Genomic DNA, 72,089 nt, shown 5'->3' with positions numbered 1-72,089 from the left:
GGTGTTGGCCGTCGAATGGCGCTAGCTGCGTAGCATTTGTGCACCGCCGCCGTCAGTGTCAGCCAGTTTGCCGTGGCATACGGAGCTCCATCGCAGTCTTTAACACTGGTAGCATGCCGCGACAGCGTGGACGTGAACCGTATGTGCAGTTGACGGACTTTGAGCGAGGGCGTTTAGTGGGCATGCGGGAGGCCGGGTAGACGTACCACCGAATTGCTCAACACGTGGGGCGTGACGTCTCCACAGTACGTCGATGTTGTCGCCAGTGGTCGGCGGAAGGTGCACGTGCCCGTCGACCTGGGACCGGACCGCAGCGACGCACGGATGCACGCCAAGACCGTAGGATCTTACGCAGTGCCGTAGGGGACCGCACCGCCACTTCCCAGCAAATTAGGGACACTGTTGCTCCTGGGGTATCGGCGAGGACCATTCGCAACCGTCTCCATGAAGCTGGGCTACGGTCCCGCACACCGTTAGGCCGTCTTCCGCTCACGCCCCAACATCGTGCAGCCCGCCTCCAGTGGCGTCGCGACAGGCGTGAATGGAGGGACGAATGGAGACGTGTCGTCTTCAGCGATGAGAGTCGCTTCTGCCTTGGTGCCAATGATGGTCGTATGCGTGTTTAGCGCCGTGCAGGTGAGCGCCACAATCAGGACTGCATACGACCGAGGCACACAGGGCCAACACGCGGCATCATGGTGTGGGAAGCGATCTCCTACACTGGCCGTACACCTCTGGTGATCGTCGAGGGGACACTAAATAGTGCACGGTACATCCAAACCGTCATCGAACCCATCGTTCTACCATTCCTAGACCGGCAAGGGAACTTGCTGTTCCAACAGGACAATGCACGTCCGCATGTATCCCGTTCCACCCAACGTGCTCTAGAAGGTGTAAGTCAAATACCCTGGCCAGCAAGATCTCCGGATCTGTCCCCCATTGAGCATGTTTGGGACTGGATGAAGCGTCGTCTCACGCGGTCTGCACGTCCAGCACGAACGCTGGTCCAACTGAGGCGCCAGGTGGAAATGGCATGGCAAGCCGTTCCACAGGACTACATCCAGCATCTCTGCGATCGTCTCCATGGGAGAATAGCAGCCTGCATTGCTGCGAAAGGTGGATATACACTGTACTAGTGCCGACATTGTGCATGCTGTGTTGCCTGTGTCTATGTGCCTGTGGTTCTGTTAGTGTGATCATGTGATGTATCTGACCCCAGGAATGTGTCAATAAAGTTTCCCCTTCCTGGGACAATGAATTCACGGTGTTCTTATTTCAATTTCCAGGAGTGTATTCTTCTTGAAGTCTGAGGGTATTTCGCCTGTCTCATACATCTTGCTCACCAGATGGTAGAGTTTTGTCAGGACTGGCTCTCCCAAGGCTGCCAGTAGTTCTAATGGAATGTTGTCTACTCCGGGGGCATTGTTTCGACTCAGGTCTTTCAATGCTCTGTCAAACTCTTCACGCAGTATCATATCTCCCATTTCATCTTCATCTACATCCTCTTCCATTTCCATAATATTGTCCTCAAGTACATCGCCCTTGTATAGACCCTCTATTTAGTCCTTCCACCTTTCTCCTTTCCCTTCTTTGCTTAGAACTGGGTTTCCATCTGAGCTCTTGATATTCATACAAGTGGTTCTCTTTTCTCCAAAGGTCTCTTTAATTTTCCTGTAGGTAGTATCTATCTTATCCCTAGTGAGATAAGCCTCTACATCCTTACATTTGTCCTCTAGCCATCCCTGTTTAGCCATTTTACACTTCCTGTCGATCTCATTTTTGAGACGTTTGTATTTCTTTTTGCCTGCTTCATTTACTGCATTTTTATATTTTCTCCTTTTAACAATTAAATTCAATATTCCTTCTGTTACCCAAGGATTTCTACTAGCCCTCGTCTTTTTACCTTCTTGATCCTCTGCTGCCTTCACCACTTCATCCCTCAAAGCTACCCTTTCTTCTTCTACCGTATTTCTTTCCTCCATTCCTGCCAATTGTTCCCTTATTCTCTCCCCGAAACTCTGTACAACCTCTGGTTTAGTCTGTTTATCCAGGTCCCATCTCCTTAAATTACCACCTTTTTGCAGTTTCTTCAGTTTTAATGTACAGTTCATAACCAATAGATTGTGGTCAGAGTCCACATCTGCCCCTGGAAATGTCTTACAATTTAAAACCTGGTTCCTAAATCTCTGTCTTACCATTATATAATCTATCCGAAACCTATCAGTATCTCCAGGCTTCTTCCATGCATGCAATCTTCTTTTATGATTCTTGAACCAAGTGTTAGCTATGATTAGGTTGTGTTGTGTGCAAAATTCCACCAGGCGGCTTCCTCTTTCGTTTCTTACTCCCAATCCATATTCACCTACTATTTTTCCTTCTCTCCCTTTTCCTACTGACGAATTCCAGTCACCCATGACTATTAAATGTTCGTCTCCCTTCACTATCTGAATAATTTCTTTTATTTCATCACACATTTCTTTAATTTCTTCGTCATCTGCAGAGCTAGTAGGCACATAAACTTGTACTACTGCAGTAGGCGTGGGCTTCGTATCTATCTTGGACACAATAATGCGTTCACTATGCTGTTTGTAGTAGCTTACCCGCATTCCTATTTTCCTATTCATTATTAAACCTACTCCTGCATTACCCCTATTTGATTTTTTGTTTATAACCCTGTCATCACCTTCTTCGTCCTGCCACCGAACTTCAATAATTCCCACTATATCTAACTTTAACCTATCCATTTCCCTTTTTAATTTTTCTAACCTACCTGCCCGATTAAGGGATCTGACATTCCACGCTCCGATCCGTAGAACGCCAGTTTTCTTTCTCCTTATAACGACATCCTCTTGAGTAGTCCCCGCTCGGAGATCCGAATGGGGGACTATTTTACCTCCGGAATGTTTTACCCAAGAGGACGCCATCATCATTTGACCAGACAGTAAAGCTGCATGCCCTCTGTAAAAATTACGGCCGTAGTTTCCCCTTGCTTTCAGCCGTACTTGTCTCTAATCGAGCCTGTGCGGGATGTGATGGGAAAAGAGGTGACTCGTACGACTCGTAACCAACAACTCATACAGAACTGCATGAACAGGTAAAACAGTCATAACATAAAGTATCCCAGGACAGTGTTCGCCATCTGTACGACCGACTGAAAATCAGAGTCAGGTCCTCTATCGCCGCCTGTGGAGGCTACACCACAGACTAATATGGCTGTTCCGGCATACCTGGTGCCTCAGAACCGCTTGTGCTATTGATCTGTAAATGTAACTATTTAATGCACTCAAAATGGACTGTTTAAGCAATAAATCTTGAGTGCACTGAAACCTCTAAAAGGGTATACTATTATTTCCGGCAGTGTATGTAAGACGTCGATTAAAGACTCACATCTCGTCTGATCCGTTCTTGAGCACTACATCTGCTTTCTTATTGAACCATTGTCTTCATTAGCTACGATTCAAATGCATACAGTAATATTGTGATCGGATTAAAGAACAATGGAAGCTAGTTACGTCATAAGATAAATCTTCCTTCTCGTTCCATCAAATCGCTAATTCTGCTGCTCAACCAGCGCACCTATGCCATACACATGCCATGAGAATCTATAGATCCGTATCTGTAAGCCGCCATATGACTTTCGGTAGAGGAGATCGTCCTTCATGGTCACACTGTTCAGTACCATTCTGTATTAGCACGAATGTTTCTGATTTCTGAAGAAACAATATCCTTTGTACAAAATTACGACCAGCAGATTCCCATGAGCAATACATGAGGTATTGTTTTGTAAAAATCTAAAACTTTGCAGGAAACTTCATATGTAAACACATTGTGCTGCATTTCTGCAGAATTATTCCCTTTTTGTTTACCTAAGATTGACTGCAAGCTCTCGATCTACACCAAACCGATTGTTCCAAACGGAAAGCTCTTTATAATAACCTAAAATTCCACGTTATAAAAAGTGATCCTTAAATAATATAATCGACGCTTTCGCCTACAACATAAAATTACTAGCAATATCAGCCTTTTTCATGTCAGTCTTTTTACTGACAATTACGTAGCCAACTCTAATAATGCTGTTCAAATTTTCGCATCGGTTTTCTTTTTGTTGAAAATCAGAACCACCTCTTATTCGCAGTTTTTGTGTGTCATATGTTCCAAGAATGAATCCCACGAAGCCTGTCACAAGACCACTGGCCAGCTTATTTTTTGAGACTTTTTTTTTTAAAGAAAATTTTAAAGCAATTGTGGTATCTCAGTCGAAGTACGATGTAAAACTACCTCTTTACAAGAAAATTATTTCATCGCAAAGACGATGTTTCAATTACTGTTGATTAATTAAAATATCGATAAAGTCCAAGATAATTTTCCGTGACAAAATCTACTAGTGAAATGCAATTTTTTTATATATATATATGAGAGCGTGCTGCAAAATTATTCCTCTCAAATTTTTTTTATAGAATACTCATAAACCTTTTTAAAGAAAACAAAACTCATTAACATTCTGCGTCTTCATTCTTCATGTCTAGTATTTGCAGCCCTCTGTCGCTATGGGGTTCCGAATTGTAGCGTGTAACATGGAGGTGTGTAACGTAACTATGTCGATGCATGACAAACAGCGAGTTTCGAATTCGAAGAGTTTGTCCATACGTGGAGCACCCTCTCCTTCAGTGCCACACCACACACTAGCGCTGCGATTTCTGCAAGTATCCGACGCCTTGGGTTCTGTCATCGATCATCCTCCATATAGTCTGGACTTGAGCCCGTCTGATCATCTGTTTCCAAGACTTAAACAACACCTTCGAGGACTACACTTTGATAGTGACGAAACGAAACAAGTTAGGTGAGGCTGAGGCTCCGTCAACAAAACGCAAACATTCTTCAATGGCGGTATTAACAAACTGATCTCCCGTTGGAAGAAATATGTTCGTCATCATGGTCACTATGGTGAGAAACAAATATGTAAACATTAAAAATGAAGATGCAGAATGTTAATAAAGTTTGTTTTATTTAAAAGGCTTCAAAAGGTTTCGCATAAAAAATTCGGAGGCAATATTTTTCTTGCACCACCGTACATATCATTCGCATGCTGTTTAGTTTTTATTTCGGTATTTCTTCAATGATTTGCGTATTCTTATGTTTCTCACCGTTCTTTCCACACGACAGCCTGATTCAGTCAATGTATTATAAACGGGATTTTAATGTGAACAGCACTGGCAGTCTGCGACAGGTCCCCAAATTATATTTTGATGCAATGAATCTTAAAATGGGCTTTAAGCGCCATTTGAAATTGTATAGCCGCGCGTTATTAGCCGAGCGGTTTCAGGCGCTGCAGTCATGGACTGTGCGGCTGGTCCCGGCGGAGGTTCGAGTCCTCCCTAGGGCATGGTTGGTTGGTTGGTTGGTTTGGGGAAGGAGACCAGACAGCGAGGTCATCGGTCTCATCGGATTAGGGAAGGACGGGGAAGGAAGTCGGCCAAGCCCTTTGAAAGGAACGATCCCGGCATTTGCCTGGAGCGATTTAGGGAAATCACGGAAAACCTAAATCAGGATGGCCGGACGCGGGATTGAACCGTCGTCCTCCCGAATGCGAGTCCAGTGTTTAACCACTGCGCCTAGGGCATGGGTGTGTGTGTTTGTGCTTAGGATAATTTAGGTTAAGCAGTGTCGAGGGACATGAAAGGAAAGCAGGGATTGGGAAGGGAGTGAGACAGGGTTGTAGCCTCTCCCCGATGCTATTCAATCTGTATATTGAGCAAGCAGTAAAGGAAACAAAAGAAAAGTTCGGAGTAGGTATTAAAATTCATAGAGAAGAAATAAAATCTTTGAGGTTTTCCGATGACATTGTAATTCTGTCAGACACAGCAAAGGACTTGGAAGAGCAGTTGAACGGAATGGATAGTGGCTAAAAGGAGGATATAAGATGAACATCAACAAAAGCGAAACGAGGATAATGGAATGTAGTCGAATTAAATCGGGTGATGCTGAGGGAATTAGATTAGGAAATGAGACACTTAAAGTAGTAAAGGAGTTTTGCTATTTGGGGAGCAAAATAACTAATGATGGTCGAAGTAGAGAGTATATAAAACGTAGACTGGCAATGGCAAGGAAAGCGTTTCTGAAGAAGAGAAATTTATTAACATCGAGTATAGATTTAAGTGTCAGGAAGTCGTTTCTGAAAGTATTTGTATGGAGTGTAGCCATGTATGGTAGTGAAACGTGGATGATAAATAGTTTAGACAAGAAAAGAATAGAAGCTTTCGAAATGTGGTGCTACAGAAGAATGCTGAAGATTAGATGGGTAGATCGCACAACTAATGAGGAAGTATTGAATAGAATTGGGGTGAAGAAAAAATGGCTCTGAGCACTATCTATGGTCATCAGTCCCTAGAACTTAGAACTACATAAACCTAGCTAACCTAAGGACAACACACAACACCCAGCCATCACGAGGCAGAGAAAATCCCTGACCCCGCCGGGCATCGAACCCGTGAACCCGGGCGCAGGAAGCGAGAACGCTACCGCACGACCACGAGATGCGGGCTTGGGGAGAAGAGAAATTTGTGGCACGACTTGACTATTAGAAGGGATCGGTTGGTAGGACATATTCTGAGACATCAAGGGACTACCAATTTAGTACTGGAGGGCAGCGTGGAGGGTAAAAATCGTAGAGGGAGACCAAGAGATGAATACAATATGCAGATTCAGAAGGATGTAGGCTGCAGTAGGTACTGGGAGATGAAGAACATTGCGCAGGATAGAGTAGCATGGAGAGCTGCATCAAATCAGTCTCAGGACTGAAGACCAAAACAACAACTAGTGTGTAACCTTAGGGACTGATGACCTTAGCAGTTTGAACATTTTTATGAAATTGTATTAGTAATAATTTGATTAAAAAGCGACAATCGTAAAATCAGCTGTCTCGCCACGTTCAGCAACTATGGAACTCACTAGCAGGGATGGAACTGCATTTTCATCTTCGAGTGAAAGTATGGTGGGGGCACCGCTGGTTGTTATTCGAACATTTACGAACACCTCATACACGATATCAAGCCGTGGACCAGCAACCATGGACCAGAGATCATGGATAAAACAATAACAATAAGATAAGCATGTCCATGGAAGTTGGGCATTTAAGAAACTAATGATGGTGGGTCGGGCAGGGTGGTAGGCTTGTCGGTTATACGTCAAATCCGAACATGCAGTTCTTGCAAAATTCTATAATGGCTCTGAACACTATGGGACTTAACATCTATGGTCATCAGTCCCCTAGAACTTAGAACTACTTAAACCTAACTAACCTAAGGACAGCACACGACACCCAGTCATCACGAGGCAGAGAAAATCCCTGACCCCGCCGGGAATCGAACCCGGGAACAAAATCATACATATCATAGCAAAAAATTACTATGTTGCCATGTTGTGTTAAGTTCTTCCCTTAATCGCAAAAAAGTGATGCGGATGTCGAGTTCCAAGGAGGATGAAAACACAGTATGCACATTTCACACGAGCAATATATGATCGTGCTAAATCATTTGTGATATATCTGGATTGTAGTAGTCTAAGATCAAACGTCACTGTGATTACAGTACCAACATTTTTGCCACAAGAGGTCCCATTCTGCTCTTTTTTAATCACTTTATTGAAATTCCACACTGATAGTTCTATGATGAAAAAGGGGCAAGATGCGACGACAAGGCAGTTTCTGTTTTGGGAAATATGACTCCGTAAATATTGCTTGTGTTAAGATATATTAGATGTCATTTGTGACTTTCGTGAATTTGCTGGTCATTATTGTCCTCTACAGATTAATGTTTCTTCGGTACTTGGTACTCAGTACTCTTTATTTCAGTACTTATTACTTGAGTTACAATTTAATTAATTTGCGGAAAGCTTCTCTGGGACCAAACTGCTGAGGTCATCGGTCCCTAGACTTACACACTACTTAATCTAACTCAAACTAATGGTAAGGACAACACACACACCCATGCCCGAGGGAGGACTCGAACCTCCGATGGGGGGAGCCGCGCGAACCGTGGCAAGTCCCACTTAAGTTCACAGGAGCTCAGTCCGTCAGTTCACCTGATGATGGCGACATGTTTGATCGCCGAAATATTGTGCCCGTTGGACACTACAGACCGGCAGTACACCCGTGGATATTTTGATTATCAAATACGCCGGGAGAAACTCAAGAATCAAAACTACAAGTTGGTTCACAAAGTTATACAGACCCTTGTGAGTAGGGTCTTATTAGTCACTGGCGACAGAGTGCACATATATGTCCGGGTGGAAAAAAATTGGAAATTTTTGATAAGTTCCTATGGGACCAAACTGCTGAGGTCATCGGTCCCTCAACTTACACACTACTTAATGTAACTTAAGCTAATCTAACTTAAGCTAACTTACGCTAAGGACAACATACACACACCCATGGCCGAGGGATGACTCGAACCACCGATGGGGCGGGGGAGGCCGCTCGAACCGTGACAAGGCGCTCTTAGACCGCGTGGCTACCACACCTGTCCGGGTGAAGGTGGAGCTTATTTTCCACAAATTGCGTTAACACAAAGTGGAATACAGATACCAGTTACTGATAATACTAACGTAAGAAAGACATATGGACATAACCTATATACATATCCGCACACTGTTCTACACCACTAGAAGGGAAACTGGTTCTTAGTCGTCCTGTACAGCACCCGTAGTGTTCTTCCCGGAAACGCAACTTTCTCCACAACGAGCGCTGCTCTTTTTTCAGTTTACAGACAGACAGTGCCTCTACAGTACTTCCTCTCCGGTACTATTACTTGAATAGAGAAAATAATTTCACTGAACCTGTGTTTACTTTGTGAAGTTATTTTTAGTTTATTAAGTGGGTACTTATAGGTAGTTGTTCAGTGATCTGTTATGTAAATAAAGCTCAGTGCTAGAATTGTCAACTGCCAGTCGCACTGAAGAGTGTAACTTGCTGTCAATGTGTATTCAACGAAGTCTATTTCATTGTCTTTTCTATCAATGGCTGAAATACTTTTCGCAGTATGAGGATTAACAAATGAATCGCCCCAACCTCAGATCTTACAACACATGTAGAGGACCAGAGGGTTAAATTGGCTCCCTCTGAAACTGAAGTTGGTCGCTAATGTGTTTTGGAACTTCAGATATTTCAACGTAAGTCAAGCAGTGTATTTCAGCAGATTACTGTTCTAAACCTGAACATGCTCAGCCTCATTATATCGGGACACATCCATACTCACCTTGCAAGATATGCTGTGGATGTGTGATAACTGCCTCTACTCAATGCAGCCCACGCTACAAGTGCCAGAAACCTCTGAATGGAAGGGATTATGCATTTTATCGGTAACACAATTAATGGTTAGAAAAATGTAGTAACTTTCTGGTGATTCATTAATTTAGCACCAAGTGACTGCAATATGGTTATATGGCTTTGTAATATGTTGACAACGGTAGAGAGTAGCATTGTGCCATATTTGCCAAGCCAATCCTTTCCTCATTAGCAACACATAGGTCAGACATCGTTGACAGGAATATATTTCACATAACAGCTCACTTAACAAATGCAAATAGGTACTCAATGAAGTGGAAATAACTTCATTGTGTAAACAGAAAAGATCGTATAAGAGAATAGGAGAATTATAGCCAGTGAACTGAAAAGAGAGCAGACTGCATATTGCCCCCGCTGTCCTGCTCTACTCGGTGCAGAGGGTGTTGGATTGTTGCCCCGTTAGCAAGTTGCACTAACGTATTTTAATGTGTTATACATGCTGACACGGTGACAAAGCTCGCATAACAGTTGCGCCTTTTCCATTTTACACATGGAATTCACATCTAGGAATGTTGTGCCTCTACCTACTACGATTGGCATGCCATCAATTATTGCTTCCTCGACACAGATATGTGTGGAATATATCATGGTATGCAAGCCTACATAACAATTTTTATTGCAATGTAGCTAGATAGAGCCGAAAATAGCTGATTGATAAGTAATGAAATAAAGTGTTTGTTTCAAAACAAAGTAATGGCGAAGACAGGAAATAACTTCCTTCAGGAAAAAATATTAAGAACCATGTCCCGCCATTTGTAATATCCAGGGAACCATCATGAATGGCAGTGACTTCAATCTAATTATTGTCTTTGAATAAAAGTGTCATTTCTGTTCGTTTCATTACGTGTTTCTTTTTTTTACCTTCTGTACTATACTGCAGCTGTTATTTCTATGTATGGTCCACCTTTCATCGAGCTATGTTACTTGGCAGGGAGTAACAGATCATGCGAAAGTTACTTTCGTCCTTACGTTTTGCACACCAGTCTAATTAACCGTAAGTTTAAATTATCTGAGACGATTAGGTGCAGAAATAAGTGATTCATACTGCCTTCATACTACGTGTAGCTGTTAGGGATTTATGACTGTGGCACATTTACATTGCTTCTTTTATAAATCGTCTTTAACTTTTGATATATATGCAGGATTTGAATTGTAGCCTATTGTGATATTTGCAGATGTCGACGGCTTTCATTTGACACTTCGTGCGATGTCACCGTTCGCACGGTTTAATTATTATTAACTTCCTTTGTCTAGCACAATACTTACGATTAAAAATAGTTGTAACTTTCTTAATATTTATCGTAGCATAATACTTGAAGTTGCAATGAGATCGTCTCGTCGTCGCGATTTTATGATACATTTTGTTCTGTCCTGCCATGTTTGTAGGGTCTGTAACGCAGTTTCCCTAAACAAACAATATCCATCTTATATTTCTTTCACTGAACTCGCTGTTTTGTCTTCCGCAACCTCCTCAGTCTTGTCTGCTTGGGCCTTCCGGGCAAAATCCCATGTCCACTGGTCATTCTGATTATCTGGGCCAGCCTTCCCGTCCGCTCCACATTCAGTTAATGTCCTCTCCGCCAGCGCTCATTCCGTGAGCCGACTGCTCGTTATGTCACAATGGGGTTATTTCACTTTACGTCGCTCCAGACGGTCAGTCGTAGGTAATTTACAGGTAGTTGTTTCCACTGATCTTTCGCCAACTGCGTAATCGAACGGTAGTGAATTTCTTCGTGTGTTTGCGTAAAACGTGCTACAGTTACTTAATTTCTTCGTGTGTTTGCGTAAAACGTGCTACAGTTACTTAATTTCTTCGTGTGTTTGCGTAAAACGTGCTACAGTTACTTAATTTCTTCGTGTGTTTGCGTAAAACGTGCTACAGTTACTTAATTTCTTCGTGTGTTTGCGTAAAACGTGCTACAGTTACTTAATTTCTTCGTGTGTTTGCGTCAAACGTGCTACAGTTACTCAGTTTCAAGGTAAACTGCCAGTCCTTGCAGCAGTCGTCGATCTTCTGCAATTTGAAACAGTCATCTGGCTATGCAGCCTTCTTACAAGACAACCGTATCATACGCCAACACATGGAGTTTCCGGAGTCATCCACTAGATCACTTGCATAGACTGAGGTGACAAAAGTCACGGGATAGAGAGGTAAACATGCACAGATGGCGGTAGTATCACGTACACAAGGCCAGTGTATCGGCGGTGGAGTCGTTTTTACCTAGGAGACCCACATGAAAAGATTACCGACGTGACTGTGACTGCACTACAGGAATTTACAGACGTTGAACGCGGAATGGTAGTTGGACCTAGACGCATAGGACATTCCATTTTGGAAATCGTTGGGAAGTCAATATTCCGAGATCCACAGTGTCAAGAGTGTGCCAGGGATACCAAATTTCAGGCCGGCCGCTGTGGTTCGAATCCTGCTTCGGACATGGATGTGTGTGATGTCCTTAGGTTAGTTAGGTTGAAGTAGTTGTAAGTCTAGGGGACTGATGAATGACCTCAGATGTTAAGTCCCATAGTGCTTAGAGCCATTTGAACCATTTTTGAACTAAATTTCAGGCATTACCTCTCACCACAGACAACGCACAGGCCGACGGCCTTCATTTAACGACTGAGAGCAGCGGCGGTAGCGTAGAGTTGTCAGTGCTAACAGACAAGGACCACTGCGTGAAATAGAAGCAGAAATTAATGTGGGACGTACGACGAACGTGTCCATTAGGACAGTGCGGCGATGTTCAGTGTTAATGGCTTATGGCAGACGACTGCAAAATCGTGGCCTGGTCAAATGAGTCCCGCTATCAGTTGCTAAGAGCTTCTGGTAGAGTTAGAGTGTGCTGCAAACCCCACGAAGCTATGGACCCAAGTTGTCAACAAGGTTCAAATGGTTCAAATGGCTCTGAGCACTGTGGGACTCAACTGCTGTGGTCATCAGTCCCCTAGAACTTAGAACTACTTAAACCTAACTAACCTAAGGACATCACACACATCCACGCCCGAGGCAGGATTCGAACCTGCGACCGTAGCAGTCGCACTGTCAACAAGGCACTGCGCAAACTGGTGGTTGCTCCACAATGGTATGGGCTGTGTTTACATGGATCGACTCGGCCCTCTGGCTAACGCAGCCGATCACTGACTGGAGATAATTATGTTCGGCTATTTGGGGACCATTTACAGGCTTTCATGGGCTTCATGTTCCCAAACAACGATGGAATTTGTATAGATGACAATACACCATGTCATAGGGCAGGACAAATCGATGCGAGTGATTGGGCCACTCAGAGTGACATACATGAATCCCATCTAACATTTATGGGACTCAATCGAAAGGTCAACTCGTGCACAAACTCCTCCACCGACAACACTTTTGCAATCCTGGGGGTCTGTACAGAGTGTTTCCGTAAGAGCGTGAAAATATTTTAGAGGTCGTAGAGAATGTTCCACTGAACAATTTGAGGGAGGGAACCTGGGGTCGGAGAAGGTAGTTTAAGGAGTATGGAAGTAAACTTGTCTACCACTTTGTCGAGTATTACTGTTTCCCAGCTTATTTACAACTAATATGCATACAAATTTTCATACTGTGTTGTTTATTTACATGTATATTGTTTACTTCCTGCAAGACAAGAAGGAGGACGAGCCTGATTGCTAGGAAGTCATGATGCAGGTGTTGTTCACTTTACTTGTCCATAGGGTGACCGTGTTATATCGTATTTACATTATCTCATGACAGAACGTGCTATGAATCACAGAAAGACCCACTCATTACTCAGTGCTATTCAGAGACGTACAGTGCAATACGATGGAGTATAATTTCCCAGAACTCCCTGACACGCATCTTGTCTATGGGGAAGTACGCTGCAATGCTCTCGCTGCTGAAAGGCTGTACAGGGAACGATTTCGTAACAGGCACCATCCGTCACGACGAGTTTTTATTTCTCTCAATCAAACGGTTCAAATGGCTCTGAGCACTATGGGACTTAACATCTGTGGTCATCAGTCCCCTAGAACTTAGAGCTACTTAAACCTATCTAACCTAAGGACATCACACACATCCATGCCCGAGGCAGGATTCGAACCTGCGACCGTAGCAGGTTCTAGAACCGCTAGACCGCAGCGGCCGCCGGCCGCGGTGGTCTCGCGGTTCTAGGCTCGCAGTCCGGAACCGTGCGACTGCTACGGTCGCAGGTTCGAATCCTGCCTCGGGCATGGATGTGTGTGATGTCCTTAGGTTAGTTAGGTTTAAGTAGTTCTAAGTTCTAGGGGACTAATGACCACAGCAGTTGAGTCCCATAGTGCTCAGAGCCATTTTTTTGAACCGCCGCGGCCGGCATTTCTCTCAACAGATGCGGGAGACTGGTTCATTGGAAAGAAGAAACGAGGGCTCTGACAATATGAGGCCCACTCGCACACCCGATTTTAAAGAGGAGGTGCTAGAACGTGTTGCAGCGGATCCCACTACAAGTACTCGTGGTACTGCACACACTAGTGTGTGGCGAGTACTCTACGAATCCCATATCACCCACAACGAGTCCATGCAATGCTTGTGACTGACTTTGCACCAAGGATCGCACTGTGTCAGTGGTTGCTCCAACAATGGACTGATCGACCAGATTTCCTCCAAATCGTACTATTTATTGACGAGGCCATTTCATCATGATGGTGTTTCGAATAGCAGGAACAGTCATCTCAGTGTATATTGTAAACAGTGACGATCCTCCTTTAATGGTACTCCTGAAATTGGCTTTACATTTAACGATTTTGTGCCTTTAAGAGCGACGGGTTGACTTCTATCAGCAAGAAGTCCTGAATCCATGCATAAATCTAGTCCGAAACAAGCTCGGTATCTGTAGTTAACACTCCAGCTGAAACACTGTGTCTGTACCACACAGGCATGTGATGGAAAGCGTGGTGATAAGACGTATAACATGTACATATGTGTTTTGTAAATAACTTTTAAAAGTTACTGTGGCAAATAATTGTTTTTGAAATGTATAATGTCAGTTTCAATTGGTTATCCGTACATAATGAATAGCGGCAGTTTGTATCGAGATACTGCTTGAAACTAGCTTATAGCGTATACGACTAGAAAAGTAAATACAATAAAAAATCCTATTGCAACACTGTTGGAGCAATGATATTGCCATTCTCATCTCATGTGGTGCCAGCAGAATCCAGAATCAACAAGATACATAAACCAGTCACCTGTTCAGATAAATTGTATTTTTGATAGAATATAAACGAACTTATCGAACGCCCCCCCCCCCCCCCCCCCCCCAATTACGACTGTGAGCAATGGCTAACACACGACAGAGGCGTGTAGGTGATGTTCTAGGAATGTTTGTGTTTACTGGAAGCTGAAGGGACAGCCCTTGAGTGGTCAAGTTCAGTTCGCAGATATTCAGCACTTTGGACTGATGGGATAAAAAAAAATCGGTGGGATAAGGACCCAAAGGTTGGAGCATAAAAACTTTTCAATCATTTGGTAAGTATCTCCTTATAATATATTATGGACAAATTTTACGGTACAGTGGTTGAAATTCGCTTTAATTTTTGTTAGAGTAACGGAAGACATTGTTATCTCCATCTTTGCACATGTTCAGCATAAAAAGAGATTACAATATTTTGCAAAACATAAAATTGGATTTTTCGTTACTCTGCTTGACATCTGTGATTCATAATCTTGTCTACAGAAAATCGTCAATGCAAGAGAAGTATGCGTGAATTAGTTAAATAGGAGGAAGTACATGAACAATAAAGAACGGTATGCTTTGCATTTCTTATGAAAAATAATGACAAAAGAGGATTGTTAGTATAGAATTTTAATGCACTTAAATATCATGCAATTTCATTGACATTGTTTATATGAATTAGTTTCGAAATAGATGCATCTATGCGTATTACTAAATTAAAATCCACTGCTGTCGCTTTGTGAATGGTAATCTCACGAACTACTGTACGGGTTTGGATAGGGTCTTCACTACTGGACAGACCGAATCACGAGGAAGTTTTGTGTGTATAACTCATAGCCCGCCTGGTTAGCCGTGCCTTCTAACGCACTGCTTTCCGGGCGGGAAGGCGTACCGGTCCCCGGCACGAATCCGCCGGCGTCGAGGTCCGGTGTGCCGGCCAGTCTGTTGATGGTTTTTAAGACGGTTTTCCATCTGCCTCTGCGAATGCGAGCTGGTTCCCCTTATTCCGCCGCAGTTACACTATGTCAGCGATCTCCACTTACGTGTACATCATAATTACTCTACCATGCAAATTGGGGTTCCACTCGTCTGGTGTGAGACGATCCCGGGGGGGGGGGGGGGGGGGGGGGAGGGGGGTCCCAGTGGGGGCCGAATCGCACAATAACTCTTCAGTTCGGTTTGGGATGGCGGTGGGATGAGTAGACTGCTGTAGCCTGTTGTGGGGTTGTGAGGCACTGAGGGCTACAGCGGGGACGAAGCCTCTCCGTCTTTTCTAGGTCCCCAGTTCCATACAATACGATATGATTTATAAATATTTCGTACAAATTGGATTCAATATGATGAATTTCAGTCCACCAATCCGTTTTCCTGTCGTTATGTGAAGGCTAAAGCCATGAATTACTGGAGGGGTTTTGATATGGCTTTCTCCAACCACCATGCGTGGGTAGACTAGAGGCCTACCAACATTAATCCAAACAGGGGTATATGCTGCTCTAAACTCCATTGTTGCTTGGGGCAGACGACCTCACGGCATCCGACGTCGCGATCCATCTGATGGGACAACACAGGCAGTGACCTGGAAGGGACAGAGTACTCCCAGAACGGCGTGTGAGCCACAATGTACACGCGCGTGGATACTGCCATATCCACACAGAGCTTCCGACAGGGCGTGCCTTCCACAGCACCAGCGGCAACCCGCGTACTAGAAATCACCGGTCTGGGTGTCTATTCTGTATCTTGCCGCCATTCTGCCTATCGTTTCGGTACTAGAATTAGAGTCCCTGCATTATTCAATATGCGTTTCGGTAGCGATACCGTTCGGGCCTAGAGAACCGAAGCGCTGCTGTCGGGTCGTGTCACACAAGCCAGTCAAAATCAAGCAGCCACAGATCGACGCATGCGCACTGCAGCGCGCACAGCGCCACGAACACAAAGCGGCTAGCAGACGACACAGGCGCGCTATTCTTCCAAGCACCGAAAATTGGTTTACGTTGCCACAACGCATGACGCGGCATTCCATCGAGCTGACATGCTCGCCTTCATCGCCCTTGCCTCCTCCTTAACAGTATCAGGCGCAGTATATCAATTTCCATGATTCTCAGCTGAAATGCATAAAATGTTTACAGTTTCTCTGACCGCATGCTTCAATGCTTGCATGATAACGATAGCGTATTTGACTGTATTCTGCAGATTGTCGTAAATACCGCATTACGTCATCTTATTCTCATTCACACTGACATAGTGTTTTGGATTTTACATTTCGGAAAATGAGTTAGGAATAGTGCGTAGTACAACATTGTACAAATACAACTATAAAAACACCCGAAAAATTGTTTATGAGAGTGTCAAAGAATAAGAAGATAAACAGAACGTGGTTATAGCACGCGCCTAGAGATCCAAATGATTAAGTAGCCCACTTCCCTATAGGACACGTCAACGATTTGGGTCTTAAAAACAAAATTGAAAATATACGCATTTTCGAGAGCTCCTGCAGTTCGTCGAAGCTTATAACATGCATCTCATGCATGAAAATGTTTCGTATATGGTGCTACAGTCTAAAAATATTACTACAGAGATCTTTCATCTATGTCTACTGTGGTTGAGGATTCAATCGCAGATAAATACTTGTGACAAGCAAGATTATGGAGATGACTGCTGCTACTTACATTCCCAGTAATTTAAGGTGTGCTCTTAGATTCCTGTCTAACCGTATACTCGGAAATTTCTACATATTCGGAGAAAATGGTGAATTATTTCTGACAAGAAAAAATATAAAGGTTACTGTCAGCTGTTTCACTCACAGCAATTTCATCTCCAACAATTTCATATTTCGTATTTTAAACACACAGAAACCACGAAATCATTACTGAGCAAATGCGCTCTTATATATAAGTAATAACGAATATTGCAGAAAAATCTTAACTTACACGAGTAACAATGTCTCAGAATGTGTTTCATATATGAAGAGGAAAAAAAAAAAATTGCATCCACCCATGCGCGAATCCGTGTCCTTCCGTATCGCATTATCGCGCGCTAACCACTTGGCCTCGCCAAACAACAGAGATGCAGCGTTCAATTTTTCACTATTGTATAGAGGAACGTAGGCTGACTTCGTTGCGAAACGGTGCTGTGTAGGCAATAAATGCGTGATAGTTTGGAAGGTTTCCAATATCAGACTTCACATAATTGCTTTCCATTGTTACTTGAAAGTTGTAAACACGTTTCGATAATTACTAACTAACCCATTTGTGGGAAAAAGTACACAAAGGCACTAGAAACGTCAGTTCGCACTCACGTAATATACGTAAGCAGAGCCGATATTTAATGAGCCTTAAACTCTTATTTGCATAAAAATAACACGTATTTGGAGAGAATATTGACCGAAAACTTTTTTTATGTAATCATTCACAGTAACAACCCAACCTAACCATATTACTCACAAAGGAAAATAGTCTATTATGAACTCACTTTCCAAATGGTTCAAAGCACTATGGGACTTAATTCCTGAGGTCATCAGTCCCCTAGAACTTAGAACTACTTAAACCTAACTAACCTAAGGACATCACATACATCCATGTCCGAGGCAGGATTCGAACCTGCGACCGTAGCGGTCACCCGGTTCCAGACTGTAGCGCCTAGAACCACTCGGTCACTCCAGCCGGCCGCACTTTCCAACCGGATGTGTCATCTGGTGATTCTTTAGTAACACAATCACTAAATCCAAAGTTAAAAACACTAAATATGTTTAAAATAACAAATTATAGGTGTACATAAACCACAGCTCACCGATCGACAGCGGGCCGCGGTGGTCTCGCGGTTCTAGGCGCGCAGTCCGGAGCCGTGCGACTGCTACGGTCGCAGGTTCGAATCCTGCCTCGGGCATGGATGTGTGTGATGTCCTTAGGTTAGTTAGGTTTAAGTAGTTCTAAGTTCTAGGGGACTAATGACCACAGCAGTTGAGTCCCATAGTGCTCAGAGCCATTTGAACCATTTTTTTCACCGATCGGCAGAGCTGCACCGAAATTCAAAACCTCTCGGTACAATTGTCGTGAAATCGGTGGGAGGACCATTCGGTAACAAGTCTCAGAAGCTTACTGAATAGGATATTTCGATAAAGAACCGAAAATGACGTCACTACCGAGACTAACCTACTACACCGATCGGTATGAACGATACAGAATAGGGCCCCTGGGCACAGGGCTCATTCAGCGAACTACGGCAGCCTGAGCCAGCTCCTGGTTCAGCAGATTCTTTGCTGGCTTTCTAAGCCACCAGTCGCCGCCGAAGATAGGGCAACGAGTTCTACACAGACAGATAAATAAAGTAATATGTAATTATGTTTTACTGCGTCTAGCGGCCCGCACTGTTCCTCGGCCTTCATCCTGGCAAAACAGTAGGGGTCTCCACCCCGGGACTGGGTGATCTCTACAAACTGGTTGTCAGAAGTGCTCGAACCTACGAACAGAAAGTGTTGCAACCTAGCACCAATAGGAATTGGAGAATGGAAATTTTCTGCAACAGTCACATAGGGTGAGTCGGAAAAATAAACATTGTTACTTGTTGTCAGAGGAACTGCATTTGTAGGCATGACCAGGATATGATTTGAAGACTGCAACGCTACTTTTTGTAGGCCAAGTCAGGCAGCTGGTAATAGTCGGTAAGGCTACCTTGTTCCGAAATGCTGTCAAGTTTGTAATTTAGTGCAGCGTATGATAAATTTATACCTTCGACATGTACTACATGTAGAAGATGCTGGCACATAGCGGACGAGTGCTCAGATTAGCGTTGAATAATGATTAAAAATAAGTATTAGGTGTAATTGTTTTGATTTGCAACTGTAGTTATCGAGTTTCTGTTTGGAAGTGATATTAGTTTGTCCGTGAAAAAAAAAGAGGGGGTGGGTGAGTAAATTGCACAAAAATGGGACAGACACGGTCAGCTAGTATTAGTGATACGCTAGCAGCTCTTGTGGATCAAGTTTCTCAATTTTTGGAGCATATTGAATAACAGAAAGCACTTAATGAACAGCTAAGATAGCAATTACAACCTTTATTGGCCGAACAGCAGCCACAATGAGGTCTGAATAAAGTCAAAACTGTAGTGAATCTTCTCACTTCATGCACGTCCAGCTATTGGGACAGTGGTTTTGAGGAGGCAGTTGGGATTAAAATAGCGAGCAACCTTGTAAACAGGGATGGAGGTTTTTGTTTAAACTCTCTTTGGAATCCTGCTCTCTCCCTTGTCAAAAAACAGAAAACAATGTTACCTCACCTGCTAGTTCGTAGTCTCACTAATGTTATCTCTGACTTTGGTCATCTTTGATGGCACTAGTGTTCAGTGTGTGTGTTATCTTTCCTGCATTAGTCCGGGAACCTAGGTTTTAAATTTGCCTGTACATCGCCTGTCCGTTGCAGTTTGCCTTGAAAATGGCGGGGTGTGCTCCCGCCGCAATATCGGCGGGCGCTGTTAATACTACCTGGCTGAATTCCCGTACTTGTTTGAAGACATGTTTGGCGATGGCGAAGTACGTATCACGGGCGAGACTAACGCCTACATATCGTACCATGAAGTTCATAATAAGGCATCCACATTTGTAGAATTGACAGAGTGTTTATGGTAAAGGTATAGACAACAAAATATGCCGTTTTCTAGGGAGAAACGCAACATCTTAATACAGAAAGCGAATGAAACAGTCAATCATTTTCTGACAGGATACACAAAATAAACCCATAGACGTAAGAGCAGACACAGAATCCAGATGGGGATAGGGTCGTGCTCAAACAACCAGAGCATAAGGAATTTGACGTTTTCCTGAGAAGGATTCCCCCAGATTCTCCATGGCGGGTGTGGATCGGAAACCCTGAGGATTCATCTGCAGCGCTTCATGTTGCCATACACTTGCACGATATAAGTAATGCTACAAAAATACGCAATGAGCAGGAGATATTTATGTCTGGTAAAGAATGTTACCATTGTGATCAGCAGGAGAAAGTTCCTTCTTTCAGGAAGCGTTCCCAGTAAACCCCAGTTCTGTAAAACCGTAAGCAAAGAATAATTGTTACTTGATAGCTTGGGTGAATAAGATGAAGTACAAATTTCTAGTGGATATTGGGGCACACGTACTAGTTGTGAGTCTGGACCTTGTGGACAAGAGGAGACTGATAACTCCGATATACAGATTGCATGCAATAGGGGTTAATGGAATAGATTCACCTGGAACAACGCAGCTCAAGTTTAAGGTGGGAAACACATGTTTTCGTGAGCAAATGGAAGTGTTGCCAACTATGGGGCAGTGATTTTCTGCAATACTTGGAAAAGACTTTCTGGTTAGGTGTCATGCTAAATTCGACTTTTGCCAATAAACAGATGGACTAAATGGGAATTCGTTTCTAAAGGATAGAAGAGCTGCAGATGCTTCTACGTCACAAGATACACCCATTGCTAAGGTAGTTGCAAATTAACTGTGTACGACACATTAAAAGTTGTTTCACGCGACAGATTATCAGCACGTACAGGAAAGCTAATTTTGGATTCAGTAGATCTCGATGTACCACAGCAAGCTTTACGTTTCATAGGGCCACTGTCAAGTATTGACATTTTGGATGAATAGCATTGTTTTATACGAATGGATACAGTACATTCTAGGGAAATAAATGGCCCCGTTGCGGTGCCAATGAGCCTAGATATTTTCGGAATGGACGAGGTTGGTCTCCCAAAGGGGTTGGTAATAGCTACACTAGAAGTACTGCATGAAGAAGACATCAATAGGTCAATGGTAGGGGACAGAGTCAAGCAAACTTTGTGTATTAAAGACAGTAATTTAGAGATTACGATCGATGAGTCATGGAGTGACTGTTAATTGAGTGCAAAGATTTATAATTCAGCTACACCCATTACACAGTGTCGGATTCCAATGGCCAGTCATACACCAGTGCACTGAAAGTAATACAGGCTACCAAAGCACATGCAGCCTAGAATAGTTCGTAGTTCAGCACTTCTCTGCTCTAGACTGTCCCACGGTCAGATCCAAAGTAAACAAAACAACAGAGGAAGCGCAGCTGTGTAAAAGTGGTCGATGAGCGGTAAAACAAGCCAAGCATTTACTGTTTAGGTAACGATTAATGTTCGTGTGGCATAATTAGTACGCAAAGCTTTAGAAAACAATATCCAAAACAAGAATCGAAGAACAACTTCGTAGTTTTCTGTCCTACATGCTGAGTCTATTAGTACTGCATATGCACACTCGTCATACGTACAGTAGGCGTCTTGTGCAAGATATATCAATTTCTTAAAATAACTAGTGTAGTAAATATACTATTTTAGAAATAATTTTACGTGAGGGATATAGAGTCTCATTCTTACTGTTACTAGTTACATGTAAATATTTTTCGTTGTACTTCGTGCTACAGCTTTTTGTACCCTTTTCAGAGTTTAGACATCGGATCCTTAGTTTGCTATTTTGTACGCAATAATTGATCAAGTTTGAAAATTTATTAAAAAATATAACTAAGGTTATAAAGCCCTTTAATCCTTGAAGTCAACATTGTTAAAGAAGACAATTAATATTTTACACGGTTTTCTTTTTCGAGGTAATGATTTTATCTAGGTTTGGTACAATATTATGGGAGGCTGCTAATCTCAAAGAATTAGTCGATTTTTACCGCTAAGTAGTGAACGGTTCTTAGTTTTAGTAAGCTTTAAAAGGGAGAAAAAGTGCTTACAAATATACCTGGAACCAAACATTAAGAGAACTTTGACCGCGTGCTTGTGCAAAAGAGGATACTTCTCTCATGGAAAACAGCTGTGAAGGTCACCCAAAGCTTTACACATAAGGAAGCGGTCCTTCAGGCGGATATAGCATTGCAGATCAATCATCTCTAGTTGAAATACTTGTGAGACGTCCTCTGCCCCAGGAAAAAGGGGTGAACAAATATATCTAAGGGCGATTGAAGCTCACTTATCTTTAAAAATGTGTTTTCAAACCCTTCTTGTAATTCGCAAATGATTTGAACATAATCATTAAAATCCACATCATCTTTAATGCTGTCTAATGCAGGGAAGTGTCCACAATTCTTCTCGCGCAACTGTTTTTCGCACAAAATAAGTTTTTTTTTTGTTTTTATGCTTGAATCGTCTGCACTAAATCAATAACAAATTGATTTTCGCCTTAGGATCATGAATAATTCTTCTGGACGTCCGTTCATTTCCAAAATGGTATTGATTTCGTCCCTCAAGGTGAAAAGCCAATGAAGCAGCTTCCCTCTGCTCAGCCATCTTACTTCGGTGTGGTAGGGGATGTCCGCGTATTCCGCTTCGATTCTTTAGTCTTCAAATTGGCGATGTGTGAGTCCACGCCAGCGAAGATAATTAACCGTTCGAACGACTGTGTCCATTCGCAGAAAGTTCCTCCTGGTGTATCAGGCAATCGACTGACGCGAATAAGGAACAGCCAATCAGCCAATAACCCAGGAATCCAGTGCGTATCCCTCGTGGTGCAGGGGCTCCATCCGTTGTTACACTGGTCAGGCGTTCCCATCTTAAACCCATTGACTTGAACACAGCTAGAAAAATATCCAAACCCGTGGTTGTGTCTTTTAATGGTATAAGGTCGAGAAATTCTTCGGTGACCCGCAGATTGTCGTCGACGCCCCGAATGAATACGACGAGCTGAGATATGGCCGCAACGTCCGTGGACTAGTCAAGAGCGACACAAAATGAGACGCTGTTTGGCGCTCTCTCCGTTAATTGCTGCTCCATATCTGAGGCGATATCTTCGACTCAGTGAGCAACAGTTTGAGGCGAAAGAGCTATTTTTCAAATTTTTCCGTGATGTCTGGAGGACAAATACAAGCCGAAGAGTCGACCAGGCAATCCTTGATGAGATTCCAAGCCACAAAGGGATTCCCTGCTTTCGCAATTCTCAGTGAGATTTGTACCTTGCGCGCAAATTTCGCCCACCAAACACTTACAGTTAATTTTGCACAATCCTGTTTTTAAAACACTTCTATCATTTTAACAATTAATTGTTTCATTCATTGAAACCCAAATAAAAAACTAAAAAAAAGATTGTTTTTAGGTGCGTTTTCCCTCAGTTTCTCTCAAAGGCTGTCACAGACAATAGCAAGGAAAGAGGAATGTGATCAGGAAATAAATTTTTATCTGTTGGAATATTTGCGCTGTGCCGGCTTCTGGTGGCCGAGCGGTTCTGGCGCTACAGTCTGGAAGCGCGCGACCGCTACGGTCGCAGGTTCGAATCCTGTCTCGGGCATGGATGTGTGTGTTGTCCTTAGGTTAGTTAGGTTTAAGTAGTTCTAAGTTCTAGGGGACTTATGACCTCTGCAGTTAAGTCCCATAGTGCTCAGAGCCATTTTATTTGCGCTGTAATAAATTGAAATCATAGCTCAAACTACAACAAATGTTTTCCCATCCATCAAAACACAAACACACAAAAACAAAGAATGGCCCGGACGGTGTAGCCGAGCGGTTCTAGGCGCTTCAGTCCGGAACCGCGCTGCTGCTACGGTCGCAGTTTCGAATCCTGCCTCGGGCATGCATGTGTGTGGTGTCCTTAGGTTAGTTAGATTTAAGTAGTTCTAAGTGTAGGGGACTGATGACCTCAGATGTTAAGTCCCATAGTGTTTAGACCCATTTTTTTAAAAAACAGAGAATGACTCTTAATGACACTTTGCTGTCCGAGGGAGCGTGTATGGCGGCTTTTCAGAAAGTGGCAAAAAGTAAAGTACCTGGAACCTTAATGCAACCCAAATATAAAAAGTAACCAGAAAGAAATGTTCCTTGTTGCTGACAATCTGACATTCGATAACTCGTACATGGCTAACTGACATATCAGATTATGAAATATAGTTTTATTTATCACCTTTATAAATAATAAAGAGTCATACGATAGGAAAAACTTTGTTCACCGTAATGCTGCTTGAAAATTCTTTCAGTTCTTCAAGCTCTGACTGGCGTTTCTCTTGCGACAAATTTTCGAACATCTTTGTGACAGGTATTAAAGTGCCGTTCAATCGAGTACCTTTTTTAATAGATGAGGTTCCGATGACATACTAAACATTTGGCACGATTTTCGACAGAAGTGCAAAAGAAATTAATTTCCCACTCGGGTTTAAATAGTACGGACGTGCCGCTCCTCCTTTTTTTTCTTCTTTGTCTGCTGCTGTTGACCATCCATCTCGATCCACTGTAGCCTTACGTTTGTTGACTAACGGCTTTGTGTCGTATCGGCGGTGCTGTACGAAGCGCACGTACAGTGGCATGGCGAGGCACGGCGTGCGGCCCGGACGGTCAGCTAAGCGTCACGGCTCGGCCACTGCAACATACCAATTCGGCCGGGGCGCTGGCCTCGGGCGGTCGCGGGCGATAGCACCTCAGGGGCACAGTTTGGACGAACCTAATAGCGATAGTCCTTGGTCAGCAACTGTAGTAATTGTATCCAAGGACCACGTGACTGAACTAGGAAGTGAATGAAACTTTCTCGGTTTTCAAGCCGCGTCAATTCGAATAAAATCCTCGAGCCTTCGATGACCATCTCCGCCATCGTCGTCAGGAGCTCACTGACGTTTTATTCATGTAAGACCCCGTGCACACTGAACTAGGAAGTATCGACCCTGTTGTGATTACAGATTCTGAAATGAACCTACAGTTACAACCCGGCGTCACGGTGTTCTCGAGCCGAGCGTGTTAGGGTTGCGTTCGCGACGCGGTACCGTCCGAGCCGTGCGTCTCGTGTGCGTCGGCGAGTCCGCACGTGAGGCGCAGTTTACTCTCTCGCGTGATGCGATTCGAGGACACTGGCATGCGGGGAGTTTGACTGGGGCGGTACCTCTGTCGAACAATAACACACGTGTCCTAAGGCCAGTTCAGCGAGGACAGAAACCTCGCGTAGAGCTGACTAGATCCCGATGTTCAGTACGCTTAGGGACTGCGAAAGCACGGCCTATCGATCCTTTGGGCTTCTACATGACATGACATGACTACTCTGCAATTCACATTTAAGTGCTTGGCAGAGGGTTCATCGAACCACAATCATACTATTCCATTCCCGAACAGCGAGCGGGAAAAACGAACACCTAAACCTTTCTGTTCGAGCTCTGATTTCTCTTATTTTATTTTGATGATCATTCCTACCTATGTAGGTTGGGCTCAACAAAATATTTTCGCATTCGGAAGAGAAAGTTGGTGACTGAAATTTCGTAAAAAGGTCTCGCCGCGACGAAAAACGTCTATGCTGTAATGACTTCCATCCCAACTCGTGTATCATATCTGCCACACTCTCTCCCCTATAACGTGATAATACAAAACGAGCTGCCCTTTTTTGCACCCTTTCGATGTCCTCCGTCAATCCCACCTGGTAAGGATCCCACACCGCGCAGCAATATTCTAACAGAGGACGAACGAGTGTAGTGTAAGCTGTCTCTTTAGTGGACTTGTTGCATCTTCTAAGTGTCCTGCCAATGAAACGCAACCTTTGGCTCGCCTTCCCGACAATATTACTTTTGTGGTCCTTCCAACTGAAGTTGTTCGTAATTTTAACACCCAGGTACTTAGTTGAATTGACAGCCTTGAGAATTGTACTATTTATCGAGTAATCGAATTCCAACGGATTTCTTTTGGAACTCATGTGGATCATCTCACACTTTTCGTTATTTAGCGTCAACTGCCACCTGACACACCATACAGCAATCTTTTCTAAATCGCTTTGCAACTGATACTTGGAGAGTTTCCAGCAAGAGGTGTCAGAAAAGTTACCACAGGGATAACTGGCTTGTGGCGGCCAAGCATTCAAAGAATTCCTAATAAAACGGAAAATTTGAATACCCTGAGACAGTGTAAATTCTTTTCGACACTAGGTTTAAGGAGTGGTTGTCACAAAATTAAGACAGCGTTTACAGCACCATTTGATCACTACCAATATCGCATTCTGCTTTTTGGATAAAAGAACTCGCCTGCAACATTCCAGCATTTCTTAGATGGAGCCCTTCGAGGTTTTAAAACAAACAAAAATAAAAAAAAACGAAATGTCAATCTGGACGAAATCATAGTTTTTGATAAGGTTTGAAATCACATGCGCAGGGTTGTGTTTGTCAGCCGCCAGAGCCACACCAGCCGCTCAAGTTGGCCCCGCGTCTGTCTGTTAATGCCGCACTATGCGCCTTTCCAGCCAGTGTCATTCGAACAGTGGAACAAACACTGCGAGCGTAACAGTGAAGTCTGCAAATGCAACAATGACAAGACCGAATTATTCCATTCCACAACGAGTGTTTACTTACGATTCGTATACGCATACAGAGTCCGCTTGATTGTCCAGAGTGTATTTAAACAGAAGTTTCGAGGTGTTTGAATTCCAAGTCGTGATGCAATTCTTATATTAGTGAATAAATCACGTGAAAAAGAAAGTGTTCATAACAAGAAGTATAAACGATAATGTACAGTGCTCACATAACCTCATCTTTATAACATTGAATACCACCTAGAAAATTCCTCTAAAAAAGTCTCTTAGACATCTTTCACTGCAAATGAAAATTTCTTGCAGTTGTGTACAAAGAGCTGATAAGTTTCTTGGGCTGACGCCTTATAAAGTAACAGTACTGCAGGAACTTAAACCTGGCGATCCTGCACACGGAGTCAAGTTTTGCGAATGGGTTTTGGAACAAGTGCATAACAGTGAAATGGATCCTTGTCTCATTCCATTTTCAGAAGAGGCTTGGTTTCATTTGCATGGGTACATTAATTCCAAAAACTGTGAACATTGGAGCACCGACAAACCTGTTCAGCTTCATGAGAAACTGCTTCATGATCAGAAAATAAGAGTTCGATGTTCAGTTAGTGGTAACAGAATGACAGGCCCAATTTTTTTTAATGACACAGCTAACAGTGAAAGACATGTGCAAAACATTTTGCAACTGTTTTTTTAATGAAGTGAATGGTAGAGAACGAAACTTGACGTCTTTTTCAACAAAATTCAACAAGGGTTTAAACGGACAATGGTTCTTTGCATGCAGTTCACGATGTATTCCAAGACAGAGTCATTAGCAACAATATCTGGCTTGCTCAAAGTCCTGATTTAACGTCATAAAAATCCTATTTGTGCGAAGCACTAAAGGATAAAATATGTTGTTGTTGTTGTTGTCTTCAGTCCTGAGACTGGTTTGATGCAGCACTCCATGCTACTCTATCCTGTGCAAGCTTCTTCATCTCCCAGTACCTACTGCAACCTACATCCTTCTGAATCTGCTTAGTGTATTCATCTCTTGGTCTCCCTATACGATTTTTACCCTCCACGCTGCCCTCCAATGCAAAATTGGTGATCCCTTGATTCCTCAAAACATGTCCCACCAACCGATCCCTTCTTCTAGTCAAGTTGTGCCACAAACTTCCCTTCTCCCCAATCCTATTCAATACCTCCTCATTGGTTACGTGATCTACCCACCTTATCTTCAGCATTCTTCTGTAGCACCACATTTCGAAAGCTTCTATTCTCTTCTTGTCCAAACTAGTTATCGTCCATGTTTCACTTCCATACATGGCTACACTCCAAACAAATACTTTCAGAAACGACTTCCTGATACATAAATCTATATTCGATGTTAACAAATTTCTCTTCTTCAGAAACGCTTTCCTTGCCATTGCCAGTCTACATTTTATATCCTCTCTACTTCGACCATCATCAGTTATTTAACTTCCTAAATAGCAAAATTCCTTTACTACTTTAAGTGTCTCATTTCCTAATCTAATTCCCTCAGCATCACACGATTTAATTTGACTAAATTCCATTATCCTCGTTTTGCTTTTGTTGATGTTCATCTTATATCCTTCTTTCAAGACACTGTCCATTTCGTTCAACTGCTCTTGCAAGTCCTTTGCCGTCTCTGATAGAATTACAATGTCATCGGCGAACCTCAAAGTTTTTACTTCTTCTCCATGAATTTTAATACCTACTTATATTTTTTCTTTTGTTTCCTTTACTGCTTGCTCAATATACAGATTGAATAACATCGGGGAGAGATTACAATCCTGTCTCACTCCTTTCCCAACCACTGCTTCCCTTTCATGCCCCTCTACTCTAACAACTGCCATCTGGTTTCTGTACAAATTGTAAATAGCCTTTCGCTCCCTGTATTTTACCCCTGCCACTTTCAGAATTTGAAAGAGAGTATACCAGTCAACATTGTCAAAAGCTTTCTCTAAGTTTACAAATGTTAGAAACGTAGGTTTGCCTTTTCTTAATCTTTCTTCTAAGATAAGTCGTAAGGTCAGTATTGCCTCACGTGTTCCAACATTTCTATGGAATCCAAACTGATCCTCCCCGAGGTCCGCATCTACCAGATTTTTGCCAGCTATGACTTATTAAAGTGATAGTTCGGTAATTTTCACATCTGACAGCACCTGCTTTCTTTGGGATTGGAATTATTATATTCTTCTTGTAGTCTGAGGGTATTTCGTCTGTCTCATACATCTTGCTCACCAGCTGGTAGAGTTTTGTCATGACTGGCTCTCCCAAGGCCGTCAGTAGTTCTAATGGAATGTTGTCTACTCCGGGCGCCTTGTTTCGACTCAGGTCTTTCAGTGCTCTGTCAAACTCTTCACGCAGTATCTTATCTCCCATTTCGTCTTCATCTACATCCTCTTCTATTTCCATAATGTTGTCCTCAAGTACATCGCCCTTGTATAAACTTTCTATATAGTCCTTCCACCTTTCTGCCTTCCCTTCTTTGGTTAGAACTGGGTTGCCATCTGAGCTCTCGATATTCATACACGTGGTTCTCTTCTCTTCTCTTTAATTTTCCTGTAGGCAGTATCTATCTTACCCCTAGTGAGATAAGCTTCTACATCCTTACATTTGTCCTCTAGCCATCCCTGCTTAGCCATTTTGCACTTATTGTCGATCTCATTTTTGAGACGTTTGTATTCCTTTTTGCCTGCTTCATTTACTGCATTTTTATATTTTCTCCTTTCATCAGTTAAATTCAATATTTCTTCTGTTACCCAAGGATTTCTACCAGCCCTCGTCTTTTTACCTACTTGATCCTCTGCTGCCTTCACTACTTCATCCCTCAGAGCTACCCATTCTTCTTCTACTGTGTTTCTTTCCCCCATTCCTGTCAATTGTTCCCTTATGCTCTTCTTGAAACTCTGTACAACTTCTGGTTCTTTCAGCTTATCCAGATCCCATGTCCTTAAATTCCCACCTTTTTGCAGTTTCTTCAATTTTAACCTACAGGTCATAACCAATAGATTGTGGTCAGAGTCCACATCTGCCCCTGGAAATGTCCTACAGTTTAAAACCTGATTCCTAAATCTCTGTCTTACCATTATATAATCTATCTGATACCTTTTAGTATCTCCAGGATTCTTCCATGTATACAACCTTCTTTTATGATTCTTGAACCAAGTGTTAGCTATGATTAAGTTATGCTCTGTGCAAAATTCTACCAGACGGCTTCCTCTTTCATTTCTTAGCCCCAATCCATAATCACCTACTATGTTTCCTTCTCTCCCTTTTCTTACACTCGAATTCCAGTCACCCATGACTATTAAATTTTCGTCTCCCTTCACTACCTGAATAATTTCTTTTATCTCATCATACATTTCATCAATTTCTTCATCATCTGCAGAGCTAGTTGGCATATAAACTTGTACTACTGTAGTAGGCATGGGCTTTGTGTCTATCTTGGCCACAATAATGCGTTCACTATGCTGTTTGTAATAGCTTACCCGCACTCCTATTTTTTTATTCATTATTAAACCTACTCCTGCATTACCCCTATTTGATTTTGTGTTTATAACCCTGTCATCACCTGACCAGAAGTCTTCTTCGTCCTTCCACCGAACTTCAATAATTCCCACTATATCTAACTTTAACCTATCCATTTCCCTTTTTAATTTTTCTAACCTACCTGCCCGATTAAGGGAACGGACATTCCACGCTCCGATCCGTAGAACGCCAGTTTTCTTTCTCCTGATAACGACGTCCTCCTGAGTAGTCCCCGCCCGGAGATCCGAATGGGGGACTATTTTACCTCCGGAATATTTTATCCAAGAGGACGCCATCATCATTTAATCATACAGTATAGCTGCATGTCCTCGGTAAAAATTATGGCTGTAGTTTCCCCTTGCTTTCAGCCGTTCGCAGTACCAGCACAGCAAGGCCGTTTTGGTTAATGTTGCAAGGCCAGATCTTTCAATCATCCAGGCTGTTGCCCCTGCAACTACTGAAAAGGCTGCTGCCCCTCTTCAGGAACCACACGTTTGTCTGGCCTCTCAACAGATACCCCTCCGTTGTGGTTGCACCTACGGTACGGCCATCTGTATCGCTGAGGCACGCAAGCCTCCCCACCAACGGCAAGGTCCATGGTTCATGGGGAGGGGATAAAATATACAAAACAAATACGCACACATTACAGGAACTCAAGAATAATATCAGTTAGTCAGTTTATTCAATTTCTCAAAGAGAATTACATCATGCGATAAATAATTTCCTGAATAAATATCAGAAATGCGTGGGAAACAATGGCAGGCAGTTCCAGTACCTCCTTGCATGAAATGGGTGAGAACAAATGGAATACCGTGTATCTGATAGATTAAGAACAGTTTGTCTCATACTGAGCATTGAAAAATGTCCTTTTTCTCGTCCACGAGTTAATTACCTTGGGCTTATTATTAGCCAAGACTGAGCAAGGACAGATCCTCGTCTCACTCAACGGTGAGTGATTTTGTGGTTCCACTGACAGGAAAATAGATACAATCATTCCTTTGATTAGCAAATTATTACCCAAAATTCGTAGAAGGGTTTGCAGAAATTTCACAACCATTGACTACATTACTGAAAAATGGAATTACATCCCATTGGACATCAGAGCGTCAGACAGCATTACAAAATTTAAAAGACATATTAATTTCAGCCCCTGTATTAGTTTTTCCTCACATTACCAAAGAATTTACACTATCATGTGATGCAAGCACTACTACTTCAGGAGCCATTTTAAGCCAAAATGTGGGGTCAGGAACATTCACTAACGTATGTGTGTCATCAGTAAAATATAGACACAAAGCCCATGCCTACTACAGTAGTACAAGTTTATATGCCAACTAGCTCTGCAGATGATGAAGAAATTGATGAAATATATATATATATATATATATATATATATATATATATATATATATATATATATATATATATGATTCTTTCCAGCTTGTACAGCTGCACCCGAACAGTGGCAAGGCAGCATAAATACGCTGCTCCAGTGTCACCACATCTGGAATGGACTCTGCATACACGATACTTTTGAGATGGCCCCATAACCAGAAATCGCACGGGCTGAGATCGGGTGAACAAGCAGGCCATGCAACTACACCCCCTCATCCGTTCCATAGACCAGGAAAGACACGACTGAGATGCCTCCGGATGTTAATGGAGAAGTGGGCTGGAGCACCATCACGTAGCAGCCACATAACCCCTTGACTTATCAATGATACTTCTTCACCTGCAAGAAACGCCGATAGTTCCGGGCTGTTAGTTGAAGATACCACTCCACGTAGAGGTGGTCTCAGCTGTGAATAGGATGGATGACATAAATCTCGGAATCGTGGTTGCCTGGTGAAGAAATCAGTGACAAAACTGCTCCCGATGTGGAAAGTCTGTCGCTAGTAAGCCCTGCACACCCTGTAAGTGATAAGAATAGTAACAGTTGTCATGGGGATGTTCCAAATGGTCGTCTGGCTTATGTTGTATGGGAGGGCCAACTGTCTGCTACTGACACGGCAGTCGCCTTCCACAGTGATAATCACATTTTCCTCCAAGTCTTGTGTCCAAACGTCATGATTTCCTGCTCCCTGAAACAACCCTGCCTCAGACAAACGGCGAAATACTGTTGCAAACACTGAATGCTGCTGGCGTTGTCGGCGGGGATAGGTCTCCTGATACAACCTTTCCGCCCGCCACCTGTTGCCATTTTCCTTTCCATATGTAAACACCATGTCGACAAGCCCTCGATTCTAGTACGGAACCATTGCGTACAACGCTGTATCACCTCCACTACAAGGTAAGTCAGCAAGAGGAATGAATCTGACACAACATTACCAAAACTATGGCAATAGAGGATGCTACGGCATGACGTACGAGGAGCATACTGTAACTGTGGCTGCATCGTATAGCGCGTATTAGACCGCAGTCTCTGTAAGAGAGTATGATTGAATAAGTCGTCTCTAGTATGGAATTTCCAAACAAAAGTCCATTAAACCTTTTTTGTTCTGTGTCCTCTCATCGCTCAATTTCTAGAGTTTGTACATGGTGGAAAAAATAGCGTATATATATATATATACTGGGTGTCTGGAAAAGAGGTTACAATATTCATAGAGGAAGTCGTATGCAACAAGGGAAGGAAAAAGCTCCTGTAAATAGCGGTTGTAAACCTCATATTTTCGGAGTTATTGTCTACTGCCACTACTGACAATGATCACCAGGTCCCCGTGCTACTCTTCACATGTGATCAATGTGACTGCCATCCGCTGCAATGCAGCCTTCTCATGAAATGACACATTACTGGAACATGCCAGGTTGTTGCCGGATTGCAACGCAGACAGCAAACATGCACTTTCCGCTTCCATCTGCTTGCTTGTAGCAGAAGACCATATCTACCATCTCATGTATGGAACTGGGAATTGTACATCCAGTGATGGACAGGGAGACAAACTACAGTAATGTACTGCTATGCCACAACAAACAGTGTACCATATGAACAGTACAGGTACACCAGATAAAATAATATACCTGACAGATAAACTGCATACTGTAGTATACTGTGAGATACTGTACATGTTCTTGTGTTGGGCGCATGCTTGATACCAATGCAAACACGTTGTGCTCCATATGTAGAACGTAACCTGTTTCCTCATTTGTCTCATGCAAAGTGTTCAGTGTGTAAGATATGCGTCTCGTACAGACACAGGTCGCAACTCTGAAGATATGAGGTTTAGGACCAATGTTTACAGGAACTTTTTCCATTCCCTTGATGCATGCTACATCCTCTGTAAATATTGGAACAATTTTTCCCGATTACCTGTGTATATATACAAGGTGAGCATTAATAAAAGCGACAAACTGCAGGGACGGGTTCCTGACTGATAATGGACGGAAAAGTTCCCATGAACATGTGTCCAGAAATGCATCGTTGCCATGGTACATGGCGCTGACGATTGGAAGTTCATATCCAGCACTGATGCCGAGTGTCACTGAGGAACTGACATACGCTGCTCTGCCAGTATGTTGGAGCTCCATCCTGTTAGAAAATGAAGTGATTGGAGTCCTCCTGAAGTTGAAGGAAAAACCAGTTCTGCAGCATTTGAAGATAGCCCACTGCTGTATAGGGCACATGGGACCACAAGGCACTGCCCTGCATCCTTAGCCTCCAAGATCGCCAGATATGACGCCAGGCGATTTTTTCTTGTGGGGTTATTTGAAAGAAAGTGTGTTCATTTCCCCTTTAACTCGTGAAGAACAGATAACAGCCGCCAGTTACACAGATACACTGCGTAAAATTTATGACGAATTTAGCTATAGTCCAGGTGTTGTTCTTGCTGCTGCTGGTGGTCACATAGAGAATTTGTAATAGTATAACTGAAACTTTAAGATTTTGTGAGTATTTTGCAATCTATCTCATGTTTTTAGAATGTTTTTGTCAACATATATGAAGTTTTGACATCAAGTTATTCTTTTTGAATCGCACTGTATTTACTTAATTTTTACATGATAATATTTACATGATAAAGTTGTACGTATTATTTGCAAACACCTTGACAATGGGAATTGTAGCCGAAACAGGCTTATCGCAATAAAGAAATTCAATTTAAGCAGAGAACTTGGATATGTATATGCGGGGTGGTCCATTGATCGTGACCGGGCCAAATATCTCACGAAATAAGCGTCAAACGAGAAAACTACAAAGAACGAAACTTGTCTAGCTTGAAAGGGGAAACCAGATGGCGCTATGGTTGGCCCGCTAGATGACGCTGCCATAGGTCAAACGGATATCAACTGCGTTTTTTAAAAATAGGAACCCCCATTTTTATTACATATTCGTGTAGTACGTAAAGAAATATGAAAGTTTTAGTTGGACCACTTTTTTCGCTTTGTGATAGATGGCGCTGTAATAGTCACAAACATATGGCTCACAATTTTAGTCGAACAGTTGGTAACAGGTAGCTTTTTCTTTAAATTAAAATACAGAACGTAGGTATGTTTGAACATTTCATTTCGGTTGTTCCATTGTGATACATGTACCTTTCTGAACTTATCATTTCTGAGAACGCATGCTGTTACAGCGTGATTACCTGTAAACACCACATTAATGCAATAAATACTCAAAATGATGTCCGTCAACCTCAATGCATTTGGCAATACGTGTAACGATATTCCTCTCAACAGCGAGTAGTTAGCCTTCCGTAATGTTCGCACACGCATTGACAATGCGCTGACGAATGTTGTCAGGCGTTGTCGGTGGATCACTATAGTAAATATCCTTCAACTTTCCCCACAGAAAGAAATCCGAGGACGTCAGATCCGGTGAACGTGCGGGCCATGGTATGGTGCTTCGACGACCAACACACCTGTCATAAAATATGCTATTCAATACCGCTTCAACCACACGCGAGCTATGTGCCGGACATCCATCATGGTGGAAGTACATCGCCATTCTGTCATGCAGTGAAACATCTTGTAGTAACATCGGTAGAACAGTACGTAGGAAATCAGCATACATTGCACCATTTAGATTGCCATTGATAAAATGGGGGCCAATTATCCTTTCTCCCATAATACCGCACCATACATTAACCCGCCAAGGTCGCTGATGTTCCCCTTGTCGCAGCCACCGTGGATTTTCCATTGCCCAATAGTGCATATTATTCAGGTTTACTTTACCGCTGTTGGTGAATGACACTTCGTCGCTAAATAGAACGCGTGCAAAAACTCTGTCATCGTCCCGTAATTACTCTTGTGTCCAGTGGCAGAACTGTACACGACGTTCAGAGTCGTCGCCATGCAATTCCTGGTGCATAGAAATATGGTACGAGTGCAATCGACGTTGATGTAGCATTCTCAACACCGACGTTTTTAAGAGTTCCGATTCTCGCACAGTTTGTCTGCTACTGATGTGCGGATTAGCCGCGACAGCAGCTGAAACACCTACTTGGGCATCATCATTTGTTGCAGGTCGCGGCTGACGTTTCACATGTGGATGAACACTGCCTGTTTCCTTAAATAACGTAACTATCCGGCGAACGGTCCGGACACTTGGATGGCGTCATCCAGGATACCGAGCAGCATCACAATAGCCATAAATCAACACGATATCGACCTTTTCCGCAATTGGTAAACGGTCCATTTTAACACGGGTAATGTATCACGAAGCAAATACCGACCGCACTGGCGGAATGTTACGTGATACCACGTACTTATACGTTTGTGACTATTACAGCGCCATCTATTACAAAGCGAACAAGTGGTCGAACTAAAACATTCATATTTCTTTACGTCCTACACGAATATGTAATAAAAATGGGGGTTCCTATTTAAAAAAAAAAAAAAACGCAGTTGATATCCGTTTGACCTATGGCAGCGCCATCTAGCGGGCCAACCATAGCGCCATCTGGTTTCCCCCTTCAAGCTAGACGAGTTTCGTTCTTTGTAGTTTTTTCGTTTGGTGCTTATTTCGTGAGATATTTGGCTCGATCACTATCAATGGACCACCCTGTATATACAGGATGGTCGGAAATTCCCGTAACAATTTTCTAGGACATGTAGAGGGAAGTGAGTACATAGCACCGTTTCCATTCTGCGACAGTTTCAATGCAGATGATTATCTCATCCACATCCACGTGAGGAATGAATTTAGGCGTGGCCCAGTACATCTGTTGCAATCCATTTGAAAAGAATACTGACTCGTTCCGTTATTACTTACGCATTTGCATTACAACTTACACCTTATACTTTACATTAGTCGACAACAACAAGAACCCAGCATCTACGGCACCAGCCGCAACGTACCGATGCTTTACAACAGAGGCTCGAAGTGGCGACTCAGTGTCTTGTTCAGCCGCCAGAGCTCGTGCCAGCAGATCTTCCTCTGTCTCTACAGGTGCCTTATAAATTAGGCTCTTCATACGGCCCCACAAGAAGTAGTCCATAGGGGTTAAATCCGGCGATCGTGGCGGTCACGCGGTTGGACCACCACGGCCTATCCATCTTTCACCATACCGTCTGTTGAGATGTCTCCAGATAGCCAGTGAAAAGTGAGATGGTGCTTCATCATGCTGAAACCACATTTCCTGACGGACATTCAATGGCACGGCTTCCAAGAACGGGTCCAGTACGTGTCGTAGGAAGACTAAGTATGCGGGACCCGTGAGCTTCAATGGAGAGAGGTATGGTCCAATCACATGACAGTCCAGAATACCTGCCCACACGTTAATTCCAAACCTGTCTTGAAATCCCTGAACATGCGTGACATGAGGGCTTTCGTCGACCCAGACATAGCTATTTCGAGCATTCAGAACACAATCCCTTGTGAACCTACATTCATTTGTGAAGAGAACTGGACGTGGGAACAGGGGCGCGTCGATGCAACGGTGCAGCAACCATGCGCAGAAAGCGACGCGTTGTGGAAAGTCTGCTGGACCCACAGCGCGTACCCTTTGTAACTGGTACGGATTTAATTGTTGCTCATGCAGGACTGTGAGTAACAGCCATTGCACGCGCAAATGTACGCGAACTCGTTGACAGGCCATCTTCAATGCGACGCAGTACACCTTTTTCAAATTCGGGAGTGCGGCGTCGCCGTGGAGCACCATAGTCCTGCCTCCTCACGGTGAAGGCACCCGTTTCTCGTAGTCGTTATGTAACTTGGGCAAACAATTTGTGCGATGGAGTGGGACGGTGTGTTACCTCCAGTTCGCCATACACAAGGAGCATGTATGTGTATTCCGCAAACGTGTACTGCACCAAGTTTCCTCTATCGGTGATAGACAGGTATTGCCTCGGTCTCACAGCAAAGCGGACAATAAGTGACATCTGGGGGTCGTATACGCCATCGTGTCTACCCTGTTGCATACCAGGACTGGGAACTGTGAGACGTTTCTCTTGCCCTAAGCAGACGTTGACGAGGTACACATCTGAATTGAAACTGTCGTAGAATGGAAACGGTACAATTCCGGACATGGGTTCCTATTCAAAATATTCTGTACTCACTACCCTCTACATGTCCTAGAAGTTTGTAACGGGAATTTCCGACCACCCTGTATATATACAGGGTGTCCCATTTATCTTGACCACCCTAAATAACTGTTTGTCCAGATGCAAATTACAAAATGTTTCAAGCAAATGTTCTTTAGCCGTCAGAGGGACATCAATCAGCATGATTGCCTTCGTTGTAGCTTTGCTTTTTACAAAGATATGAACAGCGGTATGCCTTTTTTAAATGGAACCCTGTATTTTGTATTCGGTAGTTCATTTCCTCTCCTAAAGACCAATTCCAAAATGTATCATAGTGTGCCATTCACTGAAACACAACGTTATTAATTCCATAACATAATACTGACGTTGATGCCCCCAGTGCGTAGTGCAGGTACTCGGGGTAATGGATCACATCCACGTGCTGACGCTGACAGAGGACAAATATAAAACATAAGTAGTATTCACACCTGTCATTCCGTCAACCATAGTCAGTTGAAGAGTTGTGTGAGTAGAATGTACACCAACGAAGAGAAGGTAGAAACGCTACTCATCTATGGGGAATGTAAGCTAGCAGAACAGTAATTGCAAAACTGTTTTCTTATGAACGGGAACATTTAGTACGGTAGTTGAGTCCTTTTAAATACTATTGTGTAGAGTAGGCATACAGTAAAGGCTGTCCTTCCTACAAACTGCATCGACATAACGTATCTTTTGTTCTTGTTGTTGTTGTTGTTATTGAGGGTAGGCGAATACTACGCAGCAGCGGAACTGTACAGAGAGCGATATTCTGCCAAGAACCCACCTTCCCGACGGATGTTTTCTCATCTTGTTGCGACGTTTCAGGAAACAGGAAGTTTCAACCCACGACAACGCAATCGTCGTAGCACTCGCACAGACGAAGCTGCCGAACGAATTTACTGTTCTCGCTTCCGTTGGTATGTATCCACATGTGAGCACACAACAGCTTGAACACGAGATTGGCATTCCTATAACCAGTGTACAACGTATTCTTACACGTCACCGGTTCCGTCCTCACCATGTACAACTACATCAAGAATTGCATGGGAATGATTTCCAGAATCGTGTACAGTTCTGTCAGTGGGCACAACAGCAAATTATCGCCAACCCGAACTTCTTCTCTAATGTTCTATTTTCCGATGAATGTTCCTTCTGCCGGCCGGTCTGGCCGAGCGGTTCTAGGCGCTTCAGTCTGGTACCGAGGGACTGCTACGGTAGCAGATTCGAATCCTGCCTCGGGCATGGATGTTTGTGATGTCCTTAGGTTAGTTAGGTAAGTAGTTCTAAGCTCTGGGGGACTGATGACCTCAGATGTTAAGTCCCATAGTGCTCAGAGCCATTAAAAAAAAATGTTCCTTCTCAAACAAAGGACAGGTAAATACAAGGAACATGCATTATTGGTCCAGCGATAATCCACGACGGCTTAGACAGGTGGAACATCAGCGTCAACGGAGAATTAACGTCTGATGTGGGACGCTTGGTACAATTATTGGCCCTTATTTCATCAATGGTAGTCTAAACGGCACAGCGTATGCCAACTTCCTCAGACAAATTCTTCCTCCTCTTCTGGATGAAGTGCCGCTAAGAATCAGAATGCTTATATGGTATCAACATGTCCAGCACATACTGCCTTGCGTGCAAGTCGTGTTCTGAACCGAAGGTTTCCTGCCAGATGGATTGGTCGAGGAGGAACAGTTACTTGGCCTGCTAGGTCTCCTGATTTAAATCCTCTGGACGTTTTTCTTTGGGGACGCATTAAAGACGTTGTCTATCGCGATATTCCAACAACTCCAGAAGACATGCAGGAACGTATCGTGCTTGCTTGTAATTCTCTTCAGCAGGCAACACTGGAAGCAGTAAATAATTCTTTCATTCAACGAGTGCACCAGCGTATCGTTGTCCAGGGTCACCAGTTCGAGCACGTTTGTATGTTTTACTCCTGGGCAATGGTACAGGAGAGTCAAAGTCAATTTTGTGTTATGTTTTTACTTGGTTTTCATTTGTTTTCCGACAACTACAGCAAATGGACAAGTTTGTGATCCCGGGCTCAAAGTTAATGTTGTGTTATGTAATTAATAACGTTGAGTTTCAAGGAATGGTACACTGTGATGCATTTTTAAATAGGTCTTTAGCAGAGGAAATGAATTACCGAATACAAAATACAGGGTTTCATTTAAAAAAGTCAAACCGCTGTTCATATCTTTGTAAAAAAACAAAGCTACAGCGATGGAAATCATGCTTATTGATGTCCACCTGACGGCTAAAGAACATTTTCTTGAAACATTTTGTAATTTGCACCTGGACAAACAGTTATTTAGGGTGATCAAGATAAATGGGACACCCTGTTTATATATAATGTCATTACAGGTCTAATATCGTGCTGCAGGCCCAGAAGAACGTCAATTTAGCATCCTTGAAGTGATTATTGAGACTAAAGGCCTCTTGAAGTCGACTAACGAAATGGGCACTGAAATTGAGTGAGCTTCAATATGAAGTAGTTCAGAAGACTGCTATTACACACACAAATGCGGACACACTTAGTAGGAAAATGTGGTGTTATAAGCATCGGGGTTAAGTTTGATGGATTTGAATAAGGCTCCAGCAGCTGACAAGGAACGCAAATTATACAGCAAGGAACCACAGTTTCTTATACAAAAAATTTTACTGTGTAGGTCAACAAAATGAGGACCATGCTTCATCGCTCTGGCAACACTCAAAACCGAAGTGTTACGACAAGCACATGACCATGTGCTGTCGGGACATGGAGATAAAAGAGCTACTGACTGACATGTTGCACAGAGATTTTCCTGGAGAACAGATATAGTGATGTGCAGCAGTACGTTAGAAATTGCATTCCTTGTGCTCAACGAACAGATTTATGTCACTAAATGTAGGTCTCCAGAGATTACCAGAATTATAAAAACTTGACTTGTTAGGAAACTTTAATAGAAGGTTATCAGGGAATAATTATGTACTGACAATATTCGATCAATTTTCGAGATACCTGGTAATGATAGCAATACCAGAGCAAAAAGAGAGCACTGTAGCTCAACGCATGGTTAACAATAGTGTACCTAAATTTTCTGTACTGGAAACTACAGTCACAGATCAAGGAACTAATTTTATGTTTGTTCTGAGGAAGCAGTTACGTCGCCTGTTGAAAGTGAAGAAATTGTGTAGCAGTCCGTTTCACCCACAAGCAAATGCTCGTAGAGAGCGAATCCACTGTACCATATCGAAAATGTTAAGTCTTTACGTGAAAAGCCAACACTGAGACTGGAGTATGTATTTAAGCTATGTGGCGTGTGCGTACAATTCTAATATCCACGCAGGAACAGATCTTTCGCCATAAGAAGTAGTGTCACCTTTTGACATGACCTAGTTAAAGATGAGTACACTGGGCAAATATGTAAAGCAATACGCGAAAAGGTTAAAATAAGCGTCGCAATGAGTAAAACGTGCAAATACTGAAGCACTAGAGCGTCAAAAACTGTTTTGGCGGGGTACGAGTAAGGTACCTCAGTACAGAGTATGACAGTGTATCCTATTGGCCAATCCCTCTTCCCCACAGGGTAAAACTAAGAAATTTTTGACAAAGTTCCAACGATCACACAGTTCGGCCTTCAAAATGTATGGACCCAGGACGGCAGGATCGTAGTCAAGACGGAAGGAGGGAGGAAAACGGTGACGAACATGTTCGAACTGAAAGACTGAGCGAAATCTCGCGAGACACAAAGTCTCATATTGTAATCTGTCTAATATAAGTTAATTTTTATTCTTTCTTTTCATGTTTTAGCTTAAATATTGCTCCGTTATTTCTATAAGTACCATAAGTACTCTATTTAAAATCAGTCAATTATTTCACATAAATATTGTTTCTTTATTTGTCTATCATAAGTGCTCATGTATACTCATATTGTCAGTCAAATGGGAATTAACATTCTCCATTAACAGGAATCTCCTTACAACCGCCTTTCTATATCTGTTATTTTCATCTTCGCCACTACCACTACTACTACTATTATCTTTTTCGTAACCACTACTGCCACTTTCCATCTTTCTTTTCGCTCCCTTCTCCGATACTTCCAGCGTGTTTTTCACCTTTAGTTCACAGACGCTTGAGTCAGTCACGACCTTGGACACCTGTAAACATGTCTTCCCCCGCGAAATCCAGCTTTTGTCCCTCTTCCGGCCAGCAGGTAAACGGATCGCGCTCGGTCCTACAGGCGGCCACAATGGGACGGACCGGTTCCGGCGGCGGGCTCTTTGTGGCCCACGCGAACGCGCAGTCGCTAACTGCTCACTTCGACGAGTTCTGTGACCTGTTCTGCCAATCGCTGTTCCACATTATCCTCGTCTCTGAAACTTGGTTGAAACCAAACATTTCTTCCGACGCTATCCGAATCGCTGGTTACTCTCTCCTAAGGGCAGATCGTGAAACACGAAGCGGGGGTGGTGTGGGTGCCTATGTTCGCTCTGATCAGACACCTACTGTACTATGCACATCGGATGCAAAGGGCGAAGGAGAAGCAGAGTTCTTGTTTTTCGAAATAAATACATCAAATCAGAAACTGCTAATTGGAGTAATCTATAAACCTCCAAACGTCGGTGCCATGTCCTCCTTTCAGTCTGCCCTGTCCTCACTCGTGACACAGTATGAACACATAATCATTATGGGCGACACAAACATCGACTTACAGTTAAAATCTCCCTCTGCCGAAAAACTAAGGCGACTGTTCCACTCCAATGATATGAGTTTAACACCGCTGGACCCAACTCATCACACGCCACACAGCCACACACTCATAGATATAATAGCAACAAAGCGACCAGATAAAATAATCCGCGCCAATCAGACATCCGCTCCGGGACTCTCTGCTCATGACGTGATATTCTTAAATTACTCAGTGCATACTACCAAAGAAAAATCTCACTTGGTAACCTACAGAAACTTAAAAAATGTCAACCATGACGCTCTTCAAAAGGATTGCTCAGACATCCCTTGGCATGATATAAGCAATGAACCGACTTTAGACGGAAAAATTCGGCAATTATGTAGCAAAATTATTGCACTGTATGATAAACATGCTCCTCAACGCACTGTCAAGGTAAAGAGAGCTCCTGCTCCGTGGCTCACCACTGCATTACGCCAGTTAATGAATAAACGTGATGCTGCACACAGGGCCTTCAAGCGTAACCCAACTCCCGAGGCGTACGAAGCTTATAGGAAACTCCGAAACAGAACGAAGCAAAGCGTGAGAAATGCCAAAATCAGACATGCCCACTCTGTCGTATGCGGCATATCAAAACCTGCTGCACTGTGGAAAAAGCTGCGCAGTTTCGGTATAGGGAAGCGAAGATATGACGCTGTTTATCAAGCGTCTGCAGAAGAATTAAACGATTTCTTCTCAACAGCTGTAATCTGCCACGCAGCGACAAATTACCAGCCCCAAGATATCAATCTCTCGAGAGACAAGTTTTTCCTAAAACATGTCACTACCGGCACAGTACGCAAGGCAATTATGAGAATCTCTTCCGAGGCAGTAGGAAATGATGGAGTGAGCATTGGCATGATTAAAAACGTCGTAGCCACTATTATTCCAGTTATCACAGACATCTTCAACCTGTCTCTTGTCAGTAGTATATATCCTACTGAGTGGCCTATACCCAAGACTGACAACCCTAAGTCGCCAGGTGACTACAGGCCGATCAGCATACTACCTGCAATATCTAAAGCCCTAGAATACATCGTCCATGAACAGCTGACGGATTACCTCAAAACTCATAACATCCATGACGAATATCAGTCAGGCTTTCGAAAGCCCCATAGTACAGCAACTGCATTAATCAAAGTAACTGATGACATTAAACATGCTATGGACAGACGTGAAGCTACTATCCTAACACTGCTTGACTTTAGCAAGGCTTTTGACACAGTTGACTTCGATATATTACTAATTAAAATGAAACAGCTGAATTTCTCAATCAGCGCAATACGCTGGTTCGACAGCTACCTCAAAAACAGAAGTCAACAAGTCGTTTGTGGGTCGGAAAAGTCATCATGGAAAAGCGTGCACTCTGGAGTTCCCCAAGGCTCCGTCCTTGGTCCACTACTCTTCTCACTGTACATTAATGATATTTCTTCAGTGATTCACTCCTGCAGCTACCATCTATATGCTGACGACATCCAACTGTACATAAGTGCAAGCCCCAAAAACATTGCTGGCGCAGTAGCGAGTATGAACGCAGATCTTTGCTCTGTTTCTCGATGGGCACAGAACCTAGGTCTGAAACTAAACCCCAAGAAATCCCAGGTCACACTTATATCTCATCCAAAGTTAATCAGCCGGTACTTTCGCGAAACGGTCCCTAAAATACTCCTCAATGGTACCCAACTACCATACCAAAAAACAGTAAAAGACCTTGGAATAATCTTGGATGAACACCTAAACTGGGAAGAACAAACAGTCACAGCTTGCCGGAAATCGCTCTCCTCCCTACATGCAATTCAAAAATTTAGAAAAATATTTCCAACCCATGTTAAACAAAAATTAGTCCAAACACTAGTCTTGCCTAATCTTTACTACTGCGATGTAGTTTAACACGGCACAAATAGTGAAAATTCTAGATGCCTCGAGCTAGTGCTGAATGCTTGCGTCAGATACGTGTGCAATATTCGGTTGTATGATCATATCAGTCCTCCATACTCCCAGCTAGGTTGGATACGCCCACATAAGGCACGCGATCTCCACACGATGTTTTTACTTCATCGATTTCTTAGCCACTGGTGCCCCCAATACTTATCTTCTCACATTAAACATCTATCATCATTCCACAATCGCAATACCAGATCGGATACGTCTATCATCTTGGCTGTACCTTTACATAACACAAAATCTTTCTCCGTGTCATTCTCCATCTCAGCCATACGACTATGGAACGCACTCCCCTGTGATCTGCGTCTTATCCAGAACTACTCAACATTCAAGAGGGAACTCAAAACTTACATATTAGGGACGGTATAGCCACCACTGTTGTGCCCCTCCCACCTCTTTCTTTCTCCTCTCCATCACAGCTTCGAATTTTACCATTCTTTTTCTCTTCCTCTAACCTATCTACCTCTTATATATCTCCTTCACCCCATTCTATCATCTTATGTCTCTGCTCGATGAGAATAACTCACAAGCTGCAAGAATATAACGAGAAAATTCCCAACTAACTGACATTCACAAAAGAAATGTATGTTTACTCTCATATACTTAGTCACTATTATTATTATTATTATTATTATTATTACTATTATCATTATTATTATCATTATTATTCTTGATTGTTATAATTATTTTTATTGTTATAACTATCATTGTACTACTGTTATAATCTCAATGTTTTTTTGTTTAACATCAATACTGCATAATACGTTAAATGTCCTTAATGTTATTTAGAAACTGTAACTCGTTCAATCTGAGTATGCCTGGTTAGGTGTAAGAGAGGGTCTGAAGGCCCTAATCTTGCCAGGTAAAATAAATGCATAAATAAATAAATAAATAAATAATAAATAGTATCAGGCCGTGCAGATAACTTCACCAGTCAAATTGCAGTTGCCGACAAAAACATCGATAGTACATGTTAGTCGGATAAAACTTTTTAACGGTACCATCACAGTTACCGCAAAAGAAAAAGTTACCACGTGAAACAAAAGTAGCACAGAATGTACCATATGGAATTAGGCCTAGGGCTAAATGACAGAGTAACAGCATATTGTGCTTAATGTTGTGTTGGATTACCTAGGTTAATGTTATGTTATTTAGGTTGCTATAATATGTGTAATTTTCGGTAGGATACACGTTCATCCTAACACCTTCCTGCTAGGTGGTTTCGAAGATGATGCAGAATATTTTATCATGGGCATAGTGCTTTTACACGCACTTGAAGCGGATCTAATTAAGAACCAGCCAAATGAAAGCTTATCAGTAAATGGTTTCAGGTTCAAATTGGTGAAGTGTTACTTGTTTCGGAACAAAGAGACACACTACTTGTTATGCCAGTAAGAGATCTTAAAAATTCTGTTAAGGAGTTAGTCTAATGATATTGGTGATGCTAGCATTTATTTGTGCAGTTCATTTTCGCCTAAGAAGGAAAGTCACTCAAGCAAAACAAGCAACCGTTCACGAAATTCCCATGGAGTTGATTCGTACCAGTAAATAACAGATCTGACAGCACACAATGTACTAAAAAACAAACATGTAAGATAGTATTAAGACTAGGATAAGATTTCTTGTGGTTAAAGAAACCAAAGGTTCAGAGCAAATGTAAATATGTAAGATAGTTCACTAGTAGGCTAAGAAAAAGTAAATTTCAAGATGAATTTTACTAAAGTGGAGGGGCGTGTTACACATCAAGAAAGTGAGGAAACAAGAGAGTGAAATTTTCTAAGTCCGAATAAAATGGCAATGCTTAAGCACACGAAAGTATCAGCACAAGGCAGCCGTTAGGCGAAAACATTTCGACACGGTTAGTCAGTCATAAAAGTGCGACACCAACACTTCTGTGTATGATGCGAGCGAACTCAACAGAAAATTGTTAGACGAGTACAGACAAACCTGCCTCCGTTACTCTCAAAATATTACCTAACGAACGCTGAGGACGCAACAACACATATCAAGAGTTTGACAAAGCATTTAAGACATTGAAACAAATTGGTTAAGCAAATGTAACAGAACTGAAGACCACTGACAGCTTGTAAAAATAGAATCGATTTAGTCATGACGAATAATGTCGAAATGCAGAGCCTTTTCTCAACGCCATAAATACTTCACCTAACTGGGCTAGAGTCAATCGATCACTAGGATCGATGGCGTTCATATCGTTCGAACTCGATTCTCTGATTATTGTACTGTAACCTCTTGTATATAAGAGTGTTCCAGTACCGGTCATAATCCAGCCTTCTGACGAGATGACTATTGATCCGTAGCCACGGATGACAGAAGACAGCCTCCAGTACCAGAGGATGGGCAGTCGAGAGATCTACATACACTTTTCGAACCTGCGGCACAAACTGCTCTAAACTTCAGCGTCGTTTAGGACAGACGGCATACCGAACCGGTTGCTAGGATCAGCATTCAGCACGACCTCACCTTATCCGACATTGTGGTACATCTGAGGGGACAACATGAACAGTGACCTGGGAGAGACAGAGTACTCCAGAAAGGCGTGTGAGACACAACACACAGCCACCTTGGCCACTGACATCTCCACGCAGAGCTTCTCACGGCGTGTGCCTACCACATCACGGGTGGCAACTTGCATGCTAGAAATCGCCGGCGGATGCAGAGAACTACGACAGCCTGAGCCACCCGCTGGGTTCTGCAGATTCTTCGCCGGTTTGCTAAGCAACCAGCCACCACTGAAGATACGACAACGAGTTGTATACGGAGAAATAAATAAAGTAATATTTAATTCTGTTTTATTGCGTCTAGTGTCGCCACACAGGTGCCTCAGCTTTCATCCCGGCAAGACAGTACGGGTTTCCAGCCCAGGAGTGGTCGACCACTACAGTACAGTTATACAGAGGGGTCGAAAATTCCCGTTACAGACTTCTAGGACTTGTTGAAGGGAGTGAGTACATCGTATTTTGAACAGGAACCCATGTCCGGAAACGTCATCCAACGAGACTACAAAGCGTCAAAGTTATAGCCGCGGGCGTCTGTAAATGTACGTATACACGGGGTGATTCCGTGATGATGTTACAGACTTTCTAGGATGATGGAGAACGATAAATGTATTGGTTTGAAGGAAGGATCCATTTACCAGAAACGAATGAGTCGTAAGTTATAAACGAAAAGCGTTCTGATACCTCTGACAGTTGAATACATGTACCGGTTCTTGTGTTGCGAAGAGTGTAGGGCTGGTAACTTTGAGTGGTGGTAGTGTGGACAAAACCGAGAAAAAAAGTCCATAAACGTGGGCTCTAAAGTGCTTACCTTAACAGCTATGAACACTTGCTCAGTAGAGATGTGTTTCACATTAGTGAAGATGAACGAATGGTCATAGCTCCTCAGGTATGCAATTTAGAGCCCACGTTTATTGGACATCTTTTCTCGGTTTTGTCCACACTACCATACTACCAACACAAGAATCGGTACATGTACTCAACTGTCAGAGGTATCAGAACGGTTTTCGTTTATAACTTTCGACTCGTTCGTTTCCAGGACAGGGATCCTTACTTCAAAATAATACATGTATCGTTATCCACCATCCTAGAAAGTCTGTAACATCATCACGGAATCACCCCGTGTATACGTACATTTACAGACGCCCGTGCCTATAACTTTGCCGCTCTGTAGTCTCGTTGGGTGACGTTTCCGGATATGGGTTCCTATTCAAAATACGAGGTACTCACTCCCCTCTGAAAGTCCTAGAAGTCTGTAACAGGAATTTCCGACTACCCTGTATATCATTAAGGTACGTCCCACTCTATTTGGGCACAAATAATAGGAAAAAGAGCCTAAAAACAGCAGTGGGGGATAAAATCCCCATCTTATATTCATTTCACATTAAAATCTTGGTTCAGCTTTGTAGTATAGTAAAAATTTAGGTTTTTTAGAGGCATAAAAAAGCTACCAAGAAATTATTGACAATTTACCTGCTAGTGGGCATAGATTTATATCAGTGAGGAAAGTTAACCATTCGTGCCACACCGGGATTAGAACTCAGGTCTGCTGCTCACTAGGCAGATGCTTTGACCACTAAGCCATCGGTACACAACGGGCACGGCGCCTGCACTGACTACCCTAGCACGCCTCCCGCCATACCCAAATTCTCAACTTATCCCCACACTACTAATGTACTGCCCCTGCCCATTATGCTCATAACTCGCGGCGTTTCGCCGTTCCCCGTAAGAATTCGAGCGTGGTGAGCATCTGCACTGAAGGCAGACACCACATTGGTGATCGTTCCTTAAAGTGAAGCATCAGAGATACAAAAATACCTTTGTTTCTTGCTATTCGGCCCTGAAACGAATTTTGATTAATACATTTCTTTTGTTAGAAGTTTCATAGGTTCATGTATCGCTATCAATTATCCGATCTGTAAGAAGTGGGAGCTTGTGTTTCTCACTCACTTCACATTGGTAATACTGTTGCTAGGCTGTTGTGTAGGTAACTTCAATCAGTCACTGTTAGTATGATGCATATAGCATTTATAAAAGTGTCCTCCAAAGACATTGATTAAGCGTTCTTGCAGGGTACAGTTGTTTTGCTCATTCTAAATATTTTTGCACATTACGCAAGCACGACTACATACGGCAACAATAATGGTTGTAATAAACAGTGTTGCAGGTTAGCATTATAGCACCAGGCATCAGTTCTTTGTAGCAGAATCACTTTCATGACATGGGGTTATTCGTGGTTTTGGACAACATCTCTTATTGTAGACAGAGGATTAAAAGCGTTCGTGGATACGTCACACGATTACTTCCACATTCAATTGCAGCAGAGGTGAGTATAGTGTATACTGCTGATTTATACACTATGAAACATTAACTTAACAAACTAGATTACATATTAATTGTGAATATGAACAAATAACCATATACTGCTCGTATTTTACTTCTTGCTATGAAACAAATTTAATACTGCAGGAACGTCTGAACCCAGAATCAGTGCGCTAAGTGATAATTATATATGGGGCTACGTGTATGTGGTGTTTCAATAATTTCACTTTTACCAAAAATGGTTCAAATGGCTCTGAGCGCTATGGGACTTAACTTCTGAGGTCATCAGTCCCCTAGACCTTAGAACTACTTAAACCTAACTAACCTAAGGACATCACACACATCCATGCCCGAGGCAGGATTCGAACCTGCGACCGTAGCGGTCCCGCGGTTCCAGACTGTATCGCCTAGAACCGCTCGGCCACTCTGGCCGGCTCACTTTTACCTTCTCACAGTACCTGCAGTGGTGTGACTTCGTCTTTATCAAGTTAAAAATTAACTTAGCACCACCTATTATTAAATGGCATTTTCCCCTCATCACAGGAACTCCATTCCTAAGAAACAGGACACATACAAACTACGAGGAATGTACATTCTATTGCTCCACCCTCAGATTCAACCCTTATCAGAGCTTGCCAATAGCACCAGAGACTATGCCTTTCTGGACAGGCATCGTCAGTACTCGACTTTTGTCAGTAATTTTCTGGAAGAAGTTTGATTAAATAACATTTACACTCGTACTTGTGTGTAGTACCAAGATCGTATGTATACCTTGTGGGGTTTCACAAAAATAATGAAATTGTGGTGTGATGGCCCTCAACTACGTACCCTCAGACTCAGAGTTGAAATATTAAAAGTTTTGGCTGGTTTCATTGTCTAGGAGCTGGGATACGTAGTTGCCGCATTACAAGCCAAATACTGCCGTGTCTACAGTATACAATACACACATGAATCGAATGGTCGAAGATTCCGATCACTCGGCAATTGCGAATTTAGAACGTAACAAAGACGTTTATAAATGAAAGCGTGCAATTAAATAAAATCTGCAGGTACTATTTTAACGACTTTAAATGATTAGGACGATAGTAGAAGTACTTTTGAGAAAGCGGTATACTTCTGCAAAACACTTATTGGTGTCGATGGCCCAGTAATTAAATAAAATATAAGCTGAATAACAGGGAAACAACAGATTCCCACTGCACGTAATTAGCTATGAATAACAACATAGCTCGCGAGATATTCACTTCTAAACGCGTACTACGTCTTCACTGTAGAAATCTCACAAGTTCACAAGTCCGCACTCCCAAGTATTTCTATCTCTCGCGAACACGCGCAAACCACTCCACACTCCAAGTCTCTCTCGCCACCGTCCATCCCTCGCGCCGTACTCGCGTCCAGCACCCTCCGTCCTGTCTCGAAACGATGCTTTTCTCCTACTTCCATCCAGTCTCCCCATTCACGAGCGCTGTGACTGGCTAGAACGCTCGCACCATGTCTTCAAGCCAACCCACCCTCACAAACATAATGAAACACGTTCGAAATAACGGATTTACATTTAAATAACTTGAAATTAAATAAATTTTCCTATGGCTGGACCATAAGCACGCTGTAACACGCATTATTAAATACACAAACAAATTAGATAAATATATATCACAGGAATAGTACAAAAGGTAGGCCAGTGGCCTAATGTCTCTGCTCTTTCTAAAACACAGTAAATATTTAACCAATTTCTTCATGAATAGTATATATCGGATATAAACAAAGACGTAGACGAATAAATATCTTTATAAGCATGCTGCTAGCGCTTTTTCGCGTCACTGTGGAGTACTTATGGCCTGACGCAATCGATAGAAATCGGCCCCTTTGACCTCCAATAACTCATGTACTGTTCAAGTTACATGCCTGTAATCTATACCAATTTAGGTTTACACTAATAGCTTTCTATAGCTAAATCGGATGAAGCATTTAGATTTTGGAAATTCGTTGCTGGGCGTTACTTGTATAATTTATCGTCAGACACTAAACTTTAAACTAATAAAGATATCGAAAATCTGATCACACCATCAGAATCGTCGAGGCTGGCTCTGAGCACTATGGGACTTAACATCTATAGTCACCAGTCCCCTAGAACTTAGAACTGCTTAAACCTAACTAACCTAAGGACATCACACACATCCATGCCCGCGGCAGGATTCGAACCTGTGACCATAGCAGCAGCGCGGCTCCGGACTGAAGCGCTTAGAACTGCTCGGCCACAGCGGCCGGACTTTGTAATGAATTAACACAACGCCAAGTCATCATTAGGCAGAGAAAATCCCTGACCCCGCCGGGAATCGAACCCGGGAACCCGAAGGAAGCGAAAACGCTACCGCACGACCACGAGCTGCGGACAGAATCGTCGTGCAAATAATGGTAATGTACATGTTTGTTTTTGAGGTATTATGATTCCTCTGGTTACTATTAATTTCATTATGAACTGTGATATGTCTGCCATTAAGGTTTCAGAAAATCCGCCATCTTTGGCACTCACGACATAAAAATCTCCTTCATTGACACAAAGCACCATCCTCGCCACAGCGTCAAGATGGAATTCCCAGCCACGCGATCGGGCTGGACCAAGCGCTGGGGCTCCTGCTTAGCTAACATTCGGCACCACGCGTTTGCTGCCCAGCCCTGGCTTTCCGAGGGGCCCATTCGGCCACGCCAACTTCGAACTTACAATATCTTCAGGGCGCCACAACTCGCCCGTTACCTCACAACCTCCCACTACAGTATTTACTGTTGCCTGAACTAGGTCTACTTTAGGTTCAGTGCACGATTCAAAATCGCCACAAAGCCCTTCTCAAATGTCGACTTCCTCATAGTATCTTCACCTGTGAAGTTGTTCACACTGATCATTACTCCCATTCCATCCCTTTCCGACCATCATTAGGGAGCCTGATGGGGTAGGTTTTAGTTTGACGTGTCAGTGTAAGCTGATGGCAATTCCTCAGACACCTAAACTATTGTTACTGCTTGATTGTGAATAGGTGGCGCCCAAATAAGCGGAAGTCCTACGTTTTGCATAGATATACCCGGGCCAGTTCCATAATAATAATTATTGTTGCTGTTGTAACTGCGACCAGGACGGTCGCGGGGTAGCAATGACGGAAAGCGCGGCGGGACCTGCGGAGAGGCCCGCGAACAACACAACGGAAGAGGACGGACACGGCCATCAAAGGACAGAACGAATACAACAAGACCGAACAACAGAGTCACAAGGAAACAAACACGTCCACTCGTACACGAACCAGGAAGTAAGCAGTCTAGCGCAAAGCGAGGGGTAAACCGACGTAAGCGAGATTAGACTGACTGGCTGAGCTTTTTTTTTTCCTCTTTTGAATTTCAATTCCCCCCGAAGGGGGCGGGCTGGCAGCAGCTTACTACGCTGCTCTACAGCCTACAGGCTTGTTAAAAACGTAAGAAGAAAAGAAACAAGAAAAACAGGCGATTAAACGGTGACTTAAATTGTAAAACGGCGGAAAATTGCGGAAAGTTAAAACATAAAGCAAAGGGGTTGGCAACGTTAATAAAATACCCAGGAATCAGACAAATAACATAGTAGACACACAATTAAAAAAACATGGCGACAGTCTGGTTTCTGTTCGCAAGAGATAAAAAAATCACACCCAGCGACAGTATGCTGTCGTTTGTGGAATATGGCGCCGTGCCATTGCCACACCGCCCTGCAGAGTGGATCTGATTGTAGTTCTGTTGTTGCGGCCGCTGGCCTGCAGAGGCTGTCCTCCTGCACCCTCCCCTTCCAGCGTTGCTGCTGTGACTCTTACAGTCTTCCGGGATCAAATCGATTGAATCCAAGACATGTAAGAAATTTGCCGTATTAATATCCGGCACATTGATATATTTTTCATGTACTGGTATGGGTAACTTAGTTCTGAGTATTCGCAAAAGGTCCTTATTCACTATCGATTCATCCTGAAAGTGGGATTTTGCAATATTTCTTTACAAATATTTCCGAAGACTTCTTTGTTTTGGGTTGTAAGTTTCCGGACGGAAAATGTATTTCTTCAGTCTCTCTTGAACGCATATCGACCAATACTTGGTGAGGAAAGCCTTTTCAAATTCATTATAGGTTGTACAAGTTTCAGCTACCTCGGTTACCCACAACGCTACATCAGTCTGAATATGGGAGATGACAAACTGAATTTCCTCTTTCTTATTCCACGACTTTGCAATACTCCCCTAAAAGCTTTTATAAATACTACCGGGCGAGGAGATTTCCTCTCCGGGGAGGGGGAATTTAACTATCGGTATTTTAAGAAGCTTTCCTCTAACACTACGATTGTCAAAGTCGGGGCTGTCACCACCAATTCGGTTGAGTAATTCCCGTATGGGCTAGCCTGATCCCGTTCATCTTCGCAAATTCCGTTATACTGATTTGCATTCCCATACACTTAGCGTCCAGGTGAAGTTATCGGATACATCTCATGTCTGCTATTTTTAATGACAGCAACCTCGCGACACAGGTCACTGACCTGTGCGTTTACAATATTGCGCCAGTTTGCCAACTCGCTCTTAAATATCTGCTAACTTTGTACCCTGCAGCGCCTGATACAGATTGCGCAGCAACATGTAATTCGATATAGAGTTTTTCGTTTATCAGAGTATCCTTCTCCCTCAACCATTGATTAAAGTCAAATTTCGTACTTTGTTCTGCGAATCCCTCTCTGATTTTTCGTTCCTGATTGACTGTTAATTCATTCAAATGCTGTGTAATTTGAGTAACATTTCCATGTAGTGTGTCTAGCGCACTTTTTAGCGTGCCGACATTGCCCGATAGCCTTTCTACGTCCTCGGGTATTATCTTATAAGCATTTTTTAATTCATTTATTTCGGTATGTATCGCACAAAAATTCTCATCAATCTTAGCTGCTTGTTCTTTGAAAATTCGATCAAGGCTCATATTTATGTGTACGGCTTGTTGCCTGTAAACCTGTAGAAAGTTTTATCTCAGTTGTCCCATTGCTCCCTATAAACATGTTCGAGGGTTGTGTTAATTTTCATGGGTTGTTGTTGTGAGAACTTATCAAAATCGGATGCTAATTGCTCGAACTGTTGTCGTTCAAGTGTCGTATTTGTTTGTTCGGTCTGTTTTGCTGCCAAGTATTGCGAACTGTCACTCATCATATTACCTAATTTATTATGTAGTGCATTGAATGGATCGTGGACAACACTCGCTTGCAGAAGTTCCTCAGATAATTCAGATTTCGTATTTATTTCACATACTACATTATCTGAATCTACACCGCGCGGTGTCAGTTTGACCATATCGTCGCAATCGACATTTGAACCAGTTACAATGTTTCTATGTCATCCGAGTTTTCCACTTTTCCTATTTTTGTCACACTACTAAATAATAAATATTTCTGGAATATGTTGGCACATAGCATAGGAAAATAACTTAAACCAATGGAACGCAGCAAAGCTAAATTAATACACAACAACAAGATGGATGCCTCAAATTTAAACTTACGACATACAACCTCCATCCATCTTCTTCTCATACAGTTTGATAGCAGCCATGTTGTGTACTACTGCTTTCTCTACAACAATGGACATTATAAATATTCAATTTTTTTTAATTCAGAAAAATATAAAATATTTTCGAATGCAGATGTGAACATCAGCTGCGTTTGGCGCTGTCTGAAAGTCGTTGCAGTGCAAAGAGCAAGCATATGACAGTGGTGACCTTACCTCATCGTGATTGGTTGCGGCTTAGTATTTAATACCGTAATGATGACCACTCATTAATGACAAAAATGTTTATCCCCAATAATTGCTTCTTTTTCTGATCTTCGTCAATATTTGGATTCAAATTAATTTGTCTTGTTTCCATTCACTTCCATCATGGACGTTACATGCAACAGAAAAATACAATTTGTAGACATACACAATGAAATTTTTCATTTATGAAGCCCGACGTTGGGCGCCGATGGAAGTGTTTCTGTCTCTCTCTCTCCCTCTGTCTCTCTTTAAAGGCTGAGATGTTTTAAATCGAAGTTTTCTTAGTAAGTCACGGCGATAATAGAATATGATTATCAAAGCAGTTTTTGCAGTATAATCCCGCGATGATAGAGAGAAGCCCCTAATGACGGCGAAACTGATCCATAATTTCAGATAAAGGAAAGTAACAATTACCGATCGAACCAGATAATGACTTATTAGCGTAATACTTCAGTTCACCATCTGATTCTTTTTGTGAGGCTCGAGACATCAAGTCAGTAAAGCGGTTGCCGCTGTCATTGTTCGATGGCAGTTGCCCGATCAACCTTACAAAATTCTTACGTAAAAATGTACGAGTCCGTTCAAAAAATTCCGGAACATTCGAAATTTCGTGCTAATGGAGTGTTGGAGCGAAATGTGGTTGGCATCCCTGCACACACCCGTGTTTAATGTGTAACCACCCGAAGTTTTATTGTCGTATGTCTGTTACTTACTGTTCAGAACTGTATTGAGTAGAACGTTGTGTCGCACAGTTTGCGAATTTCGAGATGGCAGACTTAGAAGAGCAGTGCGCCTGCACTGAATTTTGCATGAAACTCAAGAAAACCCTTACAGAGACGCGCCAAATCATGCAGGAAGCCTACGGTGATGAGCCCATAAGCAGTATTAGGTGTTACGAATGGTTTACGCGGTTCGAAAATGGCCTGACGGAAGTTAAAGATGACCCTCGCCCAGGACGCCCTTCGGCGTCTACCGACGACTCTCATGTTAGGAACATCAACGAAGTTGTAGGTGCTAATAGAAGACTGACTGTCCTAGAGATTGCAGAAGAATGTAACATTTCAGTTGAATCATGCCATGAAATCCTGACACAGCATCTTGGAATGCATCGTGTTGCCACCAAGTTCGCCCCACGGCTCACGAGTCAAGACCAGAAAGATCTTCGCCTCGTAATCTATGAAGAGCTTTTGGATCGCACAAATTAGAACGAGATGTTTCCTAAGAGAATCATAACTGGTGATGAGACGTGGATCTACTGCTCTGATGTTGAGACCAATGTGTCGGGGAAGGTTCTCCAAGACCGAAAAAGCTAGTCAGATCAAGTCAAACATCAAAGCCATGCTGATAGTTTTCTTTGACTTTGAGGATTAGTTCATCACGAATTCATGCCACAAGGACAAACTGTTAACCGATGGTGCTGTCGGGACATGTAGCGACGCCTGCGAGAAAATGTGAGAAGTAAACGGCCTGAAATGTGGCGAGACAATTCATGGCTCTTACATCACGATAATGCACCCTCACTGTCATCCCTGTTCGTACGTGACTATTGCACAAAAAACGAAATCACTGTGCTGCCTCATCCTCCATACTCTCCAGACCTGGCCCCTGCGGACTTTTTGTTATTTCCAAAGTTGAAAACCCCATTGAAAGGACGAAGATATGCAACGATAAACGAGATAAAAGAAAATTCACAGATGGCGCTTCGTGTGATCCAGTAAAGCGCGTATAAAGACTGCTTCCGAAAGTGGAAACGCGTGGGGAGCGGTGTATTAATTGCGGAGGAGGGTATTTCGAAGGAGGCCATGAACAGTAAGTGAAAGGGAAGCGCAGAAAAATTTTGTGGGCAAAGTTCTGGAATTTTTTTAACAGAGCTCTTATGCAAGAAATTGAAATAAATTATCAGCAAACCGATCTCATGGAGGTTCTGATTACGAGCGAATCGTATTAACTTTCCCTCACCAATTTCATTCATACTGGCAGTGTGTGTAGGGCATGACTAGCGCTTCGACATACTTATACATCGAACGCAACACTCTACCGTTTTTGGAAAAATCGGCGTTATAATTTTAGGCGTGCTTATATATCTACTATGGTTTCTAGTATGCAAGGAGTCTGCAGCTAAGCGAGTAAGCTCTTAGTTCCATAAACGGAAGGTAGTTGGATCGAATTCCGTTTACAGTATTTTTTCGTCTTTCATTGCCGTTTAATTCTGGTAACAGAGTTGGCCGGTACGCGATGAAATTTTGGGATGACGAAGAACGGTTTATCAATGTAAAACAAGTTCCTTTTGAAATATACACATCTAACACAGCACGCCCGTGCAAAATTCGGCTTTCATTATGTGTGCCGTATGTCGCAAAAATTATTGTTTTCTTCGTTTCTATCAACAGTATCAGTAAAATTTTTCTCCTTTGTCCAAGATAAATATGAAAATAATAAATGAATAATTAAATATTGATAATTTGAACAGTCACGATAAATCTGTTGTTAGAATTAAGTGGGAATAGAAAAAATGATGAACTAGCAGTGGGATTTGAGCCACAGACCTCGCGCTTATGAAACTAATCGATTTGTCGCTGGGCTGCGGTCTCCTTGGTTCAGGACGATCACAGAAAGCATACAAGACATTTCTAAAATGTTTAAACTCGATTTTTTCGAAAGCGAACGAGAGTTGCGTCTTCCTGTTTTCAATTGTTGGTTCAAATGGCTCTGAGCACTATGCGACTTAACATCTGTGGTCATCAGTCGCCTAGAACTGAGAACTAATTAAACCTAACTAACCTAAGGACATCACACACATCCATGCCCGAGTCAGGATTCGAACCTGCGACTGTAGCAGTCGCACGGTTCCGGACTGCGCGCCTAGAACCGCGAGACCACCGCGGCCGCCTTTTCAATTGTTGAAGTGTAGTTGCCCTACAGACTCTGTCAATATGAATCCAGCCAGTGAGGGGAAGTTTGTATGGTCCTCTTATAAGCGACGATGCAAAAATAACAAAAGAACACGTAATGTGTTTGGTCGTTGTGCCACCGAACAATTCGTCTCTAACCTTTCCTCCATGACCTATGAAAAAGTACTGTTGTTGCTGTTGTTGTTGTTGTGGTCTTCAATCCAGAGACTGGTTTGATGCAGCTCTCCATGCTACCCTATCCTGTGCAAGATTCTTCATCTCCCAGTACTTACTGCAACCTATATCCTTCTGAATCTGCTTAGTTATTCGTCTCTTGGTGTCCCTCTACGATGTTTACCCTCCACGCTACCCTCCAATGCTAAATTTGTGATCCATTGATGCCTCAGAACATATCCTACCAACCGGTCCCTTCTCCTTGTTAAGTTGTGCCACAAACTCCTCTTCTCCCCAATTCTATTCAATACCTCCTCATTAGTTATGTGATCTACCCATCTGATCTTCAGCATTCTTCTGTAGCACCACATTTCGAAAGCTTATATTCTATTCTTATCCAAAAAATTTATCGTCCACGTTTCACTTCCATACATGGCTACACTCCATACAAATACTTTCAGAAACGACTTCCTGACACTTAAATCAATACTAGTTGTTAACAAATTTCTCTCCTTCAGAAACGCTTTCCTTGCCAGTGCGTCTACGTTTTATATCCTCTCTATTTCGATCATCATCAGTTATTTTGCTCCCCAAATAGCAAAACTCCTTTACTACTTTAAGTATCTCATTACCTAATCTAATTCCCTCAGCATCACCCGACTCAATTCGACTACATTCCATTATATTCGTTTTGCTTTTGTTGATGTTCATCTTGTATCCTCGTTTCAAGATACTGTCCATTCTATTCAACTGCTCTTACAAGTCCTTTGCTGACTCTGACAGAATTACAATGTCATCGGCGAACCTCAAAGTTTTTATTTCTTCTCCGTGGATTTTATTACCTACTGCGAATTTTTCTTTTGTTTCCTTTACTGCTTGCTCAATATACAGATTGAATAACATCGGGGAGAGGCTACAACCACTACTTCCCTTTCATGTCCCTCGACTCTTATAACTGCCATCTGGTTTCTGTACAAAATGTAAATAGCCTTTCGCTCCCTGTATTTTACCCCTGCCACCTTTAGGATTTGAAAGAGAGTATTCCAGTCAACATTGTCAAAAGCTTTATTTAAGCCTACAAATGCTAGAAACGTAGGTTTGCCTTTCCTTAATCTTTCTTTTAAGATACGTCGTAAGGTCAGTATTGCCTCACGTGTTCCAATATTTCTACGGAATCCAAACTGATCTTCCCCGAGGTCTGCTTCTAGAAGTTTTTCCGTTCGTCCAATCGTCTGTAAAGAAAAAAGTGCAGTATTACATACAAATTATCTTTATCAGAGAGGGAATTAATCAGGCCAAACACTACAAAATAAAAGTACACATACACAGTTATTAGAATATGCTCCATTTAAGCTAAAACGAGATAACGTAAAAACATAGTCGTTTGCGTTACAAGAGTTGGACAAGAAATCCGCCTGAGCTTCGCGAGAGAAAAATGAAATACAATCTTACACTTATTAAAAAAAAAGCCACTAAGAGCTCTTTTAATTTCTAGGAACTTGGACTATTACCACAAAGTCTTTGGCCTCAAAGTATTGCTTTGCTTTTAAAACCGGAAAGGATTTCACAAATTTAACAGAACAGATGTTCGCACAGTATTACAACAGTTACATAGTTCTGTTAGTCTACTTTCAGCTTATTTTTCACATGTTGTCGCAGGTTCACGCGTGACGCGTAAGTACATTTCGTGGCTAATATACACAACGCTATGCGAGGTACGCGTGTAGTGACGGGACGGCGGCATGTGGGTCACTTCCGCACTGCGCGCGCCTGGCGGGGACCTTGACCATGCTGAGGACGAGGCCGCTGACTCAGTCGCCGTCTGGCACCGCGCTCGGCTACGCCACCCCGCACCCATTCATACAAGGCCTCAGGAGTTGCTACCGCACTTCTCTGTCGGTATGATTGGACGCCATTAACGAGATTAGGCTGCAAGCGTACTCATCTCGTTAATAAGGGTAAGGATTTTGCTCCCGGTGTTACTTGGTACAAACAGTTCAGACGGGGACGGCTTCACGCCGCATCCCGTATGTGAGCGATGCATAGCCATCGCGAGTTACCTCCCGCTTGAGCGCAGAACGTATCCCGAGATGATTTTATCACATCAACACACCGTGGAATCCTTCTAGACATAGTCCTTGTTCTAAATGTAAGGCAATTGTGAGATAACTTTTTATTGAATTACTACATACACTACTGGCCATTAAAATTGCTACACCACGAAGATGACGTGCTACAGACGCGAAATTTAACCGACAGGAAGAAGATGCTGTGATATACAAATGATTAGCTTTTCAGAGCATTCACACAAGGTTGGCGCCGGTGGCGACACCTACAACGTGCTGACATGAGGAAAGTTTCCTACCGATTTCTCATACACCAACAGCATTCGACCGGCGTTTCCTGGTGAAACGTTGTTGTGATGCCCTGTGTAAGGAGGAGGAATGCGTACCATCACGTTTCCGACTTTGACAAAGGTCTGACTGTAGCCTATCGCAATTGCGGTTTATCGTATCGCGAAATTGCTGCTCGCGTTGGCCGAGATCCAATGACTTTTAGCAGAATATGGAATCGGTGGGTTCAGGAGGGTAATAGGCAACGCTGGATCGCTGGATCGCAACGGCCTCGTATCACTAGCAGTCGAGATGACAGACATCTTATCCGCATGGCTGTAACGGATCGTGCAGCCACGTCTCGATCCCTGAGTCAACAGATGGGGACGTTTGCAAGACAACAACCATCTGCACGAACAGTTCGACGAAGTTTGCAGCAGCATGGACTATCAGCTCGGAGACTATGGCTGCGGTTACCCTTGACGCTGCATCACAGACAGGAGCGCCTGCGATCGTGTACCCAACGACGAACATGGGTGCACGAATGGCAAGACGTCATTTTTTCGGATGAATCCAGGTTCTGTTTACAGCATCGTGATGGTCGCACATTGAAAGCGTGTAATCGTCATCACCATACTGGCGTATCACCCGGCGTGATGGTATGGGGTTCCATTGGTGACACGTCTCGGTCACCTCTTGTTGGCACTGACGTCACTTCGAACAGTGGACGTTACATTTCAGATGTGTTATGATCCGTGGCTCTACCCTTCATTTGATCCCTACGAAACCCTACAATTCAGCAGGATAATGCACGACCGCATGTTGCAGGTCCTGTACGGGCCTTTCTGGATACAGAACATGTTCGACTGCTGCCCTGGCCAGCACATTCTCCAGATCTCTCACCAATTGAAAACGTCTGGTCAATGGTGGCCGAGCAACTGGCTCGTCACAATACGCCAGTCACTATTCTTGATGAACTTTGGTATCGTGCTGAAGCTGCGTGGGAAGCTATACCTGTACACGCCATCCAAGCTCTGTTTGACTCAATGTCCAGGCGTATAAAGGCCGTTACTACGACCAGAGGTGGTTGTTCTGGGTACTGATTTCTCAAGATCTATGCACCCAAACAGCGTGAAAATGTAATGACATGTCAGTTCTAGTATAATATATTTGTCCAATGAATACCCGTTAATCATCTGAATTTGTTCTTCGTGTACCAATTTTAATGGCCATTAGTGTATATAATGCTATTTGCTACGCAACCTCGTACATGATTGTGTGAGGCGATGAGATCACAAAACGATACACTAGGCGTCTCAAACCGTTATCCACTGACGAAATAATGAGTGGAGGTAAATATTTCGCGCAATCGGAGGTCTTGGTTGACCAGTTCGTGAGTGTAAATTGCTTATGTTGCATTAGAAACAGCTGCCTGCTACACCGACCTTGTAAAACAATACTCAGTGGTCTGTGTTGCAACCACGGTGGAGCTTACGAGGGTAACAGTTAGTGACGATTGAGCGTTGGTCGTTAAAAGAGCTTGTAGCCATGAATGTAACCAATGTTCCAGCTGCATGTAGTGCCCGTAAAACCGGAGTCATCCTAAGTGGAGTTAATTTACCACCATGGATAGAAGCTTTGGACAGACTGGGTCTGTCAAGCTACAGAGAGATGGATACAGTTTTCTTCAGTAAAATTTGAGACTATGTATCATAGTGTAGGAGAATAGTCATCAGCAAGTACCAGCCAGCTTGCATGTAGAATTGTCAAGCTGAGGCGTGATGAGAAATTCTGTTGTACCGGCCGTTTGAGCGTATGTTCTGCCAGTTTTTGCAGTTTTTCACTTATTTGTTTGTGTCTGAAATTCCATACAAGACAAAGAAAAACTCGAAATTCTGTTTTGAAGATGATGACATGCTGATACCAAGTGCATACAATTATGACTTAGATAAAGAACGTATTTTAGCAATGAAGCAGAGAGTAATAGTCATATCTCATAAAATTAATTATGTTTCTTCAAAACGAGCTACAAAGACGGCCGGTAAGTCAAATTAAAGAGCTGACAAGAAGCGTTTAGCCATGTGCCTGCAAAAGTCAGCCGTACAACATTTAGCCGACAAAACTCATTTTGGTATGAATTTTAATTAAAACTACTTTATTAGGACAAAAGACAATTACATATAATAGCTTGACAGCACGTGCTGTCAAGCTGTTGTGTGTAATTGTCTTTTGGTCTAATAAAGTAGTATTAATTAATTATGTATATTTCTTTAACGATTTGACTTTGTTATAAGCTGATTGGCCGTGTTTCAAATTTTTTTGACCTCACGTTAAACATGATTACACCAGCGGGGAAGGTGATGCAGTTTCCTACAAGAATGATGTACCACTACATTATAAATAGTATATGTTGAGCATAAATCACAAGATTGGAAAAGTGTGTGATTAAGCTGATTACCTTTTCATTGACTGTGACCGGACTAGTAAATGTATCCCAAAATAATCAACGTGCAAGAGTACATCTAACACTATCATTAGATTTGTGTATTTTCATTAAAGTCGAAAATTGTAAACATAGACTGGAGCCGTTTTACATTCGCAGCTCATCCAAACTCAGAAAATGTACAACAGTGAACACTGTAGAGTGGAGGAACTTAGCAATCTAGTGTCGATTTTAGCCACTGTGAATACTTCTATTTATTTAGCGGATAGTTGTCTATTGTCTTTTTGTGAGCATCAGAGTTCATTATTTTTATATTTGTTGTCGTTTATACAGTAATATTCAGCCTTTACTAAAAATTCCGACACATGATGTGCAAGTCTGTACGTTAACTTCGGCTCGGGCAGTGGACTGCTTGGAACTCTAGTCAACAGTTGCGATTCCGCAGCAATAAACACTCATTTTAAATATAACGTTCTTCATCATTTAGTAGAATGAGATTCCCGGTTGTAATTCTAGCTTGTATTCTGTGTGTAGTGGAGGTGCAATTGAATGCATTTGAATCTGTAAGTGACTAACGCTTCCGCGTTCCCACGACTGGTTACCCAATGACAGTTAATGAGCGGTCGCGTTACAGGTCCAGCCTTAAGCAGAATGAGAGTAGAGACCGTCGGTACTCACAGCTCATCATTCAGTAAATCAAGGGGAAGGTTGCAGTGTTCTGTGCCTCAATTTGCCTGATTATAGTCGCATGGGGTGAGGGTAGAAGAGTTACTTCGCTAACAATCAGCTGAATCAGTGTCCTTTTCCTTTTGTTAATTTTGCTGTTTAATAAGTTTCTACAGTTTTCAAATGTACAATCTATGTGTTATCAAATAAAAATTGAGGAAGTTCAGCTAAGAAATCCATCCACACATTGACTCATACACAGGGTGCCCCTCTTAAGAGTTGTCGGACGCATTTTCTCTGGTGTTTCGGCAAATGCTCGCAATTTCGTTTTTCGATTGTGTAGATGGAGATGGCCCAAACAAACACTACTCATCACATTTCTCGACTGACGCCCAGTGTCGACAGATAGCGTCCGTTTGTTTACCGTTAGAAACAAAATTATTTTTAAAGTGGAATTGTACTTGTCCATTCGATAGAGCTGTCGCAAATTAGTCTCGTGCGATATTAGGTTTATCGATATGTATTAACAGGCGCAGTAAAACTGGAAAATAGCCAGTGCTCCAGCAGCGATTGGGCAGCGCTGCTGCGTGGCGGTTGCAGTCAGCGCAGGCAAGGGCGACACACGAGTCTCAGCTGGAGTACTGATTATTCTTCATGTTCCACTGTCACTGTTAGTACACTCATGCTCATAAATTAAGGATAACTGCAGAATGTGGTGCCACACAACGTGGCACTACACAAAACTGGCGGTAATAGCATAGGCACGTAGGGAACACACAGGACACAGATCTGTAAGTCCACGGTATTGGTTATAATTTGAGAACACCATCAGGAAACACATGTGCTACAAAACGCCACTGCTTGCTGCGCATGTACCCCGACATCAATAATGGGATAGGATCACCGTGCACACGTACACAGGCCGTAAAACGGGTTGGCATAGTCTGGATCAGGCGGTCGAGCAGCTGCTGGGGTATAGCCTGCCATTCTTGCACCAGTGCCTGTAGGAGCTCCTGAAGTGTCGTAGGGGTTTGAAGACGGGCAGCGATACGTCGACCGAGAGCATCTCAGACGCACTCGATGGAGTTTAGGTCTGCAGAACAGGCAGGCCACTCAATTCGCCTGATATCTTCTGTTTCAAGGTACTTCTCCACGATGGCAGCTCGGCGGGGCCGTGCATTATCATCTATCAGGAGGAAGGTGGGACCCACTGCACCCCTGAAAAGGCGGACATACTGGTGCAAAACGACGTCCCGATACACCTGACCTGTTACAGTTCCTCTGTCAAAAACATGCAGGGGTGCACGTGCACCAATCATAATCCTACCCCACATCATCAAACCATGACCTCCATACAGCTCCCTTTTAAGGACATTAAGCGGTTGCCATTTGGTTCCTGGTTCACGCCAGATGAAAACCCGGCGAGAATCACTGCTCAGACTGCACCTGGACTCGTCCGTGGACATAACCTGGGACCACTGTTCCAATGAGCATGTACTGTGTTCTTGACACCAGGTTTTACGGGCGCTCCTGTGACCAGGGGTCAGTGGAATGCACCTTGCAGGTCTCCGGGCGAATAAACCATGTCTGTACAGTCGTCTGTAGATTGTGTGTCTGGAGACAACAGTTCCAGTGGCTGCGGTAAGGTCCCGAGCAAGGCTACGTGCAGTACTCCGTGGCCGTCTGCGGGCACTGATGGTGAGATATCGGTCTTCTTGTGATGTTGTACACTGTGTACGTCCCGTACTGTAGCGCCTGGACACGTTTCCTGTCTGCTGAAATTGTTGCCATAATCTTGAGATCACACGTTGGGGCAGACGCAGGGTCTGTGCTACGACCTGCTGTGTTTGACCAGCCTCCAGTCGCCCTAGTATTCTACCCCTCATAACGTCATCAATATGTGTTCTTTGAGCCATTTTCAACATTAGCACGTCTGCAAACGTCTGCACACTTACTCGCTGCACTGTACTCTGACATGCACCAACACACCTCTACGTCTGCGGACTGCTGCCAGTGCTACCGTGCGACGACTGCAGGTCAAATGCACGGCATGGTCATACCCCGAGGCGATTTAAGCCCGCAAACCGCCCACCAGAGCGTTGTTTCGCCATGTATCAGCATTATCCTTAATTTATGAGCATGACTGTAAATAAAAAAGATATCTCCCTAGACTGATCTGGGTCCGCTCTATCGAACAGACACGTAAAATTCTGCTTTAATAATCATTTTGTTTGTAACGCGATACGAAGTATTTGTTTGAGCCGATTCCATCTACTCAGTACAAAAACGAGATTGCGAACATCTGCCGAAACAGAAGAGAAAATGCGCCACACGACTCTTAGGAAAGACAGCCGGTATGTCCTTTCTCTGTAAAACAATCGTTAAATAGCTAGAAAACAGTTCCCAATACCATCAAAAGCAAAGTATTTGTAGGCAGTAGAAGTTCTCGTTTCTTGTGAAACTACTTTTCTGGACAGCAGAACTTGTTTGAAAATTTCTGCCTGGCAACACGCCCTTAACACACGTACGTAATTCCGGCAGTATCCGATAGGAATTGGCACGAGCGTTTGCCAGTTCATTGCCTAACGGGTTGTGAGAGGAAAATGTCGCACGCTGCAACCTCGCTACAGCAGACCTCGCCAACGGCTATAACCATCCAAAGTAAAAGTGCTCGATATGATCTCACGTGCTGCGTGACCAATGCTTGTCGCAATAGGCTGTTCATGTTTTACTTTATGTCGCTAGGTCGCCTGTAACGGAAAGCTGTATTTTCAGCTTTTCATCAGTCGTATTGACAAGTATCACAGAAAGAAGTGTCGAGAGGTAATGCGGACAAAACACATTGAGGAAGCAAGAATCGATAGTGGTGTCAAAGGGTTTTTCAACCTACCCAAGTACTGATTAATAGTATTGATACAAAATGTTATTTCCTATTTTGTATTTATGTTTTGTGCATTAGTTTTAAGGAATTAATTGAAGTACTGTTTCTGAACTGTAAGAATATTGTAAATGTAAATAACATTTGTCGAGTGGTGCGTAGGCTGCGGTAATTATTGATCGGTATCTTCTTGTGAAGTGGGGAAGTATGGAACCATGGGAAACGGTGTACGGGTGTAACTGGTGATTTGAAGTGAATAATTAAATGTTGTAGTACCACTGACTTGGAGAGTGTTATTTGGAATATGGACAAAGTAACTGAACTATTTATGCAAAGAAGACTAGGAAGTGTGTTTTCTCTGCTATTGTCAGCGTGCCTGAAAAATATTAAAATGTGATATGGACAATGATGGAAATCAATAACGACAAGAACAGAGTAATGAACTTTTGTGCCAACGTCCATTTAAGCTATTTCGGTGTGCCAATTAGCTTCATTATCTATGAAACTGAACTATTAAAGAATAAACTTTCATTATTTCGATCGCGATACAACAATTAGTAGCAATCTGTTTAAAGTTTTACGTGAAAGGCCATTCACAATGGTGATTCATTTGTCAGTAAAAAATTAAACAGTTACAGTGCTATAATTTCTTTGAACATTTTTATATATCTTCTCAACTTGCTTTCTTTTGTCAATTTATGGCAACGTCCCATTTCCTTTTTAAAACACATTCCATTCACCATGTGTGAGGGATCTATCAGCTAGAAATCAGCTCAAAGGCGTGTTTTTTTCTTTCCAGTGACATGTAACCACATTTACATCATCCATAAGTGATCTTTCTACAAAACAAGGTAATGAAGAATAACCATACAATTGTATGGCGAGTAAAGCATTGGAAATTATGGGGCGTTTTGTAGACACAACATAAATATACGACAGTTGCAAATTTTAAATTGTTTTCAGCAAATTATATTTTATTTACAGTTACTTTTTTAATGCGCCGCCTCTTAATATGCTCACAGTTGTTACACAGTACTTATATTCGCAAGGACACATGTTAATTATATGTGTGCTATTTTATTAATTGTATTTTCGTTTTAGAAGCGTTACTAGGATGATTGTTAAAGGCGTTTCGGTATTATTTAACGTATGATAATCAAAGCATTGGCTAATATCTCATTTGTTGACGATAATCATCACTATTTATTAGAAGTAAGCATTTTACATCTGACTGCAGGTGGGAGAATTTCTCATCCCATTCAGAATTAGTATTTTAGTAAAACCCACAGGAGGAAAGTAGCAGAAACAATACAAAACGCTACCTAAAATTTAACTCTACGAGCGCAATAAATCGCTGTCCTGAGGTCCTAGTGGTTCTTGTTCCTGTGAGAAAACCATGCAACATACGAGCCAACCCATCATGTTAATCTCAGAAATGTGTGGTCCAATACCAAGTGAGGAACTGAGGAATATCTTTACCTTCCATGATTCCTTCTGCTACTATTGCGTTTTCTGGGACTCACAGCTACCCCCCCCCCCCCCCTCCCCCTTCCCCTTCGACATTTTCAGATCCTTCTTGTCACATTTATCTCCGAGTCCGTGTGGAGTTCCTCATCACAAAGGCAAGTCAAATTTAAATTACAAATACCTCTCCGGCAAATGTCATGCGAAGGTTGGAACTTTAATAGTGGTAACTATTTATTTATAAGTTACACAAAATAGAGAAATGTTTTAGTGTCCTTTAGAGTTGTCACCAGCATTGCGTGCAACCCGCTTCCAGCGATGTGGTTCGTCGGATGCACCGCCAATTATTTTGATAGTTCGAGTGGAGGGGTCTATAGCCGGACGAATCTCTGTAACAGTGCCACGGAGTGCTTCCTTGACTTTAGGAATCAAGTTGGAAAGTGCTGTATCACCCACTACACACTCCGGACTTAAGCTCTTGTGATGTCAATTTGATACCTAAAGCGAAAGAAGTACTTCATGGCATTCGCTCTGGATCCATAACCAGGACTATCAACACAACTAGCGCTGCTGATACGATTTCCACATCGCTGGCTACAGGTTATAGACACCACTGGTAACTACTCTGAAGGACAGTAACACTTGGGAATATGTATGTTTCTTTTTTGTTGTAAATAAATAGCGTCACTATTATAGTTCCAACCCTCGTATCTTAGGTGGGTTATCTGTTCGATGAAGAAACTGGACAGGGTGCTATTCAAGAAGAAATCAAAGCATCATCTCTTGAAACTACAGTTTATTTAAACGCGCAAAAGACCTATATTATTTGAACATGAAAACCATGTGTAGCATCTTTCCTACATTTTATCACGAATCGTAGAGTGACCACCTATGCTGCAGATGAGTTTCTGGTTTTAAGTGATGAGAGATATTTACAAATTTCGTGAAAGAACGTGACACTCGATATCATACATATAGTAGATACACCACCGTTTCATATGCGACTCTTGTGTGACGTACGTAATGGGCAAAGTAAATATCCCTTTCTCTGACATTTTTCCCTATAAGAGCATACCAGATGCAGTCTTTTTACGTGCAGATAGCAGAAGCCTACCACTCTACCATGTTATAACTGCTTCGTCACTCTAGAAACTAGTATAGGCGTGTGGCAGCATCCAGTCTATCATGTGAAGAAAGTGAACGAAGAGTGAGCGCCACCGTCATAAGACTATCTTGAAGCAAAAGGTGTTCTGATCCTACCACATTTTCTTTTGTCATCGTACGTATCGAACGTCATCCATCTCTGCACTTGTAATTTTTCCTGCTGCCTTGTTAAATGCAGTGAACTTGCTTACGTGTTTGTTCAGGAACAAACCTGAAAACCATTACCTTAAAAGGCGCGTGTAACTAAGAAATTCGATCCCAGTGTTTGAAGTAGGATCCTTAACACTAGTGTGGCATAGATGATTCACGATTCTCCATCTTGTCTACGGTTCATTGTTTGACAACACATACATAAGACAAGTTACAAAAATTAGAGTGGTACAGGAATGTGATATATTTTTAATGTAAAATGTTGTCGCACTGCCACGAGTTACGGTAGACGCGCAACAATTAGGAACTGTGCGGCAACGTGAGAAACAAAGGCCAAGATTGTTCTCAACTTTAGACAGCGCCGCATTCGGGAGATCACCGATTCATTCCCCTTTCCGCCACACATAAATCGAGTAAGGCAAATTTGCGGATTGTTCCACTGGACAGGACACGTTTGACTTCTTACCGTATCCTTCGCCAATCAGAGCCCGTGCTCCATCTCCAAGGACCCCCACTTTCTTGGGGCGCTAAACCCTTTCTTTCTTCTTCCTCTTTAAACTTCAAAGAGAAATGTTCCATCCATGGACCTACAAGCAAGTTTTTCTGGCAGGATCAAGGTCGTTCTATTCAGAAATATCAGTGTTAAGGGATAAAAAGATCAAATCATTCCTGCTCCTAAAGAAAGGAAGAATAAGATTTAACAATGGCGAAGGAAGACATTAGTGGCATAGCGCACACTCTGATCGGGGTTGTATGATGTAGAAAACGACTGGATAAAATGCATTGTAATGATATTCCACCACAGCTGTTCTTTTCAACATATATTTTTTATTTATTGCTACCAGTTTCGAGTATGGCTCATTTTCAAGTGGTACCTAAGTATAATCAAGGGATTATCAGTATATACAGGATGAAGAAAAATTCACGCACTCGGACTTTGTAGTGCGACTCCTCACGTACTAGTAATACAAAAGTGTCTTTAAAAATTTTGTCCTGAGCATATCTGGGGCAATAAATGGGCGTTAAAGTCTGGCAGACTGGCAACATGGTAATCACGTGTACAGTAACTTCCTCTTCTACATCTACTATTCTTCTACAAAACATTTGCAGTTACATACTACAAACACAGAAATGGAAATACGAGTACCATTGTTTTCATTGATCATATTTTAAAGAAACCTTTTGCAGGTGGTGGTCGCGAATAGTCTCGACCACTGAATCTACTAGATACCGAACTTGTTTCTTGTATACCCTACCTCCAGCGATCCCATCGATTAATACCAACTATTAGTCTTGCCACGTTCAGGTATACTACATTCCGTTACGGCTTTACGTCACCAGTAGGGCTAGCAACGTGCCTTGCAAATAATTTCGACGGGAGCATTGTGGGAGGGTATACAGAAAACAGGTTTGGAATTTAGTAGATGCAGTGGTGCGAAACAATTCACGTCCACGACGTGCAAAAGGCTTCCTTAAAAGCTAACCAATGAAAACGATTGTACTTCATTTTCTGTGTTTGCAGTTCGTAACTGGAGATATTTTTAGAGGAACCACTGTAATCTCTGTACGACTATTAAGTCGCCAGCAACCGTACCACGCAGATTACTTTTAGCAAATAAAAACCAATTAGCCTCGACCCAGAATCGAACCCTCGCTTGTATGCTAACCTAACACCTAACGTCCACGACGTGCAAAAGGCTTCCTTAAAAGCTAACCAATGAAAACGATTGTACTTCATTTTCTGTGTTTGCAGTTCGTAACTGGAGATATTTTTAGAGGAACCACTGTAATCTCTGTACGACTATTAAGTCGCCAGCAACCGTACCACGCAGATTACTTTTAGCAAATAAAAACCAATTAGCCTCGACCCAGAATCGAACCCTCGCTTGTATGCTAACCTAACACCTAACGTCCACGACGTGCAAAAGGCTTCCTTAAAAGCTAACCAATGACAACGATTGTACTTCCTTTTTGTGTTTGCAGTTCGTAACTGGAGATATTTTTTAGAGGAACCACTGTAATCTCTGTACGACTATTAAGTCGCCAGCAACCGTACCACGCAGATTACTTTTAGCAAATAAAAACCAATTAGCCTCGACCCAGAATCGAACCCTCGCTTGTATGCTAACCTAACACCTAACGTCCACGACGTGCAAAAGGCTTCCTTAAAAGCTAACCAATGACAACGATTGTACTTCCTTTTTGTGTTTGCAGTTCGTAACTGGAGATATTTTTTAGAGGAACCACTGTAATCTCTGTACGACTATTAAGTCGCCAGCAACCGTACCACGCATATTACTTTTAGCAAATAAAAACCAATTAGCCTCGACCCAGAATCGAACCGTCGCTTGTATGCCAACCTAACACCTAACGTCCACGACGTGCAAAAGGCTTCCTTAAAAGCTAACCAATGACAACGATTGTACTTCCTTTTTGTGTTTGCAGTTCGTAACTGGAGATATTTTTTAGAGGAACCACTGTAATCTCTGTACGACTATTAAGTCGCCAGCAACCGTACCACGCAGATTACTTTTAGCAAATAAAAACCAATTAGCCTCGACCCAGAATCGAACCCACGCTTGTATGCTAACCTAACACGTAACGTCCACGACGTGCAAAAGGCTTCCTTAAAAGCTAACCAATGAAAACGATTGTATTTCCTTTTTGTGTTTGCAGTTCGTAACTGTAGATATTTTTTAGAGGAACCACTGTAATCTCTGTACGACTATTAAGTCGCCAGCAACCGTACCACGCAGATTACTTTTAGGAAATAAAAACCAATTAGCCTCGACCCAGAATCGAACCCTCGCTTGTATGCTAACCTAACACCTAACGTCCACG

The sequence above is a fragment of the Schistocerca gregaria genome, chromosome X (assembly GCF_023897955.1).
Source record: "Schistocerca gregaria isolate iqSchGreg1 chromosome X, iqSchGreg1.2, whole genome shotgun sequence".
NCBI classification, from domain to species: Eukaryota; Metazoa; Arthropoda; class Insecta; order Orthoptera; family Acrididae; genus Schistocerca; species Schistocerca gregaria.
This window is presented reverse-complemented; position numbering follows the sequence as displayed.